Raw genomic sequence first — 72,089 nt, 5'->3', positions numbered from 1 at the left:
CTTTTGTACCTGCTCCCTACTCTCACTTCAGGTCACAATGCCGTCTCCAAACATAGTCAACGGAGGCTCCTGCATGACCACGTCTGTCCATCAGCACTGTAAACAAGAAAGGTCTCAGAGCTGATCCCTGATCACTCCTACCACACACCTCGCCACTGTCTTATACATGCAATGCCCTTGTACATGTTCTGGAAGACCCTCACGTGTCATGAAACGGGTGTGTAAAGCAGGTGGGATAAGATCCAAATGCGGACTCATAGGTGGGACTTACATACAGAGAGGCACATGGAGAAACACACAGCCATTAGGTAGATTGCGACACTGGACAGAGGGAAACAGAGGGTTTAAATACACCAGAAAAGAAGAAGAAACAGGAAACACATGGGGAACACAGCTGAGACAAATTAGACACAGTGAGACAGAAGAAGCAGAACTAAACACACCGAACATGGAATTCAAGACTGTCACAATAAAACAGAAAACGATGGAACACAAGACGGACACACGAGCTTGACACAGGAGTGGAGGAAAGGCAGACAAAAGAGGGAGCAAGGGAACACGAGGGAGCACGAGAGAGAGAGGGGACAAGAGAAACATGCTGGGGAACATGGATGAACATGATAGACAGGGTGAATGTCTAATGAAACACAAGGAGAGGAACATGGGAACAGAAAAGGGAAACAAAACACATGGACACACAAACACCGAACACACTGGGAGGGACACAGAGGGGCAAAGACACAAGTGGAACCTAATAGACAAGAACTAAACAGGGAAACCGAGACAATTCAAAATATAGAATAAACTCGCGACTAACAAAATGAACTGAAACATAAACCATAATACAAAATGACATCAAAACACTCCAAATACTGGGTCAAATGACCCAGGACCATGACATCACATACTTCTGTCATCCCTTATGTCCTCATGCAGTATCAGCTTTTCTCTTGGCACCCTATCATATGCTTTCTCTATATCCACAAAATGCAACTCATTCTGATGTTCTCCATACAAAACCTCCATACTAAACCTCTCAACATTCTCAAAGCAAACATTGCATCTGTAGTGTTTTTTCACTGCATGAAGCCATATTACTACTGCTAAATTCTCTCCTTCATCTAGCTTCAACAACTTTTCCCATGTCTTCATGGCATGGCTCACTAAGACCACCAGGTACTGGAACAGCTTCTTTCCTACAGCTGTCAGACTCCTGAACTCTGCCTCCTGACATCTGGCCCACGTTAAACTCATGGACTGAACATACACACACTCACAACCACCTACACACACACACACACAATGGACAACTGTACCCTCAAACACACAATAATAACATGGACTGAACCACCACTCACAACCACTAGCACTTTATATAGCCTCTGTAGAAATTATCCACATACCTCACTTATCTTAACTGCACTACTGTATAGTTCTGTGTAAATAATCATTCTGTACATACAATAATTTTAATCCTACAACTGTTTATAACTTGCATAGTTCACATTTCTGTATAGCTGTATATCTCATATTTCTGTATAATTTTTTTTATTTCATATTTATATCCTGTTCATAGCCTGTACATAGCTTGTACTCACTACAGCTTGTACATACTTATAGTTATAGAATATTCATAACATACTTCATACCGTGTACATTATAACATACCATAATAGACCCATTTCTGTAATATACTTACATATCTATATTATTGCTAATATATATTGTAATATATCTATATCATGGCTAAAGCACTTCTGGATGGATGCAAACTGCATTTCGTTGCCCTGTACCTGTGCATGTGCAATGACAATAAAGTTGAATTCTATTCTATTCTATTAACTTCATCTGACTGTAGTTGTTAAAGATCTAAACCTTTCGTCATCACACATTTCATCAGCACCAGTTCACTTCTTCTCCAGTCCCCAGGGACCCTCTTACTCTCCAAGATTGTGTTAAACAATGTGGTTAAAAAGTCCAGCGCACTTTCTCCTAGACTTCTCATACCTCCAGCGGTATGTCATCTGAACCAGTTGCCTTTCAACTTTTCATTCTCTTCACAGGAGAAAAAATAAACTACATTTATTGCCTGTTTACTGCTCATATAATCTAGCTTTGAATGTTACAGCTTTCATCAGACTTTTGAAAGAACAATAATACTGCCATGTGGTGAATTACAGCAGCACATGGAGATATCCCCCTAACCAAAACTGGTATTTCTCAGCCTTTGTTTACAAACTTCCAGTCATAAATAAGCTCTCTCTGGCTGATGGCTAAACAGTATTTATATGATCTTTTGCCTTTGAGCAGGCTTTCAGAGGTGATGCATTTTCTGTGGTAAGACATCAAGAAACATGTGGTACTGTAGATCTGAAGTATGGAACCACAGATTTACTACACAGTTCATGCCATGTGGCACTGCAGCAGAGATAGCACCTCACAGGGAGCCTCTCTCTTGCCCTCACAGCTAAGATTGTGGATTTTGTGCATTAAGTAGAGATCAATGATGGAGCTGAAACTGTGAAACAGTAACATTACTTGTTAAAGCGATTAAGACAGGCATGTCGTCAAAAGAAAATGGCAAAGATTATGTTTAGGTTTTAATACGTTTAGGAAAAAAAAGAAGCATAAAATGTTTATTCCTCCTTGCAGCATTGTCCAGAGGATTTTTCATGGTAAGCTATGCTGACTTTCTGTATACTAAATCATATTAAACTATCTTTGAACCTTTGAGGTTTTAGAGCTCCTTTTTATGTTTGAACACACAAACAAATGATCAATCAACATTTCCCATGAAGCCCAACGCTGAATGTGCATTAAAATTTTTTAAACACAATTTCTGTGCTTTGCAATTGAGGCAAAAGCAGAAAAAATGCCTACGCACACAAGCTTTCTCAGGTTGTAGTATGATGGAGAGGCCCAGGTATTTTACCCCTGCTATTAATAATGTGAGTCATCATATGAGCCAAGATGTGAAACCAGGCATGGTTCACACCTTGGCCTCTGTGACAGTAATGACCCACATCTTGTTTCACACCTTGGCTCATGTGACAGCTCATAGCTCAAGTTAAGAAGGCTTGGTGAGTCAAAGTTGGAACACTGAGTAATTCTTAGAGAAAAATATGTTTAGACAGGAATACTAAAAAATGTTTTGTTTTGTTTTTTTCACTGGTGAGGCTGTTAAAAATAATTCACAGGCCAAAAACATTCGTATTTGTCACTCTTTTTAATACCAGTCAAGTACAGGTAACAGTTAGTTGTCCAAAACAAAGAGATAAAATCAGGATCAGTTAAACTGCATGTTGAAGTGATGAGAGGGGAACTGAAATTTGAATGGATAAAGAAAAGAGTCTTGCACTCTGAGTGTTATGGTCATCAGTCAAGGGCAGAGAACTAAAAGAAACTAAACTGCTCTCAGCTTCATCCTTGACTGTCAACATATCTCTTCTATTAAATGGTGAAAAAATGAAAGAACCATGAAGGAACTTGTGGAGTTGCAGCATGATCTTGTAACCAGCAGTGGAAACACGATAGCAATAGATAAAAGCCTCTTGTGAATAAAGGACTTTCATCGGTTCTACCCTACTATTACGTGCATACACCCAAACATTGACCATGAGAATGTATTATATAAAGATATTTCCAACATTTCTCGACAAATGTATGTAATTAACTAACATTTCCAGCACAGCAGCTCCCTAAGTTCAACTAATGGACCAATTAAGGAGTCACAGCAGCAATGAAAGTTGAAACATCGTGTAGTAATCTGTGAAATGCATTTTGCTTCAAACGCGACACGACTTTTAGAATATTGTGCTCTCTGTGTAGGCTAAAACCTCTCAATCCGCCAATAATGAGAAGTCTCTCTACTCTTGATGTGAAGTTGCTGACACAAAGCTTTTGGAGTGATACATGGCTTATAAGTGTGTGACTAATAGAAATAGAGGGATAATCCCTCTCGCTGCTTGGGTCTGCAACTGACTGGCTTTGGAAAAGAAGAGAGCAGCTGATAGCCTTCCTTTCATCCCAAAAGATAGAGGGTGAGAGGAAGAAGGGAGAGAGAAGAAGAGTGCAGAGGAAAAATGAATAAAAAATGTAAAACAAAACAATGCTGTGAGAAACCTTCCAAAGAAGAAACACAGCAATTACTGCTGTGGTTGCTAAAGACAACAATAAAAGCACAAAATCCTGACCCCAAAGAGTCATCTCGGCCTCATTATTGCTTTTTTGTTACGATTTTTCTTTCAAATTTCAGCAAATTAAACGCTCGAGTGCTAGAATTAACAAGCAAATTGTTGCTCACTCATTTGTGAAGCTGAAAAACATCTATCACACTACCCATTTCCAGATCTGCACAATCTAAATTATTTCAGGTCCAGTGAAGTTATCATTGAAACTGTTCTGCTAGCTCTGTAATCAAGGGCAGATGGGCCACATGCCACCGGGGCTTTTAGAAAACTGCTTGGGCCGAGCAGTCAGGAGCCCCAAACAGCCTTTAAACAACAGCAGCGCCAATGTGCAACGTTTTCAGGGACAGTAGGAGAGATCTGACTTCCTGGAAATGAAAAGAAAAAAAGAAGAAAAAGAGGAAGACAGCGGTATGTGGCACAGATGATAATCCAATTCAATTAAAGTTTATTTATACAGTGACTTTCAACAGAAACAGCCACCTAAAGGGGCTCTAGATTGTAAGGTAAAGACTCAACAACCATGCGATAGAGCACAAAGTGACAGTGGGAAAGAAAAACTCCCTTCTAACAGGAAGAAACCTCCAGCAGAACCAGGCTGAACCTTGATAGGCTGGGGGTGAGGGGAGGGAGGCATGCCACACTTTATAACTAGCATTGTGTTTTGTTTTATAGGACAGCAGCGATGGAGCGATTTCAGAAATGAGTGAAAAAAAAATCAACATGGTTGAGAGGAGTTAGAAATTAGTTGTATCCTAGTTGACCCCCCCCCCCCCCGGACCTGAAAACAAAAACAAACAAACAAACAAAAAAAATCAGTGAGTTGCTTTTTTAACATGTGAAAAGTTCAGAGTCCATTTATCTTTGCTAATCTTCATAGCTAATTAGATTTCAGAGAATTGTACCTTCTTTCATGTATCTTTTGATGATTACTAAAACTCTTTTGGTTTTGGTCTAGGCTTGAGGAGCATACAGCACAACCTGACTTTGACTACGTGTTCTTCTTTTTCTTTTCCCCTGTTTCAGTGATTCAGTGATTCAATTCAACTTCAATGATTTCACATATATGATTAAAAGTAGTTGTTACCAACAGGAAAGAAGAATAAAAAAAACAGCTTTTCTCTCCAACTTGGACACGAGTGAAACAGACATCATTTATAATCTTATGATTAAAACAGTCACTGGAATGACCCCCGGTGCTGTTCACACTGTGAATCAACACGTATCCACACTTATTTTTAACATTTTAATTAGCAGCACATTTTTAACATCATCTTTACTTTCTATACATTTGACCTGTTGGTTCTGTGTGTCAGTGTGTTTTCAGAGAGCAGCCTCATTAAGTGTTTCTGTTGTTTTCAACCTATAAAATAAAACAAAATGAAACGAGAAAAGGTCTTGATTGCAGCTTTGAGAACATCGCCCTTTAAAAGAATCGCTGTGTTTAGTTTGCTCCAAGCCACATATTAGATAACAAATATAACATCAGGGAGGCACAAATGGGTTTGTGTTTTCTGAAATTAATGCTTGGGTACCTCAAGCACTACAGTTATACAACAGCAAATAAGCTGTAAAGCAATTAAAAAACAGCTACCAAAATGTGCTAAATAAAAGCACATGCAAAAAAAAGTTTGCATGTGTGTATATATATCTTATCATCTATTTCTTACCTCTGTTGAAAGAATCTCTTGTTTCTAAGTCTTGTTTCATAACGCTCTTTGTGTTTCTCTTGCTTTGCTCAGCGGAGCCATTAAAGTGCCGCCTGAAGGCTGAGAGAGGGAGAGCTAAGGATGTTGGGCAGAACATCTCTTGGATTTGTGGCAGTACGTCTGGAAGGCAGGGATTGAGCATGTGAATGGAGGCTACAAACGGAGAGGATGTGCAGATTAATGGATTCAGAAAGCTCTTAAGTGTATGAAGAGAGGAAGTGGAGGAAGCTCCTTTGATCTGAGTTGCTACTAATCCCAGACACATCCAGTAATTAAACTAAACTAGGATAATTTCACTCTGACAGAGACTAAAAAGTAATTCCATCTACCTTTTCTCACATTGGATAAGGGCCTTAAAAGAGGCTCAACCATACAGGTGCTTCAAATTACTACTTAGACCACTTGGTTGGCAGTCACTATAAACACACTGTGCATATATGAATTTGTAAACTCTGTAGGCAAGGGATAAGACTTTTGCAATATGGAGCTTTCTTGTTTCTGTTTGCAGTCCAAGAGATCTGATCCGTCATATCTGAGTGACTCTGGTTGGATGCAGGTGCATGGTGTGTGGTTGCAAAAGATACACTGAAGAAAGAAAGGGAAAATTTGTCAAAATGCTTTGGACAGCCATCAGCTATGCTGTCATGACAGTTTAGATGTTTATTAGGTTTCCTAATTTATATGCCATCATAAATCAGATATCCACAGAAAATGAAAGCCACAATTTGTCTGTTGCACTCATAGGCTAAGTCAGCACACCAGGGAAATGTGTAGATTTTCTAGTTTGAGGGGGTTGGGCAAGCATATCACAGGGGGTCTGGTTCTTTTTGCTGAGCCTGGCAGACTGAGGATTCAATCTTCCATATTAGTTCTCCAACCATACGGGTTGGAGGAAGAATGGTCATCAGAGCGTTGTAGCCTCTGAGAGAACTGTTGAGACCCCGAGCAATAAATATTTTGTATTTCGTTTTTTTGGAGGGGGGTTTGGTTTGGTATACCTTAGTTCTCGTATTTTGTCTACACTCCAGAAATATCATGCAGCAGCAATATATAAGCCACCATTTACAGTGTTTATAATACCAGTAGTTCTCACAGACATGTTACGTAGTCATGCATGAACTGAAAAATTGAGGCGAGGTGGCATTAGGAACATTATTGTGACAGCCTTAATTAAGCTAGGTGACATTTTTCCAGGATAAAAGTGGAGACATTGCTGGTTTCAAAATGCTTTTCATTTATCTGACAAAAAGCTGGTTTCCTTAGCGTCCTGCTAGTGTAAATAGTTAGTCTCTGTCAAGTCTCACCTAAAGAATTAAAAACAATGTTACTGCTATCTTTAAGATCTTTTGTGCATGTTCACACAACACAAAGGCTGAACCAGCTGAAATCTATATGCTATGTTTATCTGAGTTGCTGTGGTTCTTACAGAAATTGTCTAAATAAATAAGAGATTGTAGATGGCTCTTAAAGCTTTGACCCCTAAATTAAACTTTGCTATTTTTATGACCACATCATAGAGAAAGGCAACATAAAGTGATAAATACGACCAATTAGCAGTAGAAAAATGTTCAGGCCTTTGGTAGTTATTTCTTAATGGAAAGATACTTTTGCTTTGCCCTTTTCACAACTTGGCTGCTGTGCCAAACACTTGACCCCTCTACCACTTTATTTGGGTTACTGCTGCAAGGCTATTTTGTGCATGGCATCCACTGAACAACAAACACGTCCCGAACCAAGACAAACTAACCGACCTGGACAGATTGTTGACATGAACTATTCAATCTCTAATAGGTAGTGAAACTAAACCTACTGAAGAACAAAGACCTACATGCTTGACTGGAGTTTAGTGTCTTGGCTGGCAGGATATAGACTAGAGTTCTTGTGATCAGCCCAGACAGTGAAGGTTTGTTCTGTTCCCATCAACCAATATTTCCAGTCCTCTAAAGCTACCTACATCACAGGGTTAGAAAAAAAAAAGAAAGCTGATGAGACTAATGAATCTTCTATAGAAATGTGTAAATCACCCAGGACATAAAAGCTTCCTGGATGCTTGAGTTGTTTTTACTTTCTTCATCTGCTCACTCTTGAATGTAAAGACCTGGAAAATGATACAGATGAAACACTGAGTTCACTCTTTTCAGCTTTCAAATACAACTTGTTCTCAAGCACTCTGTGCAGCACTTTACTGACGTGTTATTGGTGTTCAGCTGGGCTGTCATCAAAATAGATGAGAACAAAAAGTATCAGATAGTCATGTACTCAATATATTGCTGATTAAAGCCAATAGGTGAGATCTAATGGTATAATAAGTACTCAACCTGTATTAGAGGTGTATAAAAGCTGTTTTCCATTCATCTCACTCAGATATGTGAACTAGCTGATTCAGTCAGTTCCATGAGATGGCATTTTTTTCATAGTTTTGCCTCTAAACACAATCAGAACAGTGTTCAAAGATTTGAGCAGCTTTTTATTCATGTAATTTAACAAAAGCATTGCATTAACTCTTTAAGGATTTTTATACACAGTCCTCCACATAGATCTAACTGTATCTCTTTCACTGAAAACTCATGCAGACTCAGACAACAATAAACTTTTTAATGGTTTAAAAAAGCAGTATGTATGCAGGTGAGAGAGGGTTTCCTAAGAGAATAGTTTGAAGCTGAGGAGTTCCAGCGAGAGCCAAGAGCCACCAGCTGACACACCAAGGGATTCCTGTGCAATCTGGTGTTTTTGTTCTCTTCTCATGCCACTGTATTGAAAAAAAAAAAAAATCCTTGAAGCCTACGGGTTCCAAGATTGTGTGCCACGTCACTAGAACTATGTTGTTAAATGTGTGATACTGAACAACTTGTGTTTTTATGGGGACTACAAAACTTTAAAATTGCAATTTTCCCAGCCTGTTATGTGTATCAGACTTGATTAAACAACAAGAGTGAGCCTTTGTCTCATATGTTCTGTATTTGAATGCTTTGCATGCCTTGAACCTCTTGTAAAAACAAGACTATACATAGACACTGGCAAACTTCTCCAAATCTCATGATTTCTTCACCCCCGCACTGATGTAATATTTTTCTTGTGATATGCTGCTGATAGTAACATTTTCTAATATTTCTCAGATGAAAAAGCTTCACGGTTCCTTTTCTCTCTTCTTACTAAGCACAGTTCAGACCGCACTGCTACCACGTGAGTACCAAACATAAACCTGAAGAATAATCAGGTTTTATTGTGCCATTTTCATTACACCTCCCATATAAGTAAACATCCTTTTTCTTTTTCTTTTTTTACATTCCACCCCTCCAACCCGAGGTATCTGCACCTTGTCATTAGCTGTGATCACAGCTGTGCGGCATGCTTTTTGCTCAGATTGTGCACTGATACATGTGTAGGAAAATTACAGGAAAATTGTACTTCCATACTCATCACAAGGCCAGAGCAAAACTGACCCACGTACACACAACACTGACTGCAGTCCAGAAAAAAAAAAAAATCTGACGAGAAACACAACATGGCAATTTTAATAGTGGACTCACATACATTCAGACTATTAAATAAGTGTTCTGTGTTGATGATAACACCTTTAATCTTATCAGTATCACCCTTGGTCTACTTTGTGCGCATTATAAACAGATAAGGTTCCCCGAGGCCCTGCAGTGCTGATAGATGCTCGTGCTGATTTGATCCAAAGGGTGAGAAAATATGATGCTTCTGGACACTTAATCAAGGTGCCAATTAGCTGCAAGTTATCAAATTAGTTGGAAAACATCTCCACTGCACATAATGAATTCTCACCTCTAAACTGAAGTTGGCAGTTCTGACATGCAAAATGGCGTTCTGCAACTTTAGGCCCGATAAAGAAGCACAAGCAATCTGGCACATGCCCATGCTTGGAAAATTAGGCTGCTGGACATGCATACTTTGCTGTATGCAATAATTTCCCTTCTAAGCCGAATGCACACTAAGAGAAACCTGCAGTACATTGCTCCTGGACAATGTACAGAGATGCTATGAAGTCCTGCTGAATGGTGAGCAATTATTTCAGTAATCTTTGAATCTCGCTTGCATTTTCAAATTTTATCAATAAATAGAATCAAATTTAACTGAAAATCCAGCACTTTATCCTTTAACTATCTGCAGCATATCTGGGTTTACAAAAAAATGCAGTTGTAATGTTTGTACAATGTGCACTCACAGCTGGCACTGCAGCACTTGTATCAAATTAAATAGAAAAACTGCATTTGAGAAAAACTGCAAAGATTTTAACTCTATATGCACTGAGGTTCTGCTCAATAGATCACTTGTTTACTGTCCCTGCTCTATTACAGTTTATTGAGAGTTAATCAGCTGTGCCATGGAGGAAGAGAGAATGAAATCAATAATATCTTTGCTCTGACGCGTCAGATCCACCAACGCTTTCTGTCATTTTGCTCTCAATTGACTATTTATATTTTCTGCTTCACTCTTCGTAATCAGCTCTCTAATCAACTTTACAATATGAGGGGAAAGTGTGTGTGTGTGTGTGTGTGTGTTTTGAGACTAGCCCATCAGGGGAAAGTGAATGGTACTCCATGATTAATCATTTTCTACTCACTTTGGTTGGTGTATGCACAGCTGCATGCTTTCATGTGCATTTGTGTGCAAGTGAGTGTGTGTGTGTGACCTATATCTGCAGTAATTATTACTGAAGGAATACACACACACACACACACACACACACACACACACACACACACACACACACACACACACACACACACACACACACACACACACACACAGATTCTGCAGCTAGAAGAGAAGGAGTAAACTCTGAAGTACGTGGTCAGGGTATGAATAACCACTGGGCTGTATTGGCCCAGACTCTAGTGCAGTGGTTGACAACCTCTGCAATACAACAGTAGATATGCTTGATAAGAGCTCAACAACCACACCACAACATCTCCATGTTGACAATTCGTGGTTTTAATGACATCTTTAATAACATCTTTGCTAAAATATCACTTCTTTTTAAGAGTCTTCTTTTTTAGAACCCACAGAAGCCTTTTTAGTTTAATCCTTCTTAATTGCATCATAGACTTAATCAGCCATACTTCAGTTCAAGCATGAATCACATCCAAGTAAACTGAATTATGACCGTTTTCACAGGAAATAAAAAAAAAAACAAAACGCTAATGAGCAGAAACGCATGCTGAACTGAAGCCTAACTCTGTCCTGCCTGCTCATTCTTATTCTCCCAATGATACCAAATATACGATATAAATAAACTCTTCTCATACTGAATGAAATATTTACATCGTTCTGTCCTCTTCTAGACAATGAGAAGAAACACATAATAAAACTAAAAACTCTAAAGTTACCGTTAATACTAACGTCTAGTTGTTTTAAAAAGAAAAATGGAAAAAAAAGAGAGAAAAGATAAGGTATGACACACCAGTCTCACATTTACAGTTTTATCTTCGACTGTTTATTAAGGTAGTAAAAACCTCTGGGTCTCAGTATCTTCAGAGGAAGCGCAGTGACACCTGCTGGCTATTGATATGTATCCCTGTGTGGGAACTTTGGGAAAAGAAACACATCTAACATCTTACCAGATTGTGCATTTATTCATCGTTCACTGACATGCTGTGCTCCATTTGGCTGCAAGGAGCATAATTACGTTTTCAGACTACTCTGTAAAAAGATGAAAAATATTGTTTGTGGACATTTGCATGGGTGCTTCCTTTTTGCTCGATACCTTCATATTACCCAAAGGCATCACTGAGCTTCTGGACAGTCAGAAAAGATGAGGGAAAAAAAAAACATCAGTAGCCTGCTGTTAATTTCATTAACACCAAAGCAGCTAAAACTGATTAACAAACCCCTCTGCTCCTTAACCGACCAGATTAATAGTCTAGAAGTTTACTGCACTTGATACTCTGAATAAAATGTGTTTGATTTTTTTGAGCAGCATACAGATTTTTGGCCAAAAGTTTGATTCACAGGTTTGTTTTGTATATTTGTCTATAATGAAAATTACACAAAAGGTGCAAAAGGAACATGCTAGACAAAATATATGGTCATGTTTTAGAAAAACTCTATCCAATCTTATAATATCTTAAAAAACAAACAAACAAACAAACAAACAAACAAACAAACAAAAAAAAAAAAAAAACCAGAACAAAAAAACTCCAAAACAAATCACTATTATATTATATGTTTGATTTACCCTGTGCTATTGGGTCTCTTTTGTCAGAAATGTCTTCTTTGTGTATATACTCGAACCTACTTATCGTTTCATTTCACAAAATAAGTTTATGTGACAAAAGTCAAATCTTCTGGCTTCTTTGTTTCTGCTCATTTCTTTATAATTTGACAGCAGGAAGCAGAGACTCTGCAAATCAAAGTTCAATCGCGTTTGGCTGTGGATTAGTAATAACAATAGTAGTAGCATTGTGTTTATGTGACCTCCTTTTGCACCAGAAGATGTGTACACTGTGGTCATAAAGAGTTGGTTGTTCTTAGCAATAATACTTGGGTAGGTTGTGGGATTTGGTGCTAAGGGGCCCAAAGTGTACCAAGAAATGCTCACCCACACCATTACAGCACCAGCAGCAGCCTGAATTGTTGAGCCAAGGCAGGATAGAGCCATGCTTTTAAGATGTTTACACTGAATTTCTGACCCTGCCACCCATCAGACCTCATCGGACAAGAATCAAGTTTGTCAGAGGAAACAAGAAAACAGTGTTTTAGTGTCTTCATACAGACACTTAACTGAAGAGCACAACCCCCCAGAGATTATTTTCTAAAATCATTTCCTGGAAACTGATTCCCAACATTCATTTTCAATATATGTTGAACTGTGAACACTTTCATAGTTCAATACTTATCATCTGACTACAGAATAAAAAGCTATGCAGTCAGTTCTTTGAATTTTGAATCAATGAATGACAGTTTTCCTAGAAGTAGTTACATTATTTCCAGGAAACTTTTATGACTGTGACCAATTATTTCATTTCTGAAAGATTAACTACATTTTGTTTGACTGCCAAAGAAGTGCATTACAGTACAGTGACATTACAATGCCATATGCCTGATGATAACTGTCTGCAGTAAAACACTAAGCAAGAAAAAGCCCTTTATCGAATGTTACTTAAATGATTTTATTAGTAACTAGAATGTTGTAAAACATTGCTCCAAAAAAATTCAGCTTTTACTCTTATCATAATTACAATTCGATATGGGAAGAGTACTGAATCATTTGTTATTATCTATGGTTCAGCTGCTGATGTAAACATTTACACTTCACGGATGGAAACAAGCAGTTTACTTTATTCTAAAGAGTGCATGAGATCTAATCCATTTAGTCACGTAGATGTGATTAAGATGACCTGTTGAAGTTTAAACTGAGCATCAGAATAAAAAAGAATGTTAAAATAAGAAGAAAGGTTGATTTAACTGACTTTGAATGTGGCATGGTTGTTGGTGCCAGATGAGCTGGTCTGAGTATTTCAGAAACTGATCTGCCGGGATTTTCCCACACAGCTGTCTCTGGGGTTTGCAGAGAATGTTCATAAAAAGAGAAAATATTCAGTGAGCGGCAGTTCCTTGGGTGAATTGCCCTGCTAATGTCAGAGGTCAAGAAGAATGGCCAGGCTGCTTCGAGCTGAAATGAAGGCAACAGTGACTTAAAGAACGACTACCAAAGATGTGCAGAAGTCTTCAGAATTCAGAAACACATCAAACTTTGAAGCAGGCTACAGCAGCTGAATACCACACCCAGTGCCACTCCATTCACACATCTCACCCAAATTGGACAATAGTAGTTTGGAAAATTGTTCTCTGATCTGATGATTCTTAAATTCAGCTGTGATTTTCAGATGGTAATGCTCAGGATTTGGTGTAAATAACATGAAAGCACGGATCCATCCAACCTTGTATGAGCAGTTCAGGCTGCAGGTGGTGGTGTTTGACACATTTTGGGGCCCTTAGTAGCAACTGAGCACCATTTAAACACCACAGCCTAGGTGAAAATTATTGCTGATGATGTCCATCTCTTCATGACCACAGTGTACACATCATTGTGTGGCTGCTTCCACCACGAACATGACAGTGAGTTCACTGTACTCAAAAGGCCTCCACAGTCACGAGATCACAATCCAAGCAATCCAGTAGAGTATCTTTGGGGTGTGGAGGAACGGGACATTCACATCATGGACGTCAAGCCGACAAAATCTGCAGCAACTGTGTGATGCTGCCATATCAGTACGGACCAAAATCTCTGAGGAACGTTTCCAGCACCTTGTTGAATCTGTGCCACAAAACATAAAGCAGGCAATAGGATGTTCAACCCCTTACTAGTAAGGTTACCTAATGAACTTAAAATCATAATCTTGCAGCAAGCATGCCCCTGTGACCATCGATGCTCGTCACAAGGGGGCGCACTAGCCCAAGATAATTTACAGCTGAAATTCCAGTGAGTCTAACCTGTTATAAAAATAAACAGCAATGCCGGACTGCAAACTGCTTTGAGTTTGATTTGTGTGATATTGAATTTCACAATAAGCAGTAAACCACCAGGCATGGCAGGCTGAAAACACAGGATGTGACACACCTTCACTTTAAACAGACTCAAGTTTTATAGCACTGTGAGCCTGAAAACTGCAAAGAACTAAACCAGCTGTTACTAAATATTACTAAAAATCCAGCTTCTATCAGAGCTGCTGTAAGAAGCTAAACTTTAACACACAAAAAGGAATACATCTACAGCCTAACAATGGAGCTAGTGTCTAGCTGTTCTTCCATTTGTCTTCCATTTGTATTCCTGGATGTGTCATGCGGTGATTACTTGAACATAAAGTCATAAATAATTCATGAAAAGCATCCTAAAAGTCTCATTAATAGCTCACAAATGGCCCGAGGACTGCCATGAAGGAGTCTCATTCAAGCCACTGGTCACAGATATTATTAGAGCTCCTTGCGGTCACATGAAAACAACAACAGAAAAAAAAAGTCTTGCAGCAATAGATGCTTCTCAGATGCTTCTCAGTTTATTAATTATTATTATTTTATTTAACTTTAATTGTGAATACAAGAGCTTCAAAATGGTACACATTACATTTATTTCCCTCGCCACTCCCTTTTCCATTTATATTCCCCCATATAAAAAAAAAAAAAACTTAAAAATGTCAAGCCACAATAATAAACTGATTTTTGCATAATTTGAAGGGAGAGACTAAACTGTTTGTGTCTGAACAGACAAAACAAACAACATCAGGAAACAGTTGAAAATATGCAGAAAACACTCGGTTTCCATTCCTGTAGCCACACCGCTCACACACAATTACACACACAAGCACGCATCCACATACAACAGTATATATTTCAAGAGACAGTTTTAATGGGGGTAAGCAGTGAGCAGGGTTAAGTGACAAGCATACAAAAATCACAAAACAGGTTCTTCCATTTGAAACTGAGCCATGACATTTATTGGTGAATCCTTCATAATAGAGACGGGTAGAATGTCCTTGTTGTGCCACAGCCTCTAAATAACACAATGAGGCCAAACTGGCCTGCTGTTGGCAGCAGCTATGAAGCGAAACAGGAGGACTGTCTCCAGTGGCACTCAGTTTCTGTCGTTTTGATTCTTAGTCCATCTCTGCCTCATCTCTGTAGGAAATCTAATATCTTCTCGTGATGCATTTAGCTCAGAGTGCAACACGATGACAGATAGGACTAGATGGAGGGACATTTTCACAGAGTTTTGCTCATCATAAAAGAGGCCTTTGAATTAATCATGATGTGGCAAGGGAGCAAAACATGATGATTCATATATTATCTGTTTTCATCACTGTGGCTTTCATCTGTAGACTCATTTACCGTCTTTCTTTCTATTTTTACAACACAAGCATTACTTTCATGGTTCATTATCTCCCTAATAGGTCAGTCAGCAATTACTAAGATGTATATTTATTTGACTGCTATCTTTGTAGTCAAATGACTTTCTAACTACGTCGTAGAGCCTGATTCCAAATTACAGTGTGCGTGTAAACGCTTGTAGATGTGGCAGTGACTAGGACTGCTAAAAAGCTTTTTAATCATGACTGTGGTCTTCTTTATTGTAATACACTTGAAGTCACGAGGGTTTTTTTTTTCCCAAGTGAGGCAGCTTTGTGGCTTCACACCACCCTGTAACGACACTACAGTTCCCCACTTCGCTTGTTTATGTGAAGATGTATTTACTGCAGGGATGATGTGGGGACCTTTACGGCCGGGGACATTGTTTGACGTGCTGAAGAGCTCGAGCTGAAAAACCTATGCTACAGCGTGAATCACTCCTTGCAATAAGCACTGGGAGTTACTCTCGTGATGATGTGCTAATTGTGAGCTTTACAGACACTAGCTTGCATGAACATGTTTTTGCAAGTGTTATCACCTGATCAATTAATCATTCAGTGAGCACTACTACGGATTAGGGCTGCCTAAAGGACTTAGTGTCATAAGTTCAACATTTTAACTTGAACTTATGACACTAATTACTTTGTGTTTGCTGGTTCTAATTCCTCAAAACCTGTTAAATAATATTACATTTGGAAACAGCCACAGAAAACAGATAAACGTTTCCTCTCCTAAAAGATGCTTTGCTCATTAGCAGTAAGATATTTTCTGTTTGTCTGGGACTTAATAACACAACATAACCAGCTACTGCCAACTTTGACATATGACCTCTTCTAAATGCTCCGACTGTCACACTGACATGAAATATAAAGTGTTACAACATAAAAAAAAACCCAAAAAACAAACCGCAGGCTTTGAAGGGTATTAGAGGTTCCCCACATGAAATAGGATAGGGTTTTTAAGTCCTAATAAGTTCTTAATTTAGTGGAAACACACCAGAGATGACACACACACACATGCACACATACATACCCGCTCAATAGCAGCTTCCCAGCACGCTTGACTTATTGCCCCTAAATTATGGTTTTAAAGTGTGTGTCTTGCTTGCTCCACATGTTCTGAGGTCCAGTTTCAAGAGATTTCAGCTAAAGGTCACAAAGAATATAAAGTTACCGCGAAACAGCGAAACATATGGGGATAATATAAGTCGTCATGATCTGGACAAGTGATCCATAGAAGTCTTAGGTTTGATTTAATGTACTGATAATTGCTCATTAGGCTACTTCATTCCTCCTTTTGTGCTGGTTTTGGGTGTCAAGTTGGAGGTTGCTTTCTCAGGGTAGTTAATTAGAGCATGTGGAGACCAGGAGGCTAGATCATTAATCAAAGCACTTTTGTGCTGGTTACATAAGCAGCAGATGAGTGGAACATATTATCTGATTGAGAAGAGAAGTAGCAGCCACCATAATCCCATTCATTGCTAGCTTTTTAAAGTGTCATCAGCTGGTTCATTTTTTCTGTTTCTTTTCAATTATAAAGCCCACCTTGAATTAAATGTTTAATACAACATGTTGATACTACAACAGTTCAATAAATTCAATACTTAGCAATATTAGTTATTATTCATTTAATAATAACAGGAACATTAAGAAGATAATAATTTTGCATCCATATGTGAGACATAAGGTTTATTACCTCTACCAAGGGGTAGCATTTGCCTGCATGCCATGTTGTCTGTAAACATTATAGCTCAAAAGGTTTTGAATGAAAGTGTAGAGTGGTGTCGTGTTAACAAATCCAGGGTCTTCAAGGCCAACTGAATGATTTATTGGTAAAAAATGAACAAAAAGCCTTATAACTTACAAAATATGACTCTTACATGTGTGCTGTCTGTTGTCAACATAAAGAAAGTACCGTATAAAGATTTACAATATCATCTGACCTCTGACCTCTCTTTCAAGGTCAAAATATTGATCTGATAGCCAAAGTGATAATAATGCCATATTAGATCTATTTAAAACTATGTTTCTCACTGCAATTGTTTCTATTGGCAACATATATGCATATAGGGAATGATATATGGGGATTCTAAATATCACATGTCTTTGGACGTTTGACCTCTTTTCAAGGTCAGATAAGGTCAAATGTTCATATAATGTATTTTATCTTTAAACCTGCACCCCAGAATGCATTATATCCTTGAAAAAAGTATTGTCAACGACAATGAGCTGCCTAGTTAGTTAGACATGTATTACATAACAAGTCATGTTCAACTATTTACAAATCAATACCTATTATCCATTACCCACTCCTGCATGCTTGTGCAATCAGAGTAAGCATCTGTCATGCTAGCCTTATCTATTTTACTGCACTGCAAACTTCTTAAAATACAATTAAGAAGAAAACTAAATGAAAAACACAATATGATTCCCTTAAAAGTAAATAATGACCAGAGAGTGAGCTGCCTTGGTGCTGGTTTACACTGTCGAAGTGCTTCTTGTTGTTTGCATATTTTCGTGACCACACTTCTGGTCTTTGCATGTGTATTTTAGTCTGTTGCATATTGGTCTCATATTGGAAGCAGAGTTTACATAGAAGAGTCACCAGACGGAAGTCTTACCTTGAACTCTTTGGCCTTTGTGACTCAGGCCTCAGTCACACAGGTCAGGCAATAGGCAGGTCAGTGAACAATGTGTATTCTTCGACCTCTTGGCAAGCAGCTGTTGGCTTTCTGTGTAATCGATTACGAAAGCCTGACGCTTGCATGGACAGAGTTCAGTCAATGACCCCTGGCAGCCTTCAGTCACTAGGGAAAAACTTGTATTCCTTGACTGGGTGTCACGGAATACACTTATGCACAAAGACGCAAAAAGATAAAATAAAATAAAAATGTAAAAAATCCTTATGTGGGTGAGGAAATGCATGCAGCAAGTTACTTTGCTAAATGACCATGGTGGTAAATGAAAACTTAAATGAACTTCAAAAATTCAAAATGATAGAGTTTGGGTGCAAAATGATTACTATAAGTAAGAACACATCAGAATTTGGGTTTATTCTGTGTGCTGAGCCTCAGAGGGTTTCTGGCCTTCTGACAGGAGACATGGAAAGCACTGCAAGTGCAAACTAATGTTTTTACATTTTAATCCAAATCAAATCCAGACACACCCAGAGTGGTTAACCTTCTCTGACGTTTTTTTTCTATGACAAAGACAGCATAACACCAAAGCAGAAAGTAACTACAGTGATAATTGTAACTTGTGAATGTGAACACAACTGGCTATTCTATTAATTTACTGTCAAAGGAACTGACGTGTGCATATGTGACACTTTGTTCATGCAGCAACCGTAAGCATGATCAAATGAATGTTTCCTATTATACTTGTGTTTACACAAGTGCACACACACACACACACACACACAAATGTCTGGTTTGCTATCCTCGTGGGGACATCCCATTGACATAATGCTTTCCCTAGCCCCTTACCCTAACCCTAACCATTAAAAATGAATGCCTAACCCTAACCCTTACCCTAAACCTAACCATAACCTAATTGTAACCCTGACAGTAAAACCGCATTTTGAGTGTGAAAATTGCTTTCAACCCCGAGGGGACCTGGATTTTGGTCCCCACGGTGCAGAAAGTCCCCACCAGGATAGTAAAAGTCAGATTTTGGTCCCCACCAGGATAGTACGAACCCGTACACACACACACACACACACACACACACACACAGGCCATATACGGCTGTCTTGCGTGCCTCTCTATTGACAGTTGACAGCTTTAAGCCAACATGAAGTGTGGTTTTCACTCCTGCCGTGTAATTGACATCCTGTTGCTTGTCAGCCTCTTTTTCTACCTTTCCTTCAATCACAACACAACTGCTTCATTCTCACACTAACAGCGCAGGTCACATAACGAATCCTGGGGAAATGATTTGGTTGTTTGTTTGGAATGCAAATATCTATCTTCGTGTGATCTTGTGTGCCTGAGAAGTGAAGCTACATCTATCTCTCAGAATGACTTCAATAGATATGTTACCTATTTATGTGGATGATCATCGCAGAATTATACTACGTTACATTTACAGGTTCAAAGATCACCACGCAGACTGCTTCTTATGTATTAAGAAAAGAACATATGACACAGATGTTGCTGACTTGAGATTTAGAGATTTATTGTTAAAAAAATTCAAACCGAAACATCAAACAAACAAGAAAAAAAACTCTACACTGGGTACTGTGCAGTCTGGAGCAAAGTCTTTCACACAGATGAGCCCAAAGTGGAGATTTTTAGCCACAATGCAGAACACCATGTTAAGTGAAAGCACAGAATATCAGCACAAACAACTGTCAAACACGACTCGTTGGTGGTTCTGGGTTTGTTTTGCAGCCAGGTGTTGATTGAGCCAACCATGAACTCCTCTGAGTACCAAAATATTCTAGACTGAAATGTGAGGCCATCTGTGTGCCAGCTAAAGATTTGTCTAAACTGGGTCATGCAACAGGACGATGATTACAAAGCACAGCAACAAATATGAAACAGAATGGCTGAAGAAGAAAAGAACCAAGGTGTTGCAATGACCCAGTCACTAATTGTGGGGGCACCTTAAAAGAGCTGTGAATAAACTAATGCCTGCAAACATCAGTGAACTGAAGCAACAGTTTAAGGAAGAGTGGGCCAAAATTCCTCCACAGCAATGTGAGAGACTGATAAAATCATACAGAAAACAATTACTTCAAGTTGCTGAAAAGAGTTCAGCAACCTTTTAAATAATGATGTGTACCATAGTTTTTCGCACCCATTGTTTCTGTATTTTAACATCATTTTATTAAATAATAGCTGAGTGTAATAAGTCGTGTTATTGTTCCTTTGAGGTTGTATTTGAATAATTTTCAGACCTGCTAAAGACCAGATGGATTTTGATTATCTCTTTATACGTAAAACCTCTGAATTTTTCTCTGTAACATGACAGTTAATAACTCTCTACAGTGTAACACATCTGTCTAGCAGACAGTCATCTGCTATCATTTTAAATTCTGTTGTGCTTTGTTGATTGTGAAATGTCTTTTATTATTGTTGAAGAATGTAAATACAATAAAACAACTATGAAAAAAGAAAATATCACAAACAGGTTTTAAACCTTGAACTTAGCAACACTGAATTCTATAAACCAGCGAACCATTCAGAGTCGGTGTGATGGTAACATTACCACTGTGTCCTATATGAATAAATTACTTATGTAAGCAGGTTGAAATGTTTTACCTCCATTATTGATGACTAAATACCTCTGGCAACATCACATTTGATCCCTGTAGTTAAATAATGATTAGTTGGTGTTGGGCTGTGAGGTATCTACTGTTGTGTTGTTGCTAATGGACACTTTGGAAACATCTCACTAAGGACAAAAGACACAACTTAAAAGACCATTATGGCTGGTCAAAGTCAAAGTAATTGTATGGTATTAGTCGGCTTTTAACAGATGTCTGGCCTGACTAATGAAAGGTGTTCTGTATCACCTGCTGGCCTGCGTGGCAATAGCGTAATTTCTATACGAGGATATAATAATGTTCACGTTTGTCATGCTTTTCTTACACGGCTATGGGCTGAAGGACTTTTATTAAAAGCAGCATAATATAATCAGATTTTTTTATTTTCCTATCTCATATGATTCTCTTTTTCGAATCAAAGAAATGATATATAATTACTAGCCAAAAACAGATATCCCTGTCAATTTATTCCTAAACTGCTGTGATGCATACTTCAAGCATATTATCATACAAAATTACAAAAACATACTGTGAAAGAAAGAACAGGCATTTAACTAAATAGCTATAAAAATAAAAAGACTATTTGTTGGCTTAAAACAGAAAAATAAAGACACAGAAGCACAGCAATCTTCGTGTACCTGGCTGCCATTTAAACACAGCATCATCATTATCTTTTCTTTGTTTTCTTAAAAATTATTACCTTCATGGAGAGGTGTTCAGGTTAGGACATCTCTCATTACACTCCCTGTGCAGAGAACAAGCATCAAGTGCAAACAACTTTATAAAAGGCAAGCTCTGCAAGCATCCTGCTTTGGAACAAAACAAAAAAAAAAAGAAAAGAGAGAGAGCGAAATAAAAAGGCAGCTAATCCATGAACTAACTGCTGCTGAGACGGCAGGCTGAGCCTCAGGTATTTCATGCACTTCAAAACTTCAAATTAAGGAGCAATTATATTCTCTCCTGGGTCATTACTAATCCTGCTGAGGTAATGGAGCCGCACCTACAGCCTTAATTGCAGGGATTACAACTGAAAAGGCACCATTTCCTTAACCAGAGCTGTCAGAAACAAAATCTTAACAGGAAGAAAGGGAACTCAGCATTAGCAAATACCTCATTTGTTAATGCCGAGAAAACCTTCAGTGAAGGGAAACTATTTTTAATCGCTCTTTATGCATCCAAAACAGTCAAAATTCAAATATGAACAAAATGATTTTCAAACTATTTAAAACCCATAATCGACTAAAAATCAGACCACAGTAAGTTCACGCTTTCTCTGCAACACATTTCAAAGATGCATCTTCTGTCATCCATCTAGGTGGCTGTGCGTGTTGTGAGGAAATCAGGTTTTTTTTGTCTGTTTCATAACGAGTCAAATGTTTTCAGTGAATCTGCTAGAGTATGCAAAGCTTTTCCTGAAAAAGACATCATCTCTTTAGCAGCACGTGTTGTGTATATGATTTAGCATACAGTCATGTGATAACGACTGTACGCTAGTACAGTCTTATCGCTTCCATAAGAATTGAGGAGGTAAGCAGCAGCCCGGTGCTGCAAATGAAGTGGACCTCACAGTCACTGTGTCGACCATGATCTGCTCTGTATGCACAAGTATTATGGAGTCAAATGTGAGGACATCTACCCAACAGCTAAAGCCTGGCTGAGAGTGGGTCATGTAACAGGACATTGATCTCAAGCATAGCAGCAAACGGCTGAAAAAGAAATAAAATCAAGGTTTTGTAATGTGCCAGTCAAAGTCAAATGCTGTGAAGAGCTGTGAGTAAACTAATGCCCATAAACCTCAATGAACTGAAGTAATATAAAGACGAGTGGGCTAAAATTCCTCCATAATGATGTGAGAGACTGATAAAGTCATACAGAATATGACTACTTCATGTTCTAGCTGCTAATGGTGGTTATACAAGCTACAAAATGATGGGTGTTTTTTTTGTTTTACAGGAGTGTATGGAGTCCTATGACATTTTTTCACATTACCCTAAATAAATGATGGATGGGAACCAGGACCAAGAATCTTGCAGTCATTGGGTTAACTAAATTGCTCTGTATACCAAAGTATTTGTAGTGGTATGCCACCTGTCTGACCAACCTCAAGCTTACTGAAATTTGTTCATGCAACAGGGCAATGATTTCAAGCACAGCAGCAAATCAACAACAGAATGGCCGAAAAAGAAAAGAATCGAGGTGTTGCAATGGCCCAGTCAAAGTCAAACGCTGTGAATAAATGAATGCCCATAATCCTCAATCAACTGAAACAACGTTGCAGAAAAAGGGGACAGCATTCCTCCACATGATATGAAAGGCTGATGAAGCCATGCAGAAAATGATTAGTAAGGTATCGCCGCTAAAAGTGGTTCTACAAGTTTCTGAGTCATTGGGTGTGTTTCACAGGAAACACTTAAGCACACCCGCTTTTTTCTTTTTGCACATGATTATGAACGATAACACCACAAGCTATGCACTGATTTGCAGTACAGATTCATATGTTTTTCTTCAAATGTTTTAAAATGAGTTACCTACATGATAAATTCTTTGCAAATATGAGAAACTTTCAATGTTTTTCTTCTTTTGTGGATTTTTGATGTGCCTTCTTAAAACAGTCCTTTAAGCTTTGGCTCCTGTTTTGCCTCTTTCACTAGCATTTACCTCCCATTCAATAACATCAAAACCTAAAATTACACATTTTAAACTTTACTCTGTTGGGCAAAGATTTAATTATTGCCTCTAAAATGAGCACATACTTGATTTGTCTGTTTAACTGCACAAGAACGCACCTCTTTCCCCACACGAAGATTTGATCCAACTTAAAAGACTCCTCTTCTTGTGCAGTGCAGGTCAGTGAATTTCTAATGCTTTGCTGTGATCACTTAGTAGGAGTCATTTATAAACCAAAAGAGGGAAAGGACTGGAGAGTTGGAAGAGAGCGAGGTTGAAGAGTTAGAGAGTACGAGCTAAGAGGTATGAGGGACCTCCCCTTCCCATTAAGCGGTATTAGCCAAGATCTTGTTAAAAGAGAAACATTCCCTATTGTCACCACATTGTCTGCAGGGGGCGGAGAGTCAACCTAACCCAATTATCAACCTTTTCTTTTATTATAGGCTGTCAAGTTTATGTTTTCCCGACTGGCACTTATCTGTGATTATTAGTTCTTTCCTAATAATGTCCATTAAGCTCCTTTCTAAGGAAGCCAAACAGATGAATTGATTGTTGTTGATTTTAATCCTGAGTTGCAAACAATTTGTCAAAATAACTGACTGCAGCCAAGAATGTGACACGGGTCATAAGTGATTGACTCATGTAATAAGAATTAAAAAAGAGGAGATGAAGAGAGGCAGAATATGGATAGGTGTCAGTGCAATGCAGGATTCAGTGCCATGCATGGGTCAGCATGTTCCCGGACCCTTAAATCACCTGAGCGTTGGTGTAATTATGGCTCTCTGGGACACCACTCAACCCTCTAATACCCAGGGGGCTCTACAGCGGCGCCACTTGTTGCGCAAGTATTTGCATGGAGAGAGAGCAGCTGGGAGGGAAACGTTGAGAAAGGTGGGGGAAGTGGCTGAGGGTGGAGGGAGCTGGGGTACCCTCGGGCAATTTTGAGGTTAATCTCCTAAATGTGGGCTGACAAAGCAATATTATTGCTGTGAGAATGCGTGCAAAGAGGAATGATGACCCGGGTCGTAGGAGAGAAGTGGGTGTGTTTTTGTTTTTTGTTTTTTTTAAAATCCTGGAAATGTTTGCTGTTAAGGCAGTGCAACATGCCACAATTACGCATATGGGCATACATATTAGGGATTATTGACAAAAAGATTCCTTACACCCCTCACCATCACCCTAACCATCACAACAGTGTGTCCTGACACAAAATCTTCAACCAAGTCTTAACCCTCCAATTTCATTCTGGAGTCATGAGGCCAAACCTAAATGAACTCATAACCCAGAAATGTCTTGTATCAATGGTTTTAAACCAAAATTAGTCTCACAAAGATCATAAATACACCCTACGCAAACACACGGATTAAATACCCTGCGCAAACAAACTTCAGTTGCTGTTAGGAGCGCAATAATACCTTATCTTACTTCACTTTTTGCTCTGAGCTTTGGGATTAAGATAACAATGTCTGGTCAGCCTCTCCAACCTGCACCCTTCTGGAGGCTATGACATACTGTACTGCTGCTACTAATGTCTCTGCAACATAAGCCTTCAAACTTCAAAAGCCACAATCCCAAGTGAGTATTTAGCCAAACGTTAAGATGTTTATCAAGTGATAAATTAAAGATAGAAATGTTTGACTTTTCTTTATCTGAGCCACTGCAGTGATTTTAATTAACTTTGCTGATTTATGGGCATGATATTTAGCGCGATAAGTGATGTGATCAATATGTGCCTGCAGGCAAATGACGGGATCTTTGCAAAGTTAACAAAGAGGGTTGAAGTACAGACACGACATTTGGCGCCTGCTGAAGTAAATATCTGCGCATCATCAGTGAGTATTGATTTGTATGCAGTCTCACAAAAGAGAGAACGTATTATGAATGGAACAATCCTGTTATAAGTAATGGGTTAGATCTTCAACCATGAAACAAGTTTTCTCCTTTCACAAATGCCTCAAGTTTACTGATAATGAATGCCTTTTGTGTTAAGTATAGTTCGAAGCGGTCTACATTACAGATACAGGATTCTTTTGGTGGGTTATGTGAAGTTTCAAGTCTTCGTGGCGCCAATATATTTTTAATGCCCAAGAGAGGACCTCATAGCTGCCAAAGGAAAATGCCGGTTTATGTGCAAACCCTCTATAATTGGAAAAGCAATAGTCTTTATAGAGAAGCATCACTCTGTGTTCAGCTAATGTTTTTGCTTGTATATTATTTACCAAATAGGACCATAACATAGGTTCGTGTATGGCACACATATAATTAGACAGCCTTTAAAAAGTAGGGTGAAGACAGCTTTTTCCAGGTGTGAATGCTCATAATTTTCATACCCTTTTCTAAAAGTGCTGATATATGCAAAACAAAATAAATAAGTGCTACATAAAAATATTGATACAACCTGTACGAGAAATCCAACTCATAGTCATAGTTTCACAGCTTGTCTAAAATTAAGTAGCATTTAAAGCACATCTCATTATTCTCAGTCCATGTTTATAGGAGGAGGCGGTGCATGCCATACGATTAAAGCTTCATCTGGCGCCTAACATTTTATTGAAGGTTGCTTCCAGATGTGCATTCACGCGCTGCTGAGACACTGATAATCCGGTAATAACAGGCAACTTGCACAGGCCATTGGTTTCACATGCATGAATCAGTGAATGCAGGAAATTTTTACTACACTCGTTTATGATAGCCTCCGTCTAACCATTGGCGATGGGTGGATAAGTGCTCTGTCTTGTTAACTGTACCTGAAAACTAAACAGAAGCAGTCGATTGTTTTGGTGCACGTGGGTCAAGGATCCAGGAAGCTAAAAGCAAGACCAGCCCAGTTACTGGACGTCCCTCAAGTTAATGATATCGTGTTTTCCTTTTGCATGGTTTCTGTTCTTGCTATGTTCACGCACCCACACCACGGAAACCACTAGTCATATCTGAAACCGCACTTCTTGCAAGTGCGTGATGCACTTTTGACAAATTTTATTTAGTTTGCCACCGTCTTAATAAAAATATAAAGTGATGGATATAAATTTAAACAAATACATCTGAGCAGAATGCTAAGGATACATCAGTCTCCAAAGTTACACCTGACACATCAGCACAGACTGACAAAAGTAATATACACTGATCATCCGGTCACAACGCAAGCAACTCAGCAGTGCTGGTAAGCTGGAGGTTTTGCAAACAATAAGTAATGTAGCAATACTAGCGCAGTAATTATCACATCAGAAATGGGAAGCATTCAAATAATTATTAGAATCCATCTATACTGCTATGATTCTTATTGACAGCCACAAAAACATACATACATTTTATCACTGCTTTGGAGGCTAGATTAAGAATTGTAGTTTTATCATCTGGTGTCAGAAATAGAAACTCACATAGTGACAGAAACTTTCCTCAAAATGGCAAAAACAAAAAACAAAAAATCTCCAAATGGCCTGACCTGGTAGATTCAGTTGGCATGCTATATTGCCAAATCTGTTGCAAACAGTTGCACTTCCACTTAATATGCATTTGGAGAAATAAATGTTTCTCACAACCTTCTTTTCCTTAGCCAGCTAACTGCCAACTTGTCCTTCTGCTTTCACTGTTGGTTTATCATCACAGATTTTTATATATTAATTCATTCTTTTACTTTTCAACCATTTCACCCATCACTTGTCTCAGATTTGAAAGGGTTCCCAGTAGTTTGCTGAGGTAATTACCTGTAGACATGGTGCAGAACAAAGCAAAGAGGGAGGGTCCCTAAATATGCTGTCTAGACTTAGTGTCTCGCTCCTTCTCCCTGTGTCACTCCATTTATTGTGTGCGACCTGTCGTCTGACCTGACGACGAGTCAACCTTAAACTTTAAAGAGGACCCAGTCCACGACTGTCTCCAGCTCATTACTCGCCATTTATCCTTTAATCTTACCATGAAAAAATAGTTTGTATTTCCACCATGTTATCTTTTGGTTAAATTGTCAACAAATTTCAGCCCCACACATGTTAAAAAACAATACAAGGCTTCTTACTCAGAGACAAACAACAGGGCTGTGGAATAAAGAGACAGTTAGTCTCACCCACTTTAATGGGCCTCCTTTGAAGTGGTGAAGATAGTGCTTGTAATCAGCTTAATTGATTGTAACAAGGCACCAGGACCCAAGAGCAAAATGGAGACAGAGCACTGCGGGGTGGTTTTTAGGAAATCAGTTGTGTTTGGGTAGAGTAGTAATTCACTATAATGAGAGCCATTACTCCAAAGGCAAACAATGTCACTCACTTCTCCAGACTCTGGGTCAAGCTGGCAGATGCAGTCATTGTGCTGAAACACAGCCACAAGGAAATTACAAGCAAATAGGATTTAAGTGGTACTCAAGTAGTCAAGTGAATCATGAGTAATTGCTCTTCGATCACACTGAAATAAAATGAAGTGCAACAAAAACACCTAAATGTTAGCTTGGCAACACTTATTTTTTGACTAACATTAATCAAAACAGAATGCGTATTCATAATGAATGTTTACGAGCTGAAATTACACTTTAGCAACAAAAACTGACTAAAATCAGCACATTTACTGCTTAAAATGCCCCCTTTCCTCTTTAGCTATAGTCCCATAACTCTCTCCATTTGATCAGTGAGTCTCTGTATTGTTCTTCCCTCTCTCTTGTCATGTGGAGTTGATCATTTCTTGTTACTCTCAAAGTCAAGAATTGTCCATGGACCAGCAGCTGGCGCTACCAAGTTTGGTAGAGGCATAGACAATTTGTTGTGTCGACATGGAAAAGGCCTGAAGAGGGTAAGGGATATCAGGCTCATTGTTGAAAGGTATTTGGTCCCTATACAACCACAGAGTTCTTGATTGATTCTGTTCATCAATTTTATGGACAGGATTTCTAGGTTCACCTGGAGGGTTCTCTTAAGTTCTCATCTCTGTTTTTGGGGGATGATGTGATTCTGCTGACTTCATTAAACTTGCTCTGGAGTGGTTTTGAGCTCCATGTGAAGCTGCAAGAGTGAGAATTAGCAAATAGAAATCTGAGGGCTCATAACCAGAAAAGGGTGGGGTACCTGCTCTGAATTGTCGATAGTGACTGAAAGAATAACACTTTCTATACAAGGGGTAGAAAGAAGGGTTTGGGTCTGGACTCTGTGTTAGAGATATGGTGAGGAGCCCAGTCATCCAGAAGAGGTCTGAGTATTGCTGCTATTTCTCCAAATTGAACGGAGTCAGTTGAGGTGATTTGAACACCTGACCAAGATGCCTTCTGGTGAGGTGGCTCACAGGTGAGGTGTTTCATGCATGTCCAGTAGATTAGATCTCAGGGCAAATCCAGAACACCCAGATATTATGTCTCTCTGAGCCATAATGGTGCTGCCAGAGAAGCTTGAGGTGGTGACAGTGGAGCGGGAGGCCTGAGCATCTCTGCTTAGACTGCTGTCCTTGTGACCCACATTCTGATAAGCAGCAGAAAATGTAAATGCCTTTGTAACCAATTCCATACTGATACATGTCAATAACTGTTATTTTCATCCGTTCTTGACTTCTTCTGTTCTTTAGGTTGTGGTGTGATGTGTTGCTTTTTTGAGATCTTTTAGCCTACTTTGTCAGACAGGTTCTAGTTAAGGGATTTCTAGGTTCACCAGGTCTATCACAGCCCCACCTCCCTCCAAAAAAAGTGGTTAACTCGTGATTTAACAAGAGGGGGCAATTACTTTATAGGTAGGTTTGGATAGCCTTCCTTCCCTCGTGAAAATAAAATCGTCATTTGTAAAGTCTTCTGTAAACCACTTGTGTGTTTCCTCTCAGCATCTCACTCTGCTTTTCTCTCCTTTTCCTGCACCATGTATGTAAAAGATAGTATTATGGTAACTGCCATTCTGCTAATCAGTCTAACAACAAGCTCCTGTTGCTCCATTTTAAAGGGCACAGGCAGAGGTTTATAACCTTTGATCCTGTAGGTGAAGAAAGGGTCACCACAAATGGCTCCAGTGCACTTCTCACTTTTGGGTCAGAGCAAAGATCAGTTTAGTCGATGGTTTGTGAGCGCCACACTCTCGGTTATAGCCCTGGTCTGTCCTTGGTCCTACTGTGACTGGCGTCTTTAGCTCGTTAAACAGCAGTGAGTCTGAGTCTAGAGTCTACTTGGCACACACACACACACACACACACACACACACACACACACACACACACACACACACACACACACACGGGAAGTATTTCATAAAAAAAGTCTATCTTTTGCAACTGTGCATCCATGTATGTTTGCACCTCTTGTTAGCTTTCCCCACACACTTAGCTCGCAGAACACTGAGTCTGTTGGCCAGCTAATCTCATGATTCAGTTAAACAGCTGCTAAATTAGTCAGTCAGCCCAGAGGTCCTTTAGTCATTTATTTAACCAGCCAATGTTCCATCTAACACAGTGGCCAACTAACCTATGAGTCAGTAGGCCAGCCAGTCAATTTCAAACTCCTGACCTTTAAAAGGGTTACAGCTATCTTTGATGTTCCCTTTTCCTTGTTTTAGTATAGAGGGTCATTTGTTTATCCGGTTAAGTGCTTTGTTCTTTATGACTCTATAAAAGAAGCTTTCAGTAGAGACCAATGACAAAGCGGCACATATTCATTTTACCCCAAGGTTGTTAAACAAAGACACACACAGAAATTTGAATGCATAACTGGTTTCGAAGACGAGGGGACTTCTAATGTTACACTCTTAATCTTGAAATACTAGTAACATATAATGAGGAACAAAGACGCTGCTATAGTCTATAAAATATATTTTTAGAGTAGATTTGCATAATGTTTCTTAGTTTTATAAAATAATACACAGTCGTGGTAAACAGAAGGTACACCCTCTTTCAATTACACAGCTTTGCATATTGGGACATAATCATTATACACTCCTTAGTAAGTCTTAAAATAAGGTAAATGCAATGCATGATCAACTCCACATGTCATATTGTAGCATTTCATTATTTATTTAATAAAAATGAATGCAAAAATGCAGAAGCAGTATAAAAAATAAGCACACCCCATGATTCAGTAGCTTCTTAACAACCTTAAGCAGCAATAACTTGAAGTGATCATTGACTTTGCTAGTCTCTCACATCTCTCACTCTTCTTGGCAACATTGCTTTAGCTCATTGAGGTTTGGGGTTTATACCCAGATCTTACAGCATTTCAGTCTGCATGAGGCCTTTACTTTGGGCTATTGCTCCACCTTGATTGTTTTCTTTTTTCACTCATTCTGTTATAGATTTGCTCCTCTGCTTGGGATTATTATTGTGTTACAAGACCCAAATTGGCCCATGCTTTACTCATCTGATAGCTGGCCTTATATATGTCTGACAGTTGAATCCATGACTGCAAGGTTAAGAGATTTTGCTGCAAACTTTAACATTTAACATGCTAACCGAGGCCTGCAGATTTTGAGATAAAGCTCTTAATGTCTTCGTTGTATTGTATTGTACGGTCTGATGTCAGGGTGAATTTGCTGGGACATCCATTCCTGGGAAGACTAGAATGTTTTCCACTTGTGAATAATCTTTCTCACTGTGATGGACTTCCAATTGAAAAATAATCGAATAACCCCGTGTGCTCCAGAGCAGCAAACTGCAGAACTTCTGTTTTATAGAGGTGCTCAGGGGTGCTGATGACCACTTAATCAAGTGCATTTGATTAGCGGCACCTGGCTGCTATAGTGCTTATAGTTAATTGTTACTGAAGGATTTTGGTTTAACTTTTGCTAAATAAATAATGACATGCTGTAATATGTTATGTTTTGTAGTTTTTTTGAGGCTGTATTTGACTAATTTTAAGACCTGCTAACAACCAGATGATTTTTATTATGTATGTAAAACTTTAGAATAAAAAGAAGGCGTGCTTTCTTTTTTACCACAACTGTAGTCTATTTAAGTGAAACCAATGGCAAATAATTACTAGGCTTGTGACATGCTTTGCAAGTTTTAGGGTCAATGCACATGACCCTAACTCCTAAATATTTCCCACGTCTTTGGGTGCAGAAGTATAATTCGGATCGCATTTTGGGTATTTTGTTCAGTCACAATAACCAAAACACTCTCCCCCTTTACTTTTTTTACAGCACAGATAAATTAAGTTTGTACCACTAAGTTTGTCTTGTGTGTAAGCACATTTCATTCTCATATAATCCAAAAGAGTGCGTGTAACTCAGTCGTAACAGCTGGGAAAGTTGTGGCTTTTCTACCATGAAATGTTATTTGTTGTAATGAGACAAAAATTCTTTTAAGGGGATTTGTTTTTGTGGTTCAAGTTGTTTGTTGTGTGGAAGGTGGATTTCCCCAATCTCTGGAAAACTTCCCAGAATACTGTGCATGTTCACACGATCACATGCAACACACACAGAGCAATACAGGCACACTTGCCCTTTGAGCGCCACTTAAAAACAATTATACCATTTCAGTGCCTTTCCATAATAACAAGCCTCCTTGTGATTTACATGATGGCCTCATCATAAATTCTACCTGTCAGAACTGATTAAGATATAGGGTGTCACTGGGAATCTACACAGTTGTACGGGGAACAAATGGCCCCTGGCTAGTTTCTTTCCCTCTCTACGGAGGTTAAGAGTTTGACACGGAAAATAAAGTCATGAGGCCCGTGATGCACACTGAGTCATACAATAAAAGTCTGATGATGCCCCTTATTTCTGCTCCTGAGTTTCCAAAGCCTGAATAAAAAGTTACATTTTACTCGATTAATATGAAGCTACTCGTCTCTGTATTTATGTTTATGCTAGTTATTCTAACTGAAAATACAACAGTGAGCTCAGTGGCTTAAGAAATGCACAACAAACGTGCATTAAATGAGCTTACATGCATGGTGAAAAGAATGCCAGCCTTTTTGCACATTTTCAGTTGGGTACAAGGAAAGGTTAGGACAAGGTCAGGCTTGAATGCAGCCAACGAAATAGTCATAAAATGAAAATAAGACCTGATAATGATGGGTTAGGGTGAAACTATGAACTCACATTAGTGCACAGGTAGTGTTCATCAAAGCGCAAAGAAGAGTTCCAAAAATATAATTGCATTTGGCTGTTTCCCAAGCGATTATCACCTTCAAAGGACACTTGCTAACTGCATTGCACCAACACATTCCTTTTGTTATGAGGCAATTTTTTCAATATTTCCACCAATGTCCCAATACAACCTACAGTAGAAGACAAGTGAATAAAACAGTAGCTTGTTTGATCTCTTGTAGTTGACAAAATCCTCTGATTTCATGTGTATGTGTGTAATATTGTAAAATATCAAATAACAACATATCGTATTGTTTCAATATTTTATTCAACCCCTACAGTGACCTATCGTCCACTGCCACTTTCTTGAGCCCTCCCCTGCATGCTCGCAGTCATCAGCTGACTATCCTGTAACATAGCCCAGGATCGAGCCAAGCAACGGATTACCTCCTTCTCTTGTCATTAGCAAAGTGGGCATCAATCTTTCACGTTACAGGAGGCCTCATTTTCTGGCTTCTGAATAGATCTGTCTCCCGTGTTAACAGCTAATTGGCTCTGGCGCCATTGTAGCATTGAAGGTAGTCATTTAGGCACATTACAGGCGGCGGCTCTGAGGGCACGGTGAGGGAGGGGGAGAGAGAGAGCGAGAGAGAGAGAGCAAAGAGAGGAGGAGTGGATGAGTGATACAGAGATGAGATGAGTGACAGTACTAAGATAACAAGACAATAAAAACAATGTGATTAGCTCAGGCGTGCATGAGTCATTTTATTACATGTCCCACTGGTTTGACAAGTTACTCGCGTTACTGAGAAGAATGTCACTTAACTGTGTGTACAGGACTGTGTCTGTTTTTGTGTATGCATGCCTATGCATGTGTCTGAATTTGTGAAGCCGATGGATTGTCGTCAACTTTAAACGTAGCTTAAATTATTTGATAATATATTATTTTATTTTATTAGAATTTTACGCTGTAAATGGTTGGCATTGAGGTTCAGTAGTTAGCACGGTCACCTCACACCAAGAACTTGTTTGAATTTGCTGTAGTTTCCATGTTAGCACTGTGCCTGTGGGTTGGTTAATTGGTGATTCTAAACTGACCAATCTTGTCTGTCGCTCTGTTAGCACCGTGATAGACTGGTGACCCATTTAGGCTGTACCCTGCCTGTCACCCTATGGCAGCTGGGAGAGGTTCCAGCACCTCACCACAACCCTGAAGTGGATAAGCAGTTAAGAAAATGGATGGCTGGATAGCATTAAATCTTTTCAAACAAAACAGAGCTTTAATTAAACTTTAAAGACTGACATGTTGCATAACTGTGGAACACAATTTAGCTTTAGAGAATCCACATTGAGTTTAATGAGTGATAACCCCAAGAAATGCACCAGATAGTCAATATAATGATTACTACTTGGAGATTCATATATAAAATTTTAATGTTACATAGCAGCATAAATAAATGGATAAGTTTCTGCTTTTAGTTTTCCTCAGTTAGGCACATAATTATGAAATATTACAGAAAATCTCTGAAAAAAAATCTGATAATTTATTGTGTTTAATTACTAAATGTAAAAAATATGTACAAGTAATCCCTATGAGCCAAAAGCTTTAAACTGCTTTATACCCTTGGTTAGAGACCAGTTTTTAAAGCTGGATGATGTAACCTTAACATGGGCATCTTGGCCCTGCCCATCTGCTGTTCAAGTTTCTGTGTGCAAAAAGCAGCCAATCGGAAGAAAACTGGCTTAAAAAGAGGATGCTAAAGAGGTAAGGTGAAATTAAAGAAATTTTGTGAATAGCATATCATGCAGTGCTTGGATCCTAACTGGGCCCTTTTTGCATAAACAGTACTATAAAAACAGTGATCCCATTTTACCCTCTAACACGTTAATTTACCAACTCTGTATCAGCACAGATAATAAAATTTGCTAGCGTTATAACGTGAATGAGTGATTTATTGGGAATGTAAATAGTGTGTGAGTGCAGCCCAGCCTGCTGATTATCCCAACCAAACATTCCACCACTTCAAAGCTTCTGCTGTAATTACAATGCTCTGAGGTGTGCCCGACTCGCACAACCACAGGCCTCTCAAGCTTCTCTGACAGATACACACACACACACACATGCATACAGTACAGAACTCCACACAGTAAACACACACACACACGCACAAACATGCTCAGACAAATTGCTTTCGCTATTATCAAGCTTAAATGATATTATGGAAAAAAGGAAGTGGGACGTGTGGGTAATTTTGCTACACCCAGAAGAGCACCCCTCTTATTTTTACCCCTCCTCTTCTTCCTTCCTTCCTTCCTTCCTTTATTCCTCCTTCTACTTTTCTTGTGAAATCTGCTTTAGATCTGTGGTAACACAGCAATTTGCATGTCTAAACCATAAATACATGTAATACACACACACACACACAAACACACACACAAACATATATACACATATACATATATATACATACATATATATACATACACACACACACACATATATACATACATACATACACACACACACATATATACATACATACACACACACACACACACACACATACATATATATATATATATATATATGTATATATATATATAGCCCATAAATTTGCTAATGCAAAGCACATATAAAAGATTATTACTTAACAGCTGATATTACTTTGTCTGGGTGGAGTGTGACAGGATGCAGCTTGTACAGCTGTCACATGGGTCATATTTTCCCAGTACTTGTAATTAAATAATTGATTTAATTAGTGCCAGTGGTTCCTTTATTACAAATCAATTACTTCTTTAAGCCAGGTTGAAAGATAGATTGACACACAAACCAACAAGGATTTAACGACGTTGTGTGCCCAACTCATGCAGCTAGAATACTGCCTCTTTCAGCAATTTCTCATGTGTTGCATGGAGGTGCGGTCTTTACATCTGAGGTTTTTATACTGAAAGTGAGACCAAATATAGCAAGAAGGAAGCGAAGAAATGCACAATGGGCAGAATGTGAGAAGAAAGAAAGAAAGAAATAGATGCAATGACACATTATGAAGCATTAAAGAGAGTTAGAGAGAAGATATGAGATACAAAAGGAGGTAACATGCCAATGACAGTGAGCCAAGAATGAGTTATATGACTGAATGACAAGGTGCCTGCAGGGCAGAGAGAGAGAGACAGAGAGACAGAGAGAGAGAGAGAGAGAGAGAGAGAGAGAGAGAGAGAGAGAGAGAGAGAGAGAGAGAGAGAGAGAGAGAGAGAGAGAGAGAGAGAGAGAGGTGGAGGAGGAAGGAGGTGGATCCTGAGCAGAGCTGCAAAAAAGGCAACAGTTTCTCCCCTGAGGAGTTGGCCCTTTCATCTGGCCGCTTACTGGCGCCTTCACAAACCTCTGATTGTCTGTGAAATAACCCCACTTTAATAAGACAGCAGTGGCAACCTCCTGGGAACTGAGTCCTGTTCCACAAGCTAGTCAAGCCTGCTAGCTACACGTAAAAGTGCTGAAATAAATAATTTTATTTGCTGTTTATTAATCCCTCCCCAGGGATGTTTGAAAAAGAAGTGCTTTTTTCTTTTAAAGCACTGTGTGTACTGGAAAGTGCCTATAAGCTTTCTGGGGGTTTCCCACTTTATTTTAATGTATTATATAGTTGCTTTTTCTTTTCTTTTTTTTTTTCTTGCTGTAACTCCCCAGCAATCTTGAAAGTTACAAAGCCCAAAGGGTATGCCAAACGCAATTATTCTCTCCCACAGAAAACAGCGCTGCTGAACTGCTTAAAACGCCCTGGTTTGTAGTCTGGGCTTTTCTTCCGTGAATGTGTCAGCAACACACTGGCATAACACCCATCAGAAGCTAGTTTGAGACCCCACTAAAGAAAGAATGAGCAGCTGCCCTACAGTCTTCCATTTGTATTTACTCCGCAGAGCTGCTTTTCGTGCCTCATCCATGAGCAAAAAACAATAAATGTTCTGTTGTTGCCTGCAAGACTGAACACAAGTGTTTTTATTTACCGCTTCTAGCTCCTAAAGAACTGAACATTCAGTGAACTACCTTTTTTGATGATAATTCTCCAGCAATGGCTTAATGTTACTCTTGGGTTTGATCGCCTTCCCATGGGCCCAGTGTGTGTGTGAAGTTTCATGAAACTGGGTTTGGTAGGTTTTGTGAAATCTTGCTGACAGATAGACAAATGGCACCAAAAAGGCATTTCAGCTCTTGCCCCAGTGGAGGAAGATGTGGTCACAGTTCAAGTAAACTTGAAAGCAGTAATGATGACGCTGCACACGGTTTGTGAGTCGAAACCCTGAAACAAAACAGCTCAAAAATCTGTATGCTATCTGTTATAACTCATTTTTTCTGTTGCTGAACTATTTGACCGGTCTGGGCAGACAGGGCTTTTTGGGCAAGAGCACTTAAAGATGCAAGAGCGAGTATGATAAAAAATAATGTAAAATGTAACTTATTCCCACAGCTCTCCACTGGCCTTTATGGCACTGCTTCCAAAGCCTAGATATAGCAGAGTATGCTGAATCAATGTGATACAAAATAGTGATTGCATATATCATTTAGTGGTAGGACTGTTGAGTGTTAAATATGTGCAAGTAGTTGACAAATAATAAATAACTGATGCAGGCATGCCTGTGGGAAAAATGATCATAAGATAAGTGGGCCATCCTTTAAGCTAACCACCATCAGGACAGTCAGACAGAGTTTTCCGATAAATGTCTGGAACAAGTGTAAAGTTCTCCAGGGACTCATGGACTGGTAAAACATCAAATTCTCAATAGAAAAATCCCACTGAGTTTCTTCGCAGACTTTGACAATGAGTTACTTCATGTCTAATTTGCAGAATGAATGGGATCAAATCTTAGGCCAAGAAGACGAATGTGTCGGTCACAGACACGGAGAGAAACACGTGAAAGTCTAATCTAATTTGTGTCCAGTCGCGCCTCACACCCAAGCTGGACTTTGCTGAGGTTTTAGCATCAGTAAATCGGCCATGCAGTTAAGTAACATCCTCAGAAATCTCAATGTGACACGTTTCTATATGTCGGATACAACGGAAAGTCCCAATATAAGGAACATCAAACAAAGCAGAGAGCGAGAGAGATGAAGAAGAAAGGGATCAGTGTTTCATCTCCGGGTATAACTCTCCATAATTATCTGCATGGGGCCCGTGTTTACACATGCACTCTCATGAGGTTAGAGTTAGAGCTAATCCATTACTGAAGCTTAACATGTGATAATGCTGCAGAGCTATTGTTTTTGCAGGCAATGTGGAAAAATTCACTTTAACAAATAAACGGCGGTTAGCAAACAACAGATACGAGAAAATTCAAGCTTCTGATTCTTCGAAATTAAATCAAACCTGAAAATAGAAGAAAAACGTGTTTTAAATTCATTTGGGAATTTGCCCCTTTCAGAGGACTAACTACCACCTCCTACTAATAATCATAATCGTTATTTGCGCAAATATAACCAAGTAATATGAGTTTTCTATGTTGTCCCTGAAAGCAGCACGTGGTCGCCCATAAACATTTTGGGCTGCTGTGATTGGTCCAAGTTGAGCTGTGTCAACGTGCTGAGTCTACATACTCTCTCTCACACACTGCAACTTGACAGCTGAACAGTGCGCTCGTAGGAGTGAGTTACACCTGGGTAAACTTACTGCTTCGTCTCCGTGGAGTTCACCTGTTTTACGGAGGAGACCCGGAGGAGAGAGATGGCCTCCAAGGAGAGTTTTAACGACTTGGGATGCAGTTCTTCCGAGGAGGACAGCAGCCGTGCGGACTTGACAGAGGAGTCGGGGGAAGAGAAGGCATCTCCCGTGGTGCGTCGGCATCACCCCTTCAGCGTGGAGGCGCTCATGTCCGGGAGAAAGACGCACAGCCGGAGCGGAGAGTCCGCCTGCTTTACACCGAAGGAAAGTTCAGTGGCGTTGTCCCCGACGGGGTTAAACTCCTTGTATGTGAGCCGGGAGACGTGCACCCCTCCCGGGGGAAGCCAAAAGAGTTTAACTGCTGCCCCCTCGTCGCCAGTGAAGTCTGAAACATCAGAGTCAGAGGACTGCGCACCGTGGGTTACTACCAGCGCCTTTTCCACACAACCTCGTAAGTTTCTCCTCCCATATTAAACGCCATGAAACTCTTATTTATAGCTAATTTCATTATTCAGTATCCTGCAGATGTTTTCAGTTTTTTTCCTAAATACTAGAAAGTAATTCTCTGTAAGCTGTGCTGCAAAGATGCATTCTGTTAATTGGTTGTTTACTGAAAAGTAAGGCTAGAGTGCAAATAGTATTATTTATCTGGCTGGGGTTGGTAGGCTGTAGCCAACTACTCAGTTTTTACATTCAAATCAAATTTTGAGATAATCAAATGATTTAATGACCCTTCTTAAATCCTAATTGTTTCTTCTCCCAGGTCACCTCAGTCCTGCCTGCCAGCTGAGGAAACACAAGACCAACAGGAAGCCCCGCACACCCTTCACCACATCCCAGCTCCTCGCTCTGGAGAGGAAATTCAGGCAGAAGCAATACCTGTCCATCGCTGAGCGAGCCGAGTTCTCCTCCTCCTTAACTCTCACAGAGACTCAGGTGAAGATCTGGTTCCAGAATCGCCGAGCCAAAGCCAAGAGGCTCCAGGAGGCCGAGCTGGAGAAACTCAAGATGGCCGCTGACGCCAAGACGGCTGCAGTGGCAGCCGTTGCTGCTGGAGCTTTGCACCCTGGCTTTAGGTTACCACTGTCACTGGGTGCCATGTCACTGTATGGACAGTCATACTCCTCTGCCTATCACCACCACAGACCCCTCCTGCCCATTTCCCCTTTAGGAGTATACGCTGCTCCTCTGGGCTACAGCATGTACCACTTATAAAAATGGAAATATCAGCGACAAAGGGATTCCAAAAAATGGACACGGAGGAAATGTGCTCAAAAATCTCTATGTATAATATACAGTTTCTACTGCACGAGAAGTGTTTGTAATAACTTTCTGAGCACTTCAGAATCTGTTTAAAGATCTATTTTTCCAACAGTGAGGATAAGAGAAACTTCCTCTCTTGCCCCTTTTGGACTGCCTGTTTACACGACTTGTCTTTATGAGGAGGGGTGTTACTGTCCAGCTCTTTATAACCTCCAGTTGTTTACTTCTGCAATAATTGAGCAGGGCGAGGACTTGCACTGGGACCCATAACACAGACTTTCCAATTAAGTCTTACTACTTAATAGATAAAGCACCTGGGGCCTTAAACTCAAGACACTTTGCATGGATGAGTGGGTCTTTCAGCAACTCAGGCAACTTCTTGTCTTTTTAAAAGAATTTTTTCAATTTTTTGGAAATTCAAATTCAGGTTATTTGTGTCTTTTAAGCAGTAAGATTTATCCCTCTAACTGTATGCTATTGTAATTAGTTTTGTTGATGTTTTCTCTTGTAGCAATAAAAGTATTTTCATTACACCCTAATTTCTTTACGAGACATTTACAGAGCATAGACATATTTATTCTCCTTAAAATGCAATGCTGGAAATGTATGAATTGTGTATTTATGATTATGAGAACATGGTACAAAATTTCTAACCGAGTATGTATTTATATTGTTCTTCTCCCTTTGAAAGGGCCTGCAGTGTGCTATGCAGTTTATACATATATTTTTCATTCATATGAACCAAACTATTAAAGGCTCACAGACTGTTTCCTTTAAATGACATTCAATTTAATGTCTTAAAAAAAGTAGCAAAATTTAAATATGTGCAGCGTTCACTCAACATATCTAAAAGAAATCAAGCGGTATGTAAGTGAAGCCAAATAGCTGTTTTGTTCTTCTTCTTCAGCACTTTTCAGATACAGCTGCTTTCTGTGTGTGTGTGTGTGTGTTTGTGTGGTTTAATCCCATGTCTGTGTTTCCCATCAGACAGTGGTCAGTTCAAGGCAATGTTTGACAAACCATAAATGACACCCATAAATTATCCAACTTCACAGAGAGTTCCCGTTATGACTGAGCTGTCTCTTACCGCATTTGTCAAACTTTTCTTTCCCGTTATAAAGCTCAGATGGATTTTCAAGAATTATGTGTTGTTTTGGCCATGACGGTGCACTGATGACCGATAATGAGGCTTTTAAGTTTCACAACAGTAGCATAAAAACACAAGTTTTGGGAGTTGCGAGTTAAGGATCTGTAGTTGTTGCCTTTCATTTTCCTTTATGTCATATTGATTTCATATTTCCGAAGCTCACCAGAAAGTAGCTGCAATATTTTTGTTGAAACAATCAATGGTAAACTTCCTGTGTCGTTTGGAAGAGGTGTCGAATGTCAAAATTATATTAGCTTGATCACTCATTTATGACTTATCTAGCTGAGTATATGTTACGGCTCTTATCCTACTTGGTGCCTTAATAAACTTAATGTGACCGATCACTGTTGAGTTAGGCTTGAATTAGCCACTTTTTACCAGACCCGTCCAGCTTAGTGCCAGGTTTTATAGAGTGACTGTGATGGTGTGTGGGTCTTGTGCGTTGTTGCAATTGTAAAAACAGCTTACAACTTCCGTGTGACTTTGATGTAATGAGGAAATCGTTTATAGGCAGCGGTGTTTTTATGAGGTTCCTCTTTAATCAGAACAAGGCTGTGAGACCAGGCAGACAGTCTAAGGGGAAGTGGCAACCAAAGAAGTAGTTTACACAAGCAAGCAATCAGCTTAATGAAGAGCAGATTGTCAGGAGAGACTCAGAATCACTTGTGAAACATCATGTTTGTACTAATTGCTGGAGGAGTGTTGCATTTTAGTGGCGGAGAATTCATAATTGCCGGTCCTTTCGTTTGGAAGGTTGTCATTAGGACTAGCGATTGCTTTTCATCTTTTTTAGTTGATGTTCATCTGACAATGATTGGGCATATTTGCGGTTTTGTTTGTTACTTAAAGACAACATGTGGTTAAGAGAGAGCCTCCTCTGGTGGCTGTTTGTAATACAGCAGCATGGGGAAAAACTAAGTATAAGAAGGTCACGTTGCAACCGAAATATGCATAAAGTACAGTTTTATACAGCAAACTGCAACTCCACATGAAAATACAGTCACCAAGTTGGGAAGTATTACCAGTGACATGTTTAGAGACAATACTGAACAAGCATTGAATGTTCATGGAGAATCATTTGCAGCACTTCTCTGAAAACGAGGTTTTGGAATATCTAATTCACTTATAAAATAACTGCATAAATATACACACTTAGATACAGGTGATTGCTTTTTTAATGAATCAAGGAACAGTAAAACTTTTGTGGTGGTCCAAAGCTTCTGGACTCCTTTCCTTAGGGATGTAGAGATGTGGAATTAAAATAAAAAACTTCTAGTACAGTGCTGCACTGTAAAATGTAATATTGTGTTTAATTAAAAATATTAAATAGGCTGAACTCAATTTTTATCAATTTGTTATTAGAACTCAATTTAAATAACTTACCAGTACTTTTTATGCAAAAATGCTGATAAACTCGATTAATCTGAGCTGTCCTAACTTAGAAAAACTAAGTAAGCTGGAAGTTTTGCTTCTCTGTGCGGAAGGATGAAAGATGTGTTTTGAAAATGCCACGTGACTACCGTCCCCCTCCCTCCCGGATCAGTCCGCATGTTCATGGCGCCAGCATTTGTTATGGAATATATTGAGCAAACCTGGAGATATTATTGTTGTCATTGCTGTGGATCTTTACTGACTTGGTGAGTAAATGTTTACTCTTATTCAAACTGATTTTGTGGCTTCTCTTAGTTTAGCACCAGGTTTATAATCTTGCTAGCTAGTTAGTGTTAGCCTAGCGTTGCTGCTGCCGCTGGGCTCATGTTACTTAAAAATTAACACCACAGCCTTAAAAACCTTACATAAAACTATGTCGGTGAATTTTTTTGTTGATTGTTTGAAATAAATAAGTGAGATAAGAGCCCAGACAAAATTCTTTGGGAGGTGCAGCCGTTAGGGGTGGGGTGGGTGTGGGGGGTGGATAACGGAGCTCTCCGAAAACGTGGAAGCACTTTTGCAAATATGTGATATTTTGATAAATCAAGTAGATATTTGAGCATTGCACAGCTACATTCTCGCCTGAAAATATCTTAAAAGGTTATTTTGTGACCCAGAAAGGGTAGTCTGGTGAAAAGGAGGATCGCATTTGTCGGCCATGGTTGTCGGAGCCTGTGCGCACTTGTAAGCGCGGCAATGGCGGAGGAGCACTGCTGAAAAACGTATTACTTTTTCTGGGTCACAAAATAAACTTTTAAGATATTTTCAGGCGAGAATGTAGCTGTGTAAATTTCAAATGTCTGCTCGATTTATCAAGACATCACATATTTGCAAAAATGCTCCGACGTTTTCGGAGACGTCTATTTTTTCATGCTTTGTGGCAGCTTAAGAACATCTGTGGCATCTATTAATGCCAAATCTAGCCTTTATTTAACAACATAAGCAAACTCTATGTTACAATGATTGCACAGCCATTAAGGATCAAATCAGTTTCTGAAAAATGTTCTGTTTTTTCTCCCTCTGCTTGCTTCTTACTGTCTTTGAGGCTCGGGACCAGCACTCCTGTTGTTGGACAGAAAGACATCAACTCAGTGGTAAGTATTTTGGTTTTCCAATATATTAGCAACTGTCAGTGACATTTATATTAATCAGGCTGAACTTTAATCATACTTTAGATCAGCCTGTTTTACTTATTGTTTTGTTTGTGCTTTGGTTTGGGGAAGTTGTTTCTTTACTGATCTTTTCCTGTCTGTTATTAGACTTGAGATATGACTGCACTGTGCTGTTGCTGTGACTCCAGTTAATTCTACAAGACATGCTGTGTAAGTAAACAAACAACAACAGTTTGGTCTGCATTTCTTGAAAGTTCACATCCCCCAAACTTAGTTTAGAGGGTCTACACTGTATATAGTGAAGTCTGCAAGTTTTCTAACAGCAAAATTTGTTTTGTGCCCAAATCATTTTGCACATCATTAGAATGAAAGTTATTGCCCATGTTTGCATAGCCCTTTTTAAAATGATGCTTTCATGACAATATTGTGTGTTGCGTGGTGGTCACAGCTATCTAGACTGAGAATTTGGGACATTGAATGTCACCTCTCCGGCGGGGAGGGAGCCTGAGATTGTCTAAATTGGAGTCTGTTTTATACCAAATGCAGAAAAAAATGTTTTAAGAAAGCAATTAAGTTCATGTTCCAAAAAATATGATTGTTTGCTTGCAGGACACCAGGAGAGATGAGTCCTCCATCACAGATGGTGTGGTCAGTGAAGGTGGTCACCTGCAGGTTCAAGCTCATTGCATCTCCAACCCACATCCACTGCAACTGTACTTAAGGGAAGTTAAAGACTTTCTTCTGCACCTACATTTGGATCACCTCGATCCATGACAGTCATTCAGGCAGTAATGCCTGGACTGGAAACAAGCCATCCTTAAAATATTACAACATTCCAGCTCCTGTGTTGGAATGAAAAACGAATGTGTTGTTTAAATTAGAGACTGCACTTGTGACAGAACAATAAATATTTAATTTTGATTATATAAATAATGTAAGTACAAAACAAACTTGTGGTAGACCTAAACTTATTTTCAGAATAATTACATCTGAGACTTTGTTTCATTGTAAGATTATAACAGTGATGGCAATATAATTTTTATTCAGCAGAACAGTGTCCAGTATGTTGGCTGTTGTACTTTGTTGTGTTTGAAAATAAAAGTTGTGCTCATTTTAACATCATTACAAAAAGTGTTGTTAATTATTTTTAGTCATAATCAGGTTACCACAAATTGTTTTTTCATTTAGTTGAACTTGAAATGTTTGTCAGTAGGTTAACAATTAGTATTGTACAGTCAGAAATATCAAGTTATTCTTAATACTGCAGACTTGCAATGTATAAGTTGTCCTAACAGTCATCCTAAGTAAGCTTTACTTAGTTTTTTTGAGGCAACGAGTTTCCATAATTTTTTTGAGTTCTGGGAACTAACACGGCTGTGTACATTTTGAGTACAGTGTACTCAAAATGAGTAAGTTGCCCTAACTTGGTCATCTTACGTAAACTTGATCCAATTTTTTTGAGTTCTGGGAACAAATGAGCTTGTACAGAGTACTCAAAATAAATACGTTGTCCTAACTTAGTCATTTTTAGCTAAGCTTTACTCAATTTTTTTGAGGCAACGAGTTTCCATAATTTTTTTGAGTTCTGGGAACTAATTAGATTTTACAGTGTGTTTTCAGTTCATTAGATCACCCAAGTTTGCTCAATCTGTATGATTCTGCTTCATCACATGTATTCTTTGCCTTTAAGGTAAGCTGGGGACACCAACAGTTAACGTGTCAGGACAAACTGAACACAACAACCTATAATGCTTGGTGGGGTAGAAAAATTGTTTTCTAAAAATAAGCCAGAAAGACTGGAACTAGCAGGTCACAGCTGGACAAACTGCCCTGCATGTTTGAGAAATGTAAATGTGTTTTTCCACAGGATTCATAATAATTGCAAAGCAATAACAATATTAAAAAAACAGCATTGAAGATTCTCACTTAGCAATGGTGTATTCTCTTTTGTGCAAATACTATTAAAGCCGTAGGCAGTGACGCCCACAAACAACGAGAAAGGCTCAGTGAGCTTCCATGTAGAGACAAGGACACATGCACGAGAATTCTGTTGTTAGTGTGTGTCCATGTGATGTGTGAGTGGTGTTTGGAGGTATCCCTCGAGAGCAATGCAAAAGCAGATGCAGGGATATTCCCTGCAGCCTAGCGGAAGAGGAGGGTGGTCAAGGCTTCTAAAGATCACACTGGACAGGCACACACATGCACTCACGCACACACGTGGCCTTTTTCTGTTCCACGGGATCCCATATTTTAAGTCTTTGTTTAACCATCACATAAGTGCAAACACACACAGTGGAAAACAAACAGTTATATTTGAACAGAAAATACAATAATCACTGAGAACTTTACTGTAACATGCATCACTCCATGAATCATGGATTTATTTGTGCATGCTGGCATTAATTGGCTTAAACCAATGTGTTTGTGTCATTATGAAACCAGCTGTGGAAACCTACAAGTTTTAGGCCTGTAGCATTTCTGTAGTGTTTGCAGCATTCCCAAATTGGCTCAACCCAGTTCCTAAATGAATGGGCTTAATGCTTTTTGACTCTTGAAGCTGTTTCATATACAGCATGACGACTTCAATTGCGGTAGGAACTTTACATGAAATGACACACTTGCACTCATCAGGCAGCTTGTTTTTCTCTGTTCGTGTCCCATTTCACACACATACACAGTTGCCAGTTTCACGATGAATAGTCACTATGGAAATTTTATGAAATAACTTAGTCAACATTGTTCACACATACAGCAATAAGAGTGAGACTCTAATGAGTCTTATAAACTAAAAGGATCTGCAGCTCCACAGTGTATTTTATGCTTCTCCGTCATAGTCATGCTTAAATGCATCTCTCTGCTACTGTAAAATCAAGCCTCAAAGAGGCTTCTGAAAGCACGGCTAAAAGGCGATTTATAGCGCTTGCACTGTGTCTTTCATGTCATGAATAACCTGCTAATGCAAATGTTATACTTGCTTATCTGAAACCACAACGGCATCTTAAGTTTTCACTGGTGCTCTCGATGCAGCACTTGGAAAAGAATACGAGAGACCGATGCTGATTTAGGTTTGATTGCCGGGAAATGGAGATCCTCATGCAAATGCTGAGCAGCTGTGGTAAAGTGGTTCGGATTTACTCAAGAGAAAACACAAAGCTTTGCTGATTAGTGGTATTACTTCTGAAATTCACAAATAAACACACTGAGCATGTTTACAGAATGTGTTCCAGGGATTCTTTGATAACAGTTGTGATGCTATTTTAATAAAATTGTATTTTGATGCAGTAATCAGACTGAAGGATCTAAACTGGGCTGGGTTAAAAGTATTACTAGATATGCAATAAAACAATAACAGTGTAGTGCTGCAACTAAAGATACTCCTAATAGTGACAGGGGAGGTAACATAAATGAGCATAGAGACTGGAGGGTCAGATTAAGAAAAACTCAAGGTTTATTACCACGACTGAAAAACCGTTAGTGAAACAACTCACTAGGCAATGAGGCAATTTGAGCTGGGGCGTAACAACTCCCGATTTTATGAATGAAATCAAAAATATGGTAACAGATTATCTGTTAATTTAGATGGATGTAATTCTGAAAACCTTTCTCACGATTAAATCATTCTAGCACAATAAGAGAAGGAAGGCCTCAAATTTCAGTTCTACAGCCCACACAAATGTCGCCTGCTTATTCACCTCATTAGCAAAAGCAGAGACGAGTAGAATGGAGGAGAAGTTGATGAGACTTTCAGGGATGGTGAAGAACCTGTTCCACCTTATATCCAGCAGGTGTCACTACAGCAATAGTTTTCATCAGATGTAGCCCCACTGTGCCACCAAAAAAATACAAAATACAAAATACAAAATCCTCCAAAGCCTTTCCAAAATCACGCTGCTTTAAATTGCTATTAAAATAGTAGCAATTAAAATTTATTTGTCAGTGGTCTAAAATAAAGAAAGGGTGGTATTTTTTTCTATGAGATAAACTGCTGATAATTGGAGTCTTTTAGGTAGAGGCGAATGTGTCTAAAAGGAGCATTTAAAAGGGGTTTTTTTTGAAAATGCAGATGATGCTGCACAACGAGAAGAAAACACGCTATATTTCTGGTATTGCTCCACCACCTGTTTGCATCTAAGTGCTGGGTGTGTGTATGTTCACGGCAGAGGGAAGCCTTGAGCTTAAGTGTATGTGGACAAAGACAAAGAGTCTGAGCACTCTACCTGTGCCATGTCCATTCAATTAATTATAACTAGCTGAGTTGTCACGGACGTTTTGCTTCATGTGCTTCCACAATTACTCAGAGACACATGCCCATGCACCCAAGCCTGGCATCACCGTAGCACCTTTCCAGCTTACAAATTAATGTCACAGTGATAAAGACTGACATTATAGTTCAAATAAAGTGCTAGCTGCACACAGCCCTGCACTGGCCTCTCATTTTTTCTTCCACCTTATGCACACTAACCAAACACACATACAACACACACACTCTTCCTGTCTCACACAGAGTCACACACATAGTTGTTATTGCTCCTGTTGCCTCATCTGCTCTTCTCTTGCCTCGCTCCCTGTCACAGACCCGTTATGAACACAAGGTGATAAGCTTTTGGCAGACATGTTTCATGCGCTATCTGTATTTTCCAGAACACAGACACAGAATAATGGTAATACTCCAGGCAAAGAAAAATATATAATGATTTGTTTAATTTAAACAAATTTTTAATTACCGAGTGTCACCTGATTTTTAATATATTCTTCAGAATACGATAGTGGTTTTCTAAAATGAGAGTACTTAGCTGAACTTCAGTATGGGGGAGGCTCATTGCTTTGTCATGTTTGTACACAACAATGATGCTTTATGGACTGAGCCAAGCTGGTGGCTTGGTTGAAACTACTGCTTTGCAGTAGCTAGCTTCATATACCTTGTAGAAAAACCTAGTTTCTATACATGTAAATCATCTTATACATACAATTTTAAGTTTCAGAGTTAAGCACAGGGCATTTAATAGCAAGATTTGACTGATTTTTTTCTACCTTTATACATTTGTAGCTAGAATAAAGGAGCTTTAAAAGATGCAATGATAAACAATGTACTGCTATAAGTTACCATAAATTACCAATTACCATTTACTGACTGCCTTGAAAGTAAACAAGGGGGGAATAAAGTCTGGATTTTCTGTATCCATATGCTTTATCTATAAGATATCGTCTGTCAGTGATAACATGTGGTCCAAAGGCTTTCCTAGGCTTGTGTTCACTCATACAAGTAAATGCCACAAATATAATATGGGTCACCATGGGTCTTTTTAATTCACTAAATGCTTGCATACATGCTCAGCGACTTTGGTTTGTTTACATGCTACTATAACACGTAATGGTGGCTGTATAGTGTGGTGACTTGATCTCTATTTACATATCTCTAAAAATAGATTTTAATGGGCTCATAAGAATAGACCTACATCTTGATTAAAAAAAACTATCCACCTATTCATCTTCTTTCACTTATTTAATTCAGGGTGATGGAGGGACTGGAGCTGACATAGGGCAAAAGGCATGGTACAAGGGCTAACACATAGTTTAATAATTTATGATCACATTAACACCTCCAGCCAACTTAGACTAATCAATTAAACTAATCCAGTGCATGCCCTTAGGCTGCTGAAGAAAGTAGGACCCACACGACAAACAGATGTTGAATGATCTCAAAACACTAAAAGCAGAGCCAGCGGCATCTCCCATCAGTTTATCCATGATGTACAACAACATGAAAAAGCTCAAGCCATTGTTACCAAGACATGGACACACCCATAATTAATGACAGACACTACAGATTCGACTGGGATGATTATGCATCACAGTGAAGTCTGCTTCCAAAGACAAAAGCCAAATGTATCCCACAAGATGGCAACAATTTAACGGATGGATGCAAATGGCCAAGAAATGTTATGACGTAAAACTATTTTACACGCAAAAAGAGAGACTGCCTTCCAGGGGCGTAATTTCCAGGGAGGCTAGGGGGGTTATGACCAATGTTCCCTCTAAGCTGCACACGTGCGCAATTGCGCACTGTTGGCACGGTCTCTGCGCAGAGAAAATCTGTGTTGCGCACACACAAAAAAAATTCTAACCTAAAGTAAATATGTGCCGACACCGGTGTTTTAGCTAGCAAAGCTGCGTGGCTGATGTGGAGTGAAGCCACGTTAATGACAACGTGTACAACCATTGGAGATGTGAGCAGGACAGACAGAACAACTGATGGGAAAAGTGTGGACTTTATACCAGTTTTTAAATTGTGTTGATAGGCCACGTAAAACCAGAGTTATGACAAAAATATCTGCAATGTTTGGTTTTCTTCCTGAATACTATCGTTGTTTATATTTACTGCGGGAAGAAACGGTAAAAACGGCGTTTTATAAGGAAAGCGCTCTCTGCCTGTGAGCAAGGACGAAACCAAAACACCCCACCCTTTCCCATTGGTCGAAAAATGTACCATGTCGCCCAATCAAAACATGGCATTTAGTTGTTAAGAAACGGGAGGAAGTTTTAGGAGTGAGGGCGGTGTTGTGAGATGTGAGAGATTTGCGACGTTTAGCGCAAGTCTTGTGTAGTTAGTGTGTAGTGTAGTCAATAGTTTTGTTGTGTGTGTCAGAACAATGAGGCGACTGCTGAATGTTACAGGTGTTACAGGAGTGATACATCTCCTGTTGTCAGGCCTGCAGGTATCAGGCTGTTGTTCTCCTTTATCTCATAGTGGACAGAAATTATTTTTTGGAGTGGCACAAATAATTTGTGTAGCATCAGATTTGATGCAGAACAGCTGATTGTTCTGTAAATAGTTTGAAATGTTTATTTAAAAAAACGCCTTGGCAGCAGTTTTAGGTAAACAGCTGCAAAAAACTTTGTTGTTTGCAAAACTCAGTAACTTTTTTGAAGAAGTAACTATATAATTAATTGCCCAGCATTGGTCATTATATGCTGTATTTTGCAGACAGAGTTACAGGACTCTCTCCCAGACCACAGACTCATAATACAAGTCAGAGCTATATATATATATATATATATATATATATATATATATATATATGTGTGTGTATGTGTGTGTATATATACTTCCAATAGTGTTAACATACTACAGGTCATGAACAAGATTTTTTTTTAATTTTCATTGTAAGTGGGCTAAAGCATTTAATTAAAAGTAGTCTAACATAAATGTAAATGCTTTAATTTGATTATTTTTATAAACTATGTAACTTGGATGGATGACCACAGTGCACACGTCTGCTGTCGCTCACAGTGGTCCAAGGAACGCTCAGGGAGTTTGTGTGTTCGCTCAGACACGTGAAAAATTAGAGGGAACATTGGTTATGACCCCCCCCCCCCCCCCCCCCCCCCAATAATCCGACCCAACCAATATAACCCCCCCCAATAAAATTATGAATTCACTTGCATAAATAGGCTGTTGATTTTTTTTTTACTCATTTCAGTTATTACCAGCAAAATAGTTGCATGTTTAATCATCTGGGTATTTACCCAGATTTATTTATTTATTTAGACAGATCTTGACCTCTTATGTATTACAGGGGTCTTTCCATTTTTATTTTTTAGATTGTACCCCCAGTTTTTCCGCCACAACCCCCCCCCCCGCCCCCCCCCCCCCAAAAAAAAAAAAAACAAACAAAAAAAAAAAAACATATGCTAGGGCAGTGTTGTAATATTCAAATTGGTCTAATAAAATGAACAATACAAAACAAAAAGTTTTACGATTGCTTAAACGACTTTACAAATATTGCACCCTCACAGTAGAAAATTTCCTCTGTCAAACCTTTCCTTTAAAAATAAATGAATATATAAAAAACCCTCATAGATTTGACTCCAGCTGTGATGTTGTATGACCTTTTAATAGTCAATTAAACACATTCCATGTGGCCAGCTTTGAATCAAGTTTGCAGCCATGTGATTTGCAGGCTGTCGAAGCCATATGATGTGTGAGAACATTGCTTTGGGATAAAAGCTATTTATAGATTCTCATGTATAACTTCATGTGCTTTTTTTATTGCTTGTTTGCTCATTAGGAAGAATTATGCACATGTATCTGCACCAGCTATAAGGGATGGGATGGGATGGGATCGGTGTGTGTGTGTGTGTGTGTGTGTGTGTGTGTGTGTGTGTGTGTGTGTGTGTGTGTCTGTCTATGTGGAGTAGTAGGGAAGAGGGGGCATGGATGACTATTATCTGTATGAATTTGAGTGTTAGGAGCACACAAGCGATCACAGATGATTGGGCTGTACATCATATGTGTGAGATATGGATGGATGTAATGATCTCCACATGTTGGTCTAACGTGTAGCAGATGTTTTAAAGATTACAGGATAAATCCTTTAGTAACCAATTCATTTAGTAAACTGATTAGCTGCTGTGTACCATTAGAACAGCTTTAGTGCCCATTGGCAGGGATTGGCAGTGATTCTACCACTCTCTCATATTCTACTGGTGTTCTGCTAGGTTGAAATACGTCCACCGCAAAGGCCACAGAATATGATTCAGTTTAAAACCATTCATCCTGGAAGTGACCACACTTTTGAATTGATTTATCATCACCCTTCCCTTTAAACTAGACATAAAACACTATATGAATAAAGGCTAATTTACACCATGGAGTCCTATACTGAAAAACTGTCATAGATGTAATGACGATGAAGCTGGATTTAAGATAAAACATATTTTAAGTTCATAGAACATGTTTTGTACTTGTGCCAGAACAGACATCACCAGATTAATTGGTTGGTTGCTGCTAATAGACTAATTTATAGTAGCTAACTAGTGATAAAAACGGTAACTCAGTGGAGTACAGGGAAATTAAAAGAAAACAAATAAAAATAAGTGCTTGTGTAGCACCTGTGGCTGCAGCAATGTTAAAAACCAAGAATATGCTGTCCACTTTCACTCTGTCTCTTAAGTAGCACAGTAAGTGGTTTGTTGGCTAGCTAAACGGAAATGGGAAAATCCCCTTATAAGCCTTAATGTTAGGATTTATTGAGCACTTCATCAACCAAGGACTGTGTGCAGGAGAGCCTGTATAAGTCAGGTGCAGCTGTGGTTCACCAGACTGACAAGCTGGAGTCAGACACTCTGATTTTTCCTCGTCCAACTGGATGTACCAAGCAGCTCAATCAGCCAATGTTAGCAAGATGTGATCAGCACTATTATATGCAGTAATACAGTCTTTCTTTTCCCCAAAACACCCAAACAGTTTTGGGTTTTTTTCCCCCGTCCTGTCCAGTACTGTAACAATCCAAGCAAGCCAAGAAAAATGCCCAACAGATTTATTTGCCCCTGAGGACATGAAGCAGGCATGGAGGAGATTCAGGCCCCAGACAGACACAGAGCCAAACAGTTTACTAGATGAGCATCACACCACAAACACAACTTAGTTTCTTACCAAAGCGCAACTGGAAATCCTAATATCAATCAGCATGTCTGGAGGAAAAATACATCAAGATGTGCCATGGAAAAAACAAACCAAAAAACCCCCCAAAACAGTGCCTCAGAGGCAGAGACGCCACACTTTTTAGAGGGCATTTTTCCTTGTTTTGGTTTAGAAATTCTGATGTCACATTGCAACACTGTTTGGATTACTTCATACTAGAAGTGAGGAAAAGCCCAAGATGTAAGTGAAGGAGACCGAAACAGAGACTTTTTTTCCTGTGAAATGCTGATGTCAGGATTCCTGCTCATGCTTTGGTAAGAAAATCTTTAACACTTGTGGTGTTTAGTCCGTTTAAATCCAACTTTGGTTTGTTTTCCCCCTTGGTGTGTATGATGGCATCAGCCTCACATGGTTAAATCAAGTCCACTTGTTCACTTTATTAGTTTGGTTTGCAGTTTTCTTCATTAATATAATTCATTAATCATTTTATATAAACCTAACACTGATATTATGAGGCGCGCGCATAATAGCATTGTGTGGTTTTCCTAAAAATGTTTTCTGTTTATATTAATTATGTTTCTCTATCTTTGAGTTACCTGGTTTTGGGCGGTGGCTGTTTCCTGTCTGGACAAAAGGCGTGGCTGAGGACTCTGAGAACAAAATGCCTGCTCAGCAGGACCAACCATGTGCTTATCAGAAACAGGGGTGTTTTAGGTTTACTTATGTTATTCTGTGCTTATTTAGTATAGTGTGTGTTTTTTGTTTCCCTCTACTGTGTGTAAATGGTTTGGCCAAACCACTATAAAAGCTACCCTCTTGGATCTTTGTAATTGGATCAGTTTGTGAGTTAAGTTGTGTCCACTTTGTTTGTTTAAGTTTCTGGAAATTACTTTTTGTAGAGTAATTTCCAGAAACTTAAACCAGAAACTAAAGAGTGACCTCTTTTATGGGCCCACGAATGATATTTTTGAATTTTGTCTTTTGAACTTTTTTGAGGGTTAAAATAAAGAAAACCCATTTTGAAGACATTGTATCCTGTGTCCTCTATGCCTTGGCTGCTTGGTCCCTCACAGTGTGTTTCGTTTGTGCAGGTGTGGACCAAAACAACTGCATTGAGACCATTTGAAGGAGGCGATTTTGGTACGATTCCAATTACCAGGTGTACGTTACATTACATGTTTGAGCTAAAAAAAAAACAACTTACCGTTGCAACGTGTGCTTTGTATTTTCAATGTGGGAAAATACTATAGATGCATAAAGAGCTGTACGGGTGAAATGAACCTAAATTCTAGTTTTCTCATCAGTTGATTGGTTTTCCTCATGTCTGACTCCAGCTGTCAGTCCAGTGACATGGACCTGTGCACCTGTATCAAACAGGTCAAACCCTCATATTACGCCTAAAAGGTGGATTTTCCCATTTGAGTTCAGCTGGCCAACAGTGAGAAACCTAACCACTTAAGAGACAATTTAATTTGTTTTCATGTTTTCCCTTGAGTTATTGGTTTTATTACTAGTTAACTAAGAAAAAAGAAGAAAGTCTATTAGCAGTAACCAAACTACCAACTCAGTGATGTCACGCTGTGTACTGACACAACATGGTACTAAACTTGCTCTAAAAACGTTCCTAAATCCACATAGAGAGAATTAAATCTATGACCGTTCTTTTATTTATTTTTTTAACAGCAGGGCTAAATGATGTAAAATTAGCCTTTATTTGTGTAACATTCAGGTCCACTTTGAGGTGACCATCATATTTGCAGTCACCGCTGTTTTTTGAACTTGCATAGTGCTGCAGGATTTTCTTTCTCAGTTTTTTGTTTTGCTTTTAAAATTATTTATTTATTTATTTCACCAGTGTATACGATGTCTGAGTGATGTACCAAATTGAACTGGGTGTCCAGAGTGTACAATACTATCCATTTTCTTCTGCTTATCCAATTCAAGGTCATGGTGGGGCTGGAGACTATTATAGCTGTCATAGAGCAAGAGGTGGGGTACACTCTGGACAGGTCAGCAGTCTATTGCAGAGCTTCCGCAAAGAAATACATCCAGCCATTTATGCTCACATTTACAATTTAGATTCACCAGTTAACCTGACGACCATGTCTTTTAACTGTGGAAGGAAGCTGAAATGAAGGAGAACCCTGAAGGCAACAGTACTAACCACCACAGCACCATACTGCTCTTTGCCAATATAAGTATTACAATTGTTTATGATGAATATTACTCCTGTTACTATTACATGTTTTCTGTACTGCTGTGAGCTATGCAGAAAACAAGCAATACACAGTTTTTTGTTGTTGACCATTGCTTCAAATTGCCTGACCTTCTGTCCATGGTGTTACTGTTGTGCAAATTTGTTGCATTTGTGTGTGCCAGGAAGGCTGTGAATGACTGTGCCTGCATGTATCTGACTACGTGCACCCGTCTCCAAAGCAACAAAGTGTTTTATCTCTCTGACACCTGGGTAGAGGAATTATACTGAAAAAAGAAAATATAGATTTGTTAACTGGAAATGCCAGTGCTGCAATTTAATGCATGTCTCAAGGATTGCTGTGGTAAGACAAACAGAGTGCACAGCATCAAGACAAAACAACCAAAACAAGGGAGGCTTTTATTTTATAAAGCCAGCAACCTTGTCTGCACTCTCTGGGGCACTGATTTACCTTCATAACTAATCACCAAATGATCCCCGGGGCAGATGTAAATGTGGACATTCTCACACATTTTTATCAGAAATGTATTGAAAGTTCCCTGGGGAACCATTATACTGGCAAAAACATACACAAATGCTAAATGCAGGAGTGTAACAGCAGATCTAGCAGACTGGTAGCAATACACTAATTTTCCTTCTGATGTACATTATCTTATCAAAACAACAACAACAACAAAAAAAGTTAATTAATTGAAACACACACACACGCATATGCTGACTCTTTGCCACACAGCCTTACATATAAAGAGGTGGTGGTCTATGATAAATGTATTATTATTATTATTTTTTATCCCTGGGTCTTGTATGAAGGCTTAAAAGGAATGAAGGACAAATCAAAGAGAACACCGAGCATGTGGAGCAAAGAAAAGCATGATATTTGATGATATAGAGAAAATGGAAATACCTTCAATGAGCTCAGAATACTTTCATGTTCTCAATGATCAAGGGCAAAAGTATTTGACGACATCTCTTGTGTGGCTACATGAATCAAAGTTGGCCTTTCTTGCTGTTTGCCATTCAACATCTAATTTATTAATGTTCTTTTGTACCAATAAATCACTCTCCTGCTTTCAGCTTTCACCTGTTCATGAGAATATATGTTTCTAGGGCTTAAGGTACTAATGTTAGGTGTTCTACTTTCCTCACCAGCTAGTTGCTTTCTTTGTTTATCGCCCATCTGGGTGACAGAGATCGTGAACAGGTGTATATCAGAACTTTTTTCGCTGGTGCTGCTAAAACATAAAAAATTGATAATAAGAAACCTTCTGCAACTGCGGCAATCTCTTAAAAGAAGCTAAAAAACTCTGGAGAGCTGAGGAATCTGCATATTTGGCTAAAATCTTGAGCAGCAACCTTGAGTAGTCATTAGATCAATATGTAGTCCATTAGTGGAGATATATGGCGCATAATGTACTGTAATATCAGGACTATACATGCAGACAGAAAAAACAGAGTCAGACCACACAGTACATAGTATGTGGATCAGATTTTATGTCCAACTGTGTGTAAAATCACTTGTGGGATTTCATTATCCCCATTTCAGCTCGTGGGGTCAGCTGCCCCTTCTATGGATGCATGTATATGACTCATAGGAAGTAGGGAAGACCTCCCACATTGCAGTCTGCAGCGGGAGGGTCGAGCTGTCAGTCATCATCCCACACGTTCATCTCTAAGAGTCAGCAGAACTCGCCACTGCTGCGTCACATTAAAGGCATGATGACCTGAGGGTGGTGGCTGCCTGCTTTGTCAGTCTGACAAAGCTCGTTTGGCCCTTTTCATACCGTTGCAAGGGCAATTTGCTGTGTGTGACCTTTCAAAGGGCAATGTAACATGACAAGAGCTGTTAACATCGGAAAAGCACCTAGGGGGTTTCTGAAGATATGGGCCATTCTTACAGTTTTAGAATTTATCCATTTGTCATCTGTAAAATGGACTTCCCCTTTGTTTTCTGTGCTTTTTGTGTGCCTCTGAGGTCCACGAGGTTTTATGCGGTCCAGCCAATCTCTCCTTTCCTGAACAAATGGTGTAATTTCATGGTTTCACTTTCAGAGGAATTGGAGGCAGGATGATACCAGAGAAAACTGTCAGTACAAATCTTGAGGTGGGACCCGGCCTTTATATCTGATATAGCGGCTAATCTTCACCTACACAAGCCACGCGGTGCAAGCTGAAACAAACAAACGAATGCTTAAACAACCATACAGACAATAAACACACAAATGTATAAATTCTGACTTTCAGAAAGAATTCATAGCTGAAAGTTTGAACACAACATATTCTAACAGACATTAGAGAGATTTCAGTGCAAATACTTCACATACAGAATCATATGAAATGATAATCCCTCAGTTATACCTTTATGCTAATCCCTTTTTATAAATAGGTTGTCTCACTGAAATAGAGGTCTCTTTTATAAAAGCAAATTGAAACTTTATTCAAGAGAAATGACTTGCATTCTTTCTGAATGTTATCACTTATATTCTCATTTCTTGCTGGTATCACTAATAGATGATTTTTCAGTAACTGCAACAGCGGAGTTTTTCTTTCTTTTTTGTCTTGGACTGACAGATCAGGTTCCTTGTCTTTCACTCACCTTTTTCTTTCTCTTTTGCTCTGTTATTCTTCCTTTCATATCAACTTTGATGTCTAAATTTAGCCTGACTCAGAGTCCTGCATAACTCACAAAAGTGAAACCCAAGTGTTGTTTCTTCGGTCTCAAAATTCTCCAGAGTTTTTTAATTTGGCATCCAGTCCTCCACCACTTCCTCATCTACACTTCACATTAAACCTGTTTCCTTATAAGGAGAAAATGTGGCAAGATAGTAGCGTGTAAATTACAGATAGCGAGCGTAACCCTATTGATTTAGACTGATTTTGATCAGTTATGAACCCAGTGGTAAAAATCCCACTTATTTAGTGTGCAAGGTATAAACATGTCAACACATGTATTAGTGATCGGAGTGTGGTAAGGCTATGTTTGCATTACTACAGTACATTCACTTCCATGTAACTGCCAGGAAACAGTATAATTTTAGATTCCACAAAAGACGCACAATAATTTACAAAGCATCTGTAAAGTGATTATATTTAGTGACACTAATGAGTCATATCACTGCAAAGACTTCAGTCACATGTTATGTGATTACAGTAATGTGTTGCAAATGCATCACTCCCATCCCCATCTGCATTTGCATTTTCACACAGATGAAACAATGACACTTGCTGGCACAGCACTATTGGGTGTGACTGAGTCTAATTTCTTAGAAAAGAAATTAAAGATAGTTGCTCTTCTGGAAATTCTTAAGTTTGGCTGTAAGACCATTTGTCACAGTTAAACAGCACTGTGGTGTGCTAGTTCATTTGTCTGCAGTATCACATATAGGGTGTGTGTGTGTATATTATACACCTTCCAATAGTTAAAATGACACATTACCAGTTATCTGTAAACTATGGATGGATATATGGACTCTGACATGTAAATGCTGCATATATCCACGGATCTTGAGCTACACTGATAATCTGTCAAGGTTTTGTGCTTTATTATGTATCTTGCTTTCTAAATGTGGAAAAATCAAATGCTGTAATAGAAGATGGAGCCAGATGATTTTCAAATTTACCTTAATTGCAGAACATTGTTATAGAGTGCTAGCCAAGACCAATAAAAATGTCTCTTGTCACCATTGGGTTACAGAAAATATTAGCATATAAGGTAGATACACAAAAGTAAAGAAAGCATAAAGCTGTCCTTTTGCTACATTTTTTTCCATCAGACAGTAGGAGAAAATCCAGTTTAAAATAGCTGCTATCAATAAATAATTATATGTTCAATATTAAAGAAGAGTGAAATCTTATCTGGCACAATCTGTTGCTCTTTGTGTACAAGTGTGTGTGCGTTAATACTGATGTTCTATCTATAAATGCATGCTTCTCTGTCTTCAGTTATGAATACAAGGGCGCCCACTTTCAATCCATTTTGTTTGGAGATCTTGCACGTATGTTTGCGTGTGCATGTGTGTGGCATCAGCTTAAGTATCGCTGCTCCTGAATAGAGGATGTCAGTGAAACGGGTAGCCTCTGGGGTTTAGCTTCCACTCTACACGCTGGGAACGTTGTTCTATTCTAGGAACTTGCCTAAAAACAGAGAGGAACACAGTTGTGGCACTTTCTGACACTCCTACCTCTGGTGCAGCTGCTGTTTAGTTCTGGCCTTGGAGGGCAGGAGGGAGCGAAAGAGAGAAAGGAAGAGAGAGACAAAGGACGAAAAAGCCTGACAGGAGAAATTTACCCTGAAGGTATTTATTCAGCCAGAAAGCTACTCAGTTACATAACCAATTGGCTAGCTGGGCAGTCAATCAGCCAGCCAGTTAGTTATCCATCAGTCTAAAAAGGAAACTGGCCCAGTAAACACCTATACCGCCAGCTAGAAACAAACTGAACTGAGATGTTGAAAGACGACAGGCTTCGGACTTTGACTGTGACAGGTGTGTGCCTCACTTTCATACGGCACCCTCATCAGACAATGCTAATAGAAAGTGGCAAGACTGGAGGTGTGAAACAGGAGGCAGAGTGGCTAAAGGGAACAAGTCTTACCTTTATGAGGTAAATGGAAAAAAGGCCTGCACAGGGGCCTATATATAAGAAACAGGTATTCATATTTTGTGTCAGGATTTGCGGTTATGTATTTGATTTTGGTGTGTATGTGTGCTTGAAAGTGCTGCCATCTTACCATCTGTATATTGTATTTTTAGACATAAGTGAGCTTATGAATGTAGAGTCATGGAAAAAAGACTTTTTACAGGACTGTGTGCAGGGCTGCTAATCAAATGGACTTGATTAACTGATTGGCAGCGAGTGTGAGCACCTCTATAAAAGCAGAAATGTTGGCAGTTTGTTGTTGGCAGACGCAAGCATTTGGGTGTGCGTTAACAAAGTAACGCAATCTTCCCAGGAGTGGACATCCCAAGGTCAGGCCATGCAATGCTCACAGAAGCAGCAAAAAATGAAAGAGGTACATGGCCGACTCTACATTCCTCAGCATGATAAAAGTAACGTTCATGACAACACAATTAGAAAATGACTGTAAAATAAGTGTAAGTTTACAAAAAAACTGTAATAACTGGTTTCAAAAGTTGTATCTGAACAAACCAAATGACTTCTGGAACAATGTCATTTGGACAGCACCACATTTGGAGGAGCACAGAATTTCAACACAACTATCTCACACCAAGCACAACAGTGGGAGATCATTTAGGCTTGTTTTGCAGCCAGGTGATCTCGGCACCTTGCGTTTATTGAGTTGATCATGAACTCCTCAACATGCCAAAGTATCTTAGAGTCAACTGTGACGCTATCTATCCAGCAGCTAAAGCTTGGCTGAAATTCAGTCATGCAACAGCACAATGATCCTAAGCACTGCAACAAATCGAATCAGAATGGCTGAAAACGAAATGAACGAAGGTTTGCAAGTTCAGACCTTAAATTGATTGAAATGCTCTTTAACAGAGTTGTGCATGAATGAATAAAGTCAAACCTCAATGAATTGAAGCAACACTTTAAATAAGAGTGGGCCAAAAGTCCTCCACAGCATTGTGAGAGCCCGATAAAGCCACAAAAAAATCATTACACTTCAAGTTATTGCTGCTAAAGGTGGTTCTACAAGCTACTGAATCACGAGGTAAACTTAGTTTTTCACAGGACTGTAACCAAACACATAACACATACAAACAACCAACAGAAAGAAAATATTGCTGATATTGGTCCAGTTACATTCTTTAACTAAGTTCTTGAACTATCGTGGTTTATGCCAGCAACAGTATGTCTGAAGTCTGAAGCCACAGTAGGTGCACCGAGGTCTACGACACACAGCTGTTCTGACTTTGACACACACAGTATGTGGTATTGGGTGGGTACCGTGTCATTAACCCCCCCTGGTTAAAATCAAATTTCATATTCTTTGCCGCACAGGAGACAGTGAGCTTCCAGTATTGATGTTTTTTACGCAAATTATTAATAATTTTCACCGCTGATTGAAAATCTAACTTTTCGAACTTTGGTTTATTCAGAGTTTGTTTCAACGTCATCTTTGCCACCAAACAGCAAGGGTACAGTGATGTGTGTTTCCTTGGGGTTACTGATCGTGAATTTTGAGTTACTCTAGGTGGTGCTGTATGACTTTGCTGATCATAAACACTTCCTTATTTCATCTTAAGTGTTTTAAAAACTGCAAGAAAGATAAAACGCATCACTTGCTCTTTCTACTTGACATTCCATGCTTAGAGCGACTCATATAAAGGCTTTTATTTAATTGGTTTACTGAATGCTGAATCACACTGCTGTGTTATTGCACTTGGCAATATAAAGTAGCAGAGACCATGTTTATTTAAATAAAAGGGATGATTACTTTTATCATCTATTCTTTATTCTCTGCCATCTGTTTTCTCCCCCGACTCTTGCATCCTTCTGGAGTCAATTCGTGGAGCGGAAAGATCTAACACACAAACTAATCAAGAATTAGAAACGACTGCCATGTGAAACAAAACTTGAATGAATGCTATTTAAGTAAGCTCAACAAACCAAACAAAAAAGTTTTTAAGAGCTGCATACATTAATATATTGAGTATTTGTGTGATGTATGCTATTGTGGAATAATTTCAACTAACATTAAGTTTTATTCATAAGATAATTATGGAAAGCACTACAAGGATTTAGAAATATACCAATCATGTATATACAAAGGAATACACACACACACACACACACACACACACACACACACACACACACACACACACACACACACACACACACACACACACACGGGTTTACAGAGCAAATTAGACCGACCCAGTCCGGTGAAGAGAAAAACAATCTGCTATATTCTCATAAATATCTCAAGAATAAGCCATATGCCTATCTCAATTAAATTTGCATATTACACCATCAGACTGTAAACATACAGTCTTGTATTTTTCTCCTTCTATCTCTTCCCTCTCATAAAAACCCTCTCAAACTGACAGAATATGCAGCATAATCTGGATTGCTGCAGATGAAATGTCTGTGTGAGGCTGAATGTGTGGGATTCTGAGACACGTAGTTATGCACACTTCCAGGATTTCTCAGGGGTTGTGGCAGGTACATGACAGAGGCTGCTGACACAGCATCCCCCCTCTCTGCTGTGGCTTACAGATTAGGCCAGACCTACAGGAATACAAGTGATGTGTGAAGAATAAGTTGTTTTTTTTTAATTTATTTATTTTTTTTAATCTAAGCTCATTGTGGATGGTTTACAGCAAGGACATTGACACACCTGAGGACAACATGAGGGTTTGTGAAATGGAATTAGAATTTACAGACGTGGGTGAATGATATTAGTCTATTATTATAAATATGCACAAAGTTATTAGGACTTTAGTTTGGCAGTTTTATATACTTATATATACTTACTCTGACACCACAGTCAAATCCTAAGAACACACTGGATAATGACTTTTAAAGTCACCACTAGTAGTTATTCTGACCTTTTATTTAACCAATTTAACCATTTAACCACTAACCAACACAGTCAGTATTAAACTGCATTATAGGCACTTACATACTTGCATATCATTTCTTTACCTGACTCTATGAAAACAGCCAAAAATAACACAGTTTGATAAAATAATTTTTTGCACCAACAAGGTGATTTCAATGAGCTAACTAAAAACTTATCTCAGCACTGTGTGCTTCATTCATATTACACTTATAAAAGTGGAGGAGAAGAAGAAATGGCAGGCCTAAAACACTGTCTACAATAGTATCTGAAAGCCATGTCCTTAAGAAATGGGGGGGGGGGGGGGGGGGGGGGGGGAGAGTCAGCATAGACATAACATAGAGCCTGAGAGATGCATCTGGCCCTTTAGTCGAACCATCTACTGTGCACTGAACCCTCCTCAGACATGGTCTCAGTAGAAGGGTGGTCGTCAAGACCAGAGACAGGGAGAAAAGTGCTACTGCTAATTTTATCTGAATATCTTGACTGATAACATCCTTACTAATCTGTCATACTGACTGCATATTCTGACTCGAAATGCTTATCTTGTTATTGTTGTTTCATTTTTTTTTTTTTTTTGCCTGTCCCATTTGGTTCTTTAGCCGTCAGAATTGTTGTCTGAAGACCAACAAGAATACCCAATGGATTTACTTTGCCAAATGGATCATCACGGCCTTGCCGTATTGGTCCATTTGATCAACCTTTGTTGTTATTATTTATTTTATTTTATTTTCAGTTGTTACAGACGGGACAGACATGAGTGAGGAAAGGGAGAAAGAAAGATGAAGGAAAAGAAAAACAGAAGGGAAGAGGGACAGTGAGAAAGGGCACTTAGAAAGAGAAAGAAGAGAGAGAAAAAAAATCTCCTGGATCACCTGTTGAGAGAAAAAGAAGAACAGAGCAACATACTAAACACATTAACTGCGCACATTAACGCTGTGGATAAAAACATCAAGTTCACCAGGGAAGACACAAAGGATAACTGTTTGTCTTTCCTGGACTGCGCCGTGCACATTGAAGAGAATGGCAACCTCAACATCGAAGTTTACCGGAAGCCCACACACACGGACCAGTACCTCCTCTTTGACTCCCATCACTGTCTGGAACACAAACTTGGAGTAATCAGGACCCTACACCACCCGGCAGAACATGTTCCCTTTAAGCCTGAGGGAAAAAAGAAGGAACACACACACGTAAAGGAAGCACTCAAAACATGCGGTTATCCTAACTGGGCGTTCATAAAGTCAGCAAAGAGGCACAGAAAAGAAGATCAGACACCAGCGAGGGAGGATAAGAAAGACAGACGCAACAACGTTGTCATCCCCTATGTAGCCGGTGTATCAGAGAAACTCAGGAGAGTTTTCTCCAAGCACGACATCCCAGTGTACTTCAGACCCAGCAACACACTCAGACAGAAACTGGTTCACCCGAAAGACAAACCTCCAAAACACAGACTTAACAACGTGGTGTATGCTGTACAGTGCAGCGAGGAATGCCCAGACCTCTACATTGGAGAGACCAAACAGCCACTTCACAAGCGCATGGCACAACATAGAAGAGCCACCTCCACAGGACAAGACTCAGCAGTCCATCTGCATCTTAAGGTCAAAGGTCACTCTTTCAAGGATGCCAATGTTCACATTTTGGACAGAGAGGACAGATGGTTTGAAAGAGGAGTGAAAGAGGCCATCTATGTCCACTGTGAGCGACCATCTTTGAACAGAGGCGGTGGTTTACGCCACCAACTGTCTGCCATCTATAATCCAGTTTTGAGTTCCCTCCCCAGACGCCTTAATGCCCACTCACATCCTGGGCCATCTGACCTCAGGAATTCACATGGGGCCAGGTTTCACAATGAGCTCACCCGAAACCCTGGCTGATTAGGTCCCACACCCGCTTTCACACCTTGGCTCATGTGATTAGAGGATCACCAGGGGGTCCTTTGTCCCTCTTTGGGGGGATACTCCCACAGGGTTTAAATCTGGGACTCTCGGCCATTTGACCTTAGAACTGAAGAAGCTTCTCGGATGAGAGGTGAAACGTCTTCAAGCAACTCAAAGAAGTCCAGACGCTTTTCTTTGCAAACTCCTTTGACTACGATGACCTGGATGACTGAGAACCTTCACAGACAATATACTAAACACAACACCATAACGTTAATCTAGCTAAGTGTAAACAGCAGTAAATACAAAATATTGAATGTTGTTGTGTAGCAAGCAGGACCGACAGCGCACAATGTGCTTGGAAATAGCAGCCAATAAAGGTGTAGTTTATGTCTATGAACAGTGAACACCCGTGTGCACACCTGTGTTGTTTCATTTTGTTGCGACACATTCATATATGCTGGTGAAAATGGGGAATATAAAAAGTGTTGAAAATAGAGGTACAGTGTGTGGTGTGTAAGTTTCCAAGGCAACTGGTAAGGTGAAAAAAAATAACATAGAGCCTGAGAGATGCATCTGGCCCTTTAGTCGAACCATCTACTGTGCACTGAACCCTCCTCAGACATGGTCTCAGTAGAAGGGTGGTCGTCAAGACCAGAGACAGGGAGAAAAGTGCTACTGCTAATTTTATCTGAATATCTTGACTGATAACATCCTTACTAATCTGTCATACTGACTGCATATTCTGACTCGAAATGCTTATCTTGTTATTGTTGTTTCATTTTTTTTTTTTTTTTGCCTGTCCCATTTGGTTCTTTAGCCGTCAGAATTGTTGTCTGAAGACCAACAAGAATACCCAATGGATTTACTTTGCCAAATGGATCATCACGGCCTTGCCGTATTGGTCCATTTGATCAACCTTTGTTGTTATTATTTATTTTATTTTATTTTCAGTTGTTACAGACGGGACAGACATGAGTGAGGAAAGGGAGAAAGAAAGATGAAGGAAAAGAAAAACAGAAGGGAAGAGGGACAGTGAGAAAGGGCACTTAGAAAGAGAAAGAAGAGAGAGAAAAAAAATCTCCTGGATCACCTGTTGAGAGAAAAAGAAGAACAGAGCAACATACTAAACACATTAACTGCGCACATTAACGCTGTGGATAAAAACATCAAGTTCACCAGGGAAGACACAAAGGATAACTGTTTGTCTTTCCTGGACTGCGCCGTGCACATTGAAGAGAATGGCAACCTCAACATCGAAGTTTACCGGAAGCCCACACACACGGACCAGTACCTCCTCTTTGACTCCCATCACTGTCTGGAACACAAACTTGGAGTAATCAGGACCCTACACCACCCGGCAGAACATGTTCCCTTTAAGCCTGAGGGAAAAAAGAAGGAACACACACACGTAAAGGAAGCACTCAAAACATGCGGTTATCCTAACTGGGCGTTCATAAAGTCAGCAAAGAGGCACAGAAAAGAAGATCAGACACCAGCGAGGGAGGATAAGAAAGACAGACGCAACAACGTTGTCATCCCCTATGTAGCCGGTGTATCAGAGAAACTCAGGAGAGTTTTCTCCAAGCACGACATCCCAGTGTACTTCAGACCCAGCAACACACTCAGACAGAAACTGGTTCACCCGAAAGACAAACCTCCAAAACACAGACTTAACAACGTGGTGTATGCTGTACAGTGCAGCGAGGAATGCCCAGACCTCTACATTGGAGAGACCAAACAGCCACTTCACAAGCGCATGGCACAACATAGAAGAGCCACCTCCACAGGACAAGACTCAGCAGTCCATCTGCATCTTAAGGTCAAAGGTCACTCTTTCAAGGATGCCAATGTTCACATTTTGGACAGAGAGGACAGATGGTTTGAAAGAGGAGTGAAAGAGGCCATCTATGTCCACTGTGAGCGACCATCTTTGAACAGAGGCGGTGGTTTACGCCACCAACTGTCTGCCATCTATAATCCAGTTTTGAGTTCCCTCCCCAGACGCCTTAATGCCCACTCACATCCTGGGCCATCTGACCTCAGGAATTCACATGGGGCCAGGTTTCACAATGAGCTCACCCGAAACCCTGGCTGATTAGGTCCCACACCCGCTTTCACACCTTGGCTCATGTGATTAGAGGATCACCAGGGGGTCCTTTGTCCCTCTTTGGGGGGATACTCCCACAGGGTTTAAATCTGGGACTCTCGGCCATTTGACCTTAGAACTGAAGAAGCTTCTCGGATGAGAGGTGAAACGTCTTCAAGCAACTCAAAGAAGTCCAGACGCTTTTCTTTGCAAACTCCTTTGACTACGATGACCTGGATGACTGAGAACCTTCACAGACAATATACTAAACACAACACCATAACGTTAATCTAGCTAAGTGTAAACAGCAGTAAATACAAAATATTGAATGTTGTTGTGTAGCAAGCAGGACCGACAGCGCACAATGTGCTTGGAAATAGCAGCCAATAAAGGTGTAGTTTATGTCTATGAACAGTGAACACCCGTGTGCACACCTGTGTTGTTTCATTTTGTTGCGACACATTCATATATGCTGGTGAAAATGGGGAATATAAAAAGTGTTGAAAATAGAGGTACAGTGTGTGGTGTGTAAGTTTCCAAGGCAACTGGTAAGGTGAAAAAAAAATCACAGATTAACTTAATGGATCACTGGAAATAAAAGCAACATAAATTACTTAATAGCCACAGACACACTTATATTAGTCCTGCTATTTGAAGTTATTTCACCTTTTATATACACCATCAGGTATAACATTATAATCACCTACCTAATATTGTGTTAGTCCCTCTTTTGCTGACGAAATACCCATGATTCAATGAGGCATGAACTCCACTGGACCCCTGAAGGTTTGCTGTGGTATCTGCCACCAAGACCTTAACAACAGATCCTTTAAGTCCTTGAAGCAGCAAAGTTTGGTCTCCGTGGACTAGACGTGTTTGTCCAGCACATCCCATAGATGCTTGATGCTTGGACTGAGATCTGGAGAATTTTTCAACAAACTGTGATGTACTTTGTTTTATGAAATGTTTTTATCAGAACCAGCATTAACTTGTTCGGCTAACATACGAACAGCCGTGAACCTTTAAGGTGGCAAATGCTTGTTGACATGTTAACCATAATTACCAAGTAAGTCAACTGTTTATGTAAACAATGGTTTTATTTCTATAATTGTTTTAAATGTATTCCCCTCAAGGAGGGGAATACATTTGACTGCTCCTGCATGCGCTGCCCTGATTTACAGTTATTTTATTTCTAGTCTAAAAACCTCAGGGTAAGACTGACTGTAATATATTTACAGGTCTTTAAAAAAATAATAATAAAGTAGCAGCCATGCTGGCTTGTGCCTCTTTTTTGTGCCAACTGGAAACAGATAAGAGGCGTGCTGGAAAAACAGAGTGACATAAAAAACATGAATAAATAAATAAAATAAAATAACGTAGAATGTACATATATTTGTGTATCAATATTCATTATCTCACGGCCTTCGTGTTAGCTTCTCTGGGATCTAATAAATAATGACTTGTTTATTACCAGCTGATTCTCCTTTCAACAATTTACCATCACAGGCTGCCCTCACACCAGCAATTAACTATAATTACTCTCCCCCTTCAAACAAAATATGTCAGTGCCTGGTGCTTTGATATCCTATTTCAACTACAAATGTGATAAGCCTCTCTCTTCTTCCCCGTCTGTCATGGGGGAATAACAGAAAATCACAAGGATTTGATAGATAAGAGAATGAATTCACTGTGTGTCTGTGAAGCTTTTTAAAAAAATCGAACAAGCTAACAGAATGTCTTTTTCACAACAACCACTGACAAACACATGAGAAACCCTTCGAATTTTGTAATCACTGAGATGCTAATGCAAAATGACAGAGATGTTCTATAAAATTAAAGGACATTGATCTGATTATTTGCTTATTAATATCACCATATTATTAATAAGCAATATAAAATGTAATATCAAAATATTACATTTTAATAACGTGTCTGCCTGCTACCTTTCATACTTGTGTCTCAGACTGATTTGTCATCTTTTCAAAAGAAAGAATGAATAAGAAGGAGAAAGGAATAAAGGGGATTTTGTGATTACCAATCTGTGGGGATGCTCAAAGACCTGGAAAGGAAAAGGCTGCGTTTAATTAAAGAGCTGGTTAGCGCTATATAACAGTTGTCATATCAATAAGGACATTCCTGTGCAGCGAGTGAAAGAGACTTTCAGCTTTACTGAGCAGCATGAGCAGAGGTCACAAGCAATTTAACAGAAGGGAAATGCACTTTAACGCCTCGATTTATAGGAAATAGAAAAGTATAAAAAATTTGGCATTTATTTTTCTCACAGGATCTTCTGGGCATATTTGTAATCTATGTATTTCAAAACATTACACATAAGAATGATTTCTGTGTCCATAAGAGGCTTCCATTTATTTCTAAGTAGTGATGGACCTTTATATAGAGTAGACTATAGACACTATGTTTGGGAATCTGGAAATGTATATTTTTCCAGTTTAAATTTTATTCATCTTCGCACAGTTTCATATTCCACTAAATGAGATTTGAATGCCACTTATGCCCGACTATCCTTTGATAATATCCATTGTCAGATGCAGCATCATTGTCTGCAAGCTGTGAGATCTTCCCCTGCGGTGCAGTTCAGGCAAGCTGTACGACCCCCTCAGTGGACCTTTAACCATTATAAAGAAGTGTAAAAGATAATGTTTTAAACTGGCAACACATCAGCAGTAAACTGTAACTTCTCTTTGTTTCAACAACATAGTTGCATTGCTGTTGCAAGAATACTCTAAAGTCACACCTGCCTTCTCTTTACAAGAGATAATAGTGATCCCTATTATTACAGAAAGAAAAAAGCACATGGAAAGTCCCTAAAGGCCCATTCCTTTCTCAAGATAAGAAAGGCTTTATCTTACATAGAGGTGTGTATTAAAATGGGTTCTTAGGGACCACTCCGAACTACTACTTTATGCCATGATCCCTGGGTTTTGTTCTTCTTCTGATTATCGTTTGGATTTTTTGTTTGTATATTCCTGAGCTCCTGAGCTCCTTTTATTCCATGGCGAATCCATTTTTGAATCATTGGTTTCTGTGTTGTAGTGTGGAGTTTCTGTTTGTTTCCACATGGTTTGATTTCTGTTTTAAGTTCTTTGTTTTGTGTTACTCTAACCTCCCTTGAGGGCTATGCTGTGAAAAAGGTTTAACACAGCCAGCCTCTATAGTGTTTTTACATAAAAAAGGCCATTTCACACATTTAATCTACTAAATTAATTGCAACACTGTTGCAAATAAAACAAGAGATTAATGCTGCAGAAAACTGTTAACCTTGGCATTTAGTGTGCAGTGCAGTAATTTAAGTTAATTAATGCTGACTGCAGTCTTGGTGCTGTTGTTTATTTCTAATGTGACAACCACACATTAGAGCTCTGAAACTTTAAGCTGGATCTATTTAAACGCTAAAGGTTACAGTGCTACAGCCTAATAAGGGAGACGTGCAAATCACAAAGTGTAGCTAATTTTGTTGATTGAACAGATATTTTTGGTGTGTTCTGTGTGTAGCTACAATTTCAGAAGTATACATTCTCTGTTAATTAGTATGGTAAGAGTTAACAAGTTGCATATATAAAACCTATTCCACAGCAGAGAGTCTATATTGCATTTAACTCTCATCACACTAATTGGGATCCATGCAGTCGTATCTCAGAGGTTCGCTTTTTGACATTTCGCTAATGATGTGGCATTATTGTCTTCTATTTCTGTATGATTAGTGCTTTTTAAAAATACAAACGTTTTGTGGTTCCTGGGGACCCCATTCAAAATCACCCAATTCCACATAAGAAGTTTTATTAAGTAAAAAAAAAAATGATTTGGTCAATGTTTGCCATGGGTCCTAAATTGAAGTATGGGGTAAGGGTTTTTTTCAAACAGCTCCATTGTCTCCCCAGCTGTCATGGGGAAGGACTCTAGAGGATATCTGGATCAGACTCTGCCTTCTCCTCTCTGGATTTAAGTAAAGTCTGCAGGATTTTTAATTTATTTATTTATTTATTTTTACATCTATTATGCTTATTTAACGTATGAATAATATACTTTGAATCATTATCATCCTGTTTAAAGATCCACTTTCTTTTTAGCTGATTTCACATTGTATCCAGATTCATTGGGTATTGTGATGCTAACAGTTCCACTAATAAATGCCTCACCTGCAATGCTGTGAACAAAATAAACAAGCAAATAGAGTCTGTAAACACATTTTCTCACCTCTAGCCTGTATTGCACCCTTAGTATTTCAAAAAAGCCAGTCTCCAAACAACTGCCTTCCTGTGCATGTCTCTTATTCTGGGAACTTATGTATATTTTCTGCTTCCTGTGGTTCACTGATTGTTTTTTTAATGGTCTCCAAACTGAATTTAAAGATAAATTAGCCAACAGAGTGAGTATAGTGAAATGTGTGTGTGGGGATAGTGCCTTACAAATTAACTTAGGTTACTCAGATTAGCCTTCTGTAGACTTTAAATAATCTCTTCATCTTCTTTCTAAAATAAGAATCCTTTAAGTTATAAATTTACAAGACTTTCCTGACCCTTTCATTGCAACAAAACAAAATAAATCAGTGCACATTATTTCTTTTCCTTCTTTTTGATAGTTATGTGAAAAGGAAAAGAACCCTTTTAAAGGTTTGAGAGCTATTTTTCCTTTACATACTTCATGTCCACCATCTGTTCTCAGCTAAAACCATCATTGGCACAGTTGTCTAGAGCTGTGCCAAATATCTTTTTCTGTTGGTCAAATATCAGTGCATTTAACAGTTCATGAAACAACTGTAAGAACTTTATGGAAGTTTTCTAGTAATTAACTGTCCAAGAGACACTGTGCATTCCCAGTAGCAGGAATATAAAAGCCATGTCAGCAATAGAGCAAAACACTTTTCAGCCAGTCTCCTGCTAGCTACACTGCAAGCCCAGCTGGAGAAATTCAATAAGTGAAACAGTAGAGAGTAGGAAGCCACAGGAGACGAGAAGTGCTCAATCACCCCACAGTTTAGATCGCAAGGAAGAGCTCTCCATTGAAGATTCTGCTCTTATTAAAGTTTGCACAGCTTACTTGATTTGCTTCACAAGTTGTAAGAACATGTGGAAAAGCTGCACAGCATCATTGTTTCTCCAATTATTCCCAAATAGTTTAGAGTAACACAGAACCTTCCTTTTATATTGAGAATCTTTATAATCTGATGGTTAGTTATGTTACAGTACAGAAGCGTTTTCTCTAAAATATGCATTTAATATTAAATTATATATTTCAGAAGTAAAGATCAAAATATGAGCTTACGTTAAAGACATGTCGTATATAGGAATTGCTAATGTATCTGAATTGAATAAATAGTCTGACACTTTTTATTGATGTTGTAAAGATCCCCTGAATGATCACAGCAAAATTTTGTGCATTAGCTCATAATAAATTTTCAGTTTCTTTGCAATGCTTTTGTGTTCCTTTGCAATAGTGTCCACCTTATTTGCCTCATGTATGATTCTAGAATACTTTGGTATACAGAGGAGGTCAACTCCATGACTGCAAGGTGCCCAGATCCTGTGGCTGTAAAAGAGGCTCAAATCATCATCCCTGCACCACGAGTTTGACAGTTGGTATGTGACGTTTGTGCTGAGAAAATGTAGAGATGTTTGACTATAATCCACGGTGCCATCTTTGGGG

At 39.1% G+C, this 72,089-nt stretch overlaps 1 protein-coding gene and 1 long non-coding RNA gene across 3 annotated transcripts; both read left to right on the top strand.

The window, feature by feature from the left end:
• The first annotated feature begins 38,302 nt into the window (after nucleotides 1–38,302).
• On the top strand, nucleotides 38,303–40,248 carry msx2b (muscle segment homeobox 2b). The gene is made up of 2 exons (XM_063487186.1): nucleotides 38,303–38,784; nucleotides 39,097–40,248. The coding sequence occupies exons 1-2, from the start codon at nucleotides 38,397–38,399 to the stop codon at nucleotides 39,546–39,548; spliced, it is 840 nt and encodes a 279-aa protein (XP_063343256.1). The 5' UTR covers nucleotides 38,303–38,396; the 3' UTR covers nucleotides 39,549–40,248.
• A 2,010-nt stretch (nucleotides 40,249–42,258) lies between these two features.
• Nucleotides 42,259–44,175, top strand: LOC134637795 (uncharacterized). Of its 2 annotated transcripts, XR_010095176.1 has the most exons (4): nucleotides 42,259–42,380; nucleotides 43,220–43,268; nucleotides 43,434–43,496; nucleotides 43,896–44,175. It is a non-coding gene; the product is annotated as an uncharacterized LOC134637795 (long non-coding RNA). The 2 variants fall into 2 exon arrangements; XR_010095175.1 differs by lacking the exon at nucleotides 42,259–42,380 and having other exon boundaries at nucleotides 43,031–43,268.
• The last annotated feature ends 27,914 nt before the right edge of the window (nucleotides 44,176–72,089 follow it).

The sequence above is a fragment of the Pelmatolapia mariae genome, linkage group LG10_11 (assembly GCF_036321145.2).
Source record: "Pelmatolapia mariae isolate MD_Pm_ZW linkage group LG10_11, Pm_UMD_F_2, whole genome shotgun sequence".
NCBI lineage: Eukaryota > Metazoa > Chordata > Actinopteri > Cichliformes > Cichlidae > Pelmatolapia > Pelmatolapia mariae.
This window is presented reverse-complemented; position numbering and strand designations above follow the sequence as displayed.

Excerpts from the sequence above, each read along its gene's own strand:
- msx2b (XM_063487186.1), top strand. The coding sequence starts at position 38,397 with ATGGCCTCCAAGGAGAGTTTTAACGACTTGGGATGCAGTTCTTCCGAG. Across the intron at positions 38,785-39,096 it reads CGCCTTTTCCACACAACCTC|GTCACCTCAGTCCTGCCTGC; the intron begins GTAAGTTTCTCC and ends TTCTTCTCCCAG.